This window comes from Bidens hawaiensis, unplaced genomic scaffold (assembly GCF_021521415.1).
Source record: "Bidens hawaiensis isolate Kalapana, Puna unplaced genomic scaffold, B.hawaiensis_p1.1 tig00002772_1, whole genome shotgun sequence".
NCBI lineage: Eukaryota > Viridiplantae > Streptophyta > Magnoliopsida > Asterales > Asteraceae > Bidens > Bidens hawaiensis.
In genome coordinates this window covers 2,908,588-2,980,676 of record NW_027491150.1, presented here as the reverse complement: position 1 = coordinate 2,980,676, position 72,089 = coordinate 2,908,588, and the positions used below count along the sequence as shown (strand labels likewise).

Here is a 72,089-nt window from a genome sequence, read left to right as displayed (position 1 = left end):
GTCGGGTGCTCACAGACCCTGAGACGCGCTATTCCATAATGGAAAAGTTAGTTTTGTCACTAACTGTCACACCCTCAAAATCCACTAACGGAGTTTTACCGTCAGAGGGTGTGAACTGGCAGGATCGGAATCATTAGTTATAACCAAACCAAAGAAAACGTTTAAATGAAAAATAAGTGCGGAAGCGTAAAACCTTAATTCAAAAGTTGCGTCACGCAAGACGACTTAAAACCAAATGTAAATGTTAAAATTAAGTTTGCAGAGTAAGATGTTTAACAATTAATGCATGCTCCTAAACCGCGCGCCCGCCTCGGCTACCTGAGAATAACATACTAAAAGGGGTCAACACGAGGTTGGTGAGTTCACAAATCGTTTAGCGTTTGAGTTCAGCGTTTTCGTTAAGTGTTTTGCGTAACCACGTTACGGCGTTTAAAAGTTTTGCGTAACCACGTTACGGCGTTTAAGTGTGTAACCACGTTACAGCGTTTAAGTGTGTAACCACGTTACAGCGTTTAAGTGTGTAACCACGTTACAGCGTTTAAGTGTTACCAGATAATGTTATGTCAAATTATATATCGATAGGTAGCTAATCTATACAACAAGTATTACTAAGTGGTTCGAGACCGAAGCTGACTGTTTATCAAGTGCCCGTCACCAGGTCAACCCAGACCATGGTAAGTGTTAGCCAAAAATTACACCCACTCAACCTCCAGTTGAGCTTAGCGTCGGGTGGGGTTTGTCAAACCCAGTAGTACTACTCAACAGTGACTCGCTATTCCAAATATTAACCGGTTCGATGCGTGGGACTTCAAGGGTTACGTGCCGCTTAGCCTCTACAAGTGATATATATAATTTATAACAAAATCTTAAATATGTGTTTATCTCAAAAATGCGTTTATCGGAGTATGTTATCTCCCCCAAGTGAAAAACGTTTGAAAACAGTTCAAAGAGCGGGGTAAGTGAACTCACTGTTTGCGAAGAATATTCCAAATTAGATCACCGAGTGATGCGCGTCGTAGAAAACTCTCTAGCGTTCTAAAATAACAAAGAGATTTTCTAAGTATCGGAACGTTTAACGAGTCTCTAGACTCGGCACATAATACCTATGCACGTATCATGTTTCGTGTTTCGTTTGTGAACCGTGTGTGATTTAAACAAGTACAATTGTGATACGATACACGAGTGAGCAATTACTTTCGTGTCATGTATTAATAACATACTTACAAGCAATTATTCCCGTAAGGGCATTTTGGTCAACAAACAAAGACTAACTAACTATTATTCCCCATAAGGGCAATTTGGTCAATTCATGGCAATCAACTAGCAATTATTCCCCGCAAGGGTATTTTGGTCAAAATACCACAATTATATAAAAACTATCATATTTCATGCATTCCTATACAACTCAGCAGCTAGTTTCATTGTGACAGAATTTCTACTTGAAAGATTGTACTATTTCACCGATCATATCATCTCAATTAATTCACCAAAAATCACCACTGAAACATACATGTCTTAGGTTTCCAGAACATATTTTATATTATTTTTATTCCATATAGATTTCTCATAATGATCAAAACACTACAGTAAACTCATATCAGTCAGATTCATGCACAACAGAATGTTATTTGCAATTCCCGGTAAACGAAAAATCCAATAAATGCAAGACCACTTGGGTTTGGTTCCTAACTCAGTGAGTCAACTTCCAGAAGTGGAACCAACCCAATTGGCCTCGTAGTTCATGAGATATAGAATTTACAATATAACCTAACAGCAGGTCTAACAGCTCAGCTTTGCATCACGTTTTTGTAAAATCATAAAAGTATACTTCCACTTATCCAAAAATTACGAATTTATACTTTATAGAAACTAGACTCAACCTAGTTTACTGCAGTACTCACAATCTCAATCAATTTTCACGTTTACACTTCGTTACAGTCAGTTAAACATCGTATATATATTCTGTCCAGAATCTGTTCACATCAAAACTCAACATCATAACAATCTATGAACTATCATGCATCCATATAACCCTCTAGACACCATAACTACTATCCATGCATATAAATCACACCATACATACAAGATTAGGGTTTGTGTTTTAATTCAAATCAAGAACAACAATCAATCATGCAACAACATCAATCTAGTTATCAATCTATTATCCAACTAACAACTATCATATTGATCACATACATACATATAATCGGCTGAGTTAGGGTTTACATACAACCCATTAAACATCAAAATTACACAACAAGGAGGTAAGAGATGATCAAGTATACCTTCCTAGCACCTAGTTCTTGGATTAATCTCTTGATTGATGTGTGTGTGTGTGATGAAGGTGGACGGCAGCCGTGGATCAAGAGAGGGAGAGAGAGCCGATTTAGGGTTGTAGGTTAATAATAAGTTAGGGTTTGTTTATTAGTGATGTATTTATAATAATACAAGTTACACTCTAGTCCCTCTTCTTTCCAAGTGTTGTTTTTCTAGAACATTCCATCATACTTGCCCAATAAGTTAACATGACCATAGTTTTATCACATAGCACATAATCCTAACACATAATAATCACATAATTATTGTTTTTACGTTTATCGTTTATTTATCAATCGTTTGCGTCAACTCGTTTGCGTTTCGGTGCAAATCCCGAAAGACTACACATGTAGTAAGTGTTACGCGTCATTTAAACCCTAGTTTAAATGTAATGAAGTGTACGTTATAGATTCAACGATCTTAAAGTTTGAATTGACGGAGTTGAGTTAACGGAGTTAACCTGAAATTGACGATTGTCACATCATTCCCATGTTAAAGAATTTTCGTCCCGAAAATTTGAGTCAAGTCGTGATGAGAGTCTGAAAGAGTAAGAAGAAAAATTTTCAGTTTGTCATATCATCCCCTAGTAAAAAGAAATTTCGTCCCGAAATTTAATTCATACCTTCGGTGATGTTTGACGGTTTGCCGGGTTTCGCGGTTTTACGTGTTTGGTTAGCCCTTCAAAAAGGTGAGGATACTTTTTCATCATTTGATCCTCGCGTTCCCACGTGAACTCCGGTCCACGTCTCGAGTTCCAACGAACCTTAACGATTGGAATTTTGCTGTGTTTGAGTGTTTTGGTTTCCCAATCCAAAACTTCGACTGGTTCCTCAATGAACCGTAACTGTTCATCAACTTGCAGTTCCTCCAAAGGGACTACTTGGGTTTCATCAGATAGGCATTTCTTCAAATTTGATACGTGGAATACATCGTGTACGCCACTGAGTTCTGTTGGTAGGTCCAGTCGGTACGCCACCGGACCAATGCGCTCAGTTATCCGGTACGGACCAACATACCGTGGGTTGAGTTTGTTTCGCTTACCAAAGCGAACTACACCTTTCCAAGGTGAGACTTTGAGTAACACCCGATCGTTCACTTTAAATTCGAGAGGTTTTCGGCGCTTGTCGGCGTAACTCTTTTGGCGATCCCGTGCTGCTGCCATGCGATTTCGGATTTGAACAATCTTTTCCGAGGTTTCGAGTACCAGTTCTGGACCAGTGATTTGGCTGTCACCCACCTCTGCCCAGCAGAGTGGTGATCGACACTTCCGTCCGTACAGCGCTTCAAACGGCGCTGCCTTAATACTTGCGTGGTAGCTGTTATTATACGAAAACTCTACCAAGGGTAAGTGGGGTTCCCAACTTTTTCCGAAATCTAAAACGCATGCACGCAACATATCCTCCAGGGTCTGAATAGTCCGTTCACTTTGCCCATCCGTCTGAGGATGGTATGCTGTACTCATATCGAGACGTGTGCCCAGTGCGCTTTGCAGCGACTTCCAAAAGTGTGAGGTAAAACGAGAATCTCGATCGGAAATGATCGAGACAGGCACTCCGTGTCTAGACACCACTTCTTTCATGTATACTCGAGTCAGTCTTTCCATTTTGTCCGTTTCCTTAATCGCTAGGAAATGTGCCGATTTAGTCAACCGGTCAACGATCACCCCGATGGTATCGCATCCCGTCGGTGTCTTAGGCAAACCCGTAATAAAATCCATTGAGATGTGCTCCCATTTCCACATTGGGAGTTCCGGTTGTTGCAGTAGACCAGATGGTTTCTGGTATTCAATCTTGACTCTGGCACAAGTCAAGCATTTGCTCACGTAGGTGGCAATGTCGGCTTTCATGTTCGGCCACCAGTAAAGTGCCTTTAAATCATGATACATTTTATCTGAGCCAGGGTGGATAGAATATCGGGACTTGTGAGCTTCGTCCATCACTAGAGTTCTCAACTCTCCGTATCGTGGAACCCAAATCCGGTTCTCAAAATATCGGACCCCGTCCGATCTGGTTTCAAGTTGCTTGTTCATGCCCCGCATGAGTTCCGATGGAAGATTTTCATCTTTCAAAGCTTCCAGTTGCGCATCGCGAATCTGATCGGGTAAGCTGGCATGAATCGTAAGTTGCAATGCTCTTACTCGTCTGGGTTTTTCTGTTTCTTTTCTGCTGAGGGCGTCGGCCACCACATTGGCCTTGCCAGGGTGGTACTTGATGGCACAATCATAATCTTTAAGCAGCTCGACCCAACGACGCTGTCGCATGTTCAGCTCTTTCTGATCGTAGATATGTTGGAGACTCTTGTGGTCGGTGTAAATGGTAAACTTGGTACCGTACAAGTAATGCCTCCATATCTTAAGAGCAAACACCACAGCTCCGAGTTCCAAATCATGGGTCGTGTAGTTCTTCTCGTGAACCCGTAGTTGTCTAGAGGCGTAGGCTATAACCTTCTCGAGTTGCATCAGCACACAACCGAGACCTTGTATAGATGCGTCACAGTGTACCTCAAAGTTTTCCGTTCCCTCGGGGAGGGCTAAAATAGGGGCGCTACAAAGCTTGGTTTTCAATAGTTGGAAAGCGGATTCTTGCGCGTCACCCCAGTTGTACTTAGTGCCCTTGTGAGTCAAAGCGGTGAGGGGTTGAGCAATCTTTGAAAATCCCTCGATGAAACGCCGATAGTAGCCGGCCAGTCCTAGGAATTGTCGCACTTCAGTCGGAGTCTTAGGTGCTTCCCAGTTTTTGATGGCCTCTACCTTACCGGGATCGACATGGATACCATTCTCGTTGATCACATGTCCTAAAAAGTGAACCTCGCGAAGCCAAAATTCACATTTCGAGACTTTAGCATACAGTTGTTCCTTCTTCAGTAGTTCCAGAATTATCCTTAAGTGCTCTTCGTGGTCAATCTCGTTCTTGGAGTAGACAAGAATATCATCGATGAAAACAATCACGAACTTGTCGAGGTACGCCTTGCATACTCGATTCATGAGATCCATAAATACGGCTGGCGCGTTGGTTAGGCCAAAAGGCATAACCGAGAACTCGTAGTGACCATACCGTGTTCTGAAAGCCGTCTTTGAAATATCTTCTTCGCGCACTCTCAACTGGTGGTAACCGGATCGTAGATCGATCTTCGAGTAGTAACTCGATCCCTGAAGCTGGTCAAATAAATCATCAATTCGGGGTAAAGGATAACGGTTCTTGACCGTCACCTTGTTCAACTCCCGGTAGTCGATGCACATCCGAAAAGTCCCGTCTTTCTTTCGGACAAACAAGACAGGGGCTCCCCATGGCGATGAGCTAGGTCGGATAAAACCCTTATCCAACAAATCTTGCAACTGAGTGGACAACTCCTGAAGTTCCGCCGGTGCGAGTCGATACGGGGCTCGTGCTATGGGTGCTGCACCGGGTGTCAACTCGATTTGGAATTCGACTTGACGAATAGGAGGGAGTCCGGGCAAATCCTCCGGGAAAACTTCCGGAAAGTCTCGCACAACCGGTATGTCTTCAATTCGTTTCTCCTCCGCGGGTTTCTCAACAATCTGCGCCAAAATTGCCGGATGACCCTTTCGTAGATACTTCTGTGCTTTCATAAGGGTGATGATGCTGTTGGTCATGCCGCTTCTCTCGCCTCGGACCGAAATGATCTCGCCGGAAGGGGTGGTAATATGGACTATTTTATCATGGCATATAATCTCCGCTCGGTTCTCGGATAACCAGTCCATGCCGACAACGACATCGAAACTACTAAGCGTAAAAGGAATAAGGTCGATGTCAAAAACATGACCTGACAGTTTCAACTTACATCCCGCAAATATATGAGTTGTTACTACAGTTTTACCATTAGCTAATTCAACAGGAAACTTAGCGTCTAACGGGGTTGGAGTAAGGTCTAAAAGTTGGCTAAAGGCTTTCGACACAAAACTCCTATCAGCTCCAGTGTCAAACAAAATGGAAGCAAAATAATCGTTTACAGGGAACTTACCGGACACCACATGCGGATCATTGCGGGCTTGACCCGATCCAATCACAAACGCTCTTCCTTTGCCATTTCCTCCACCGTTAGTGCCACTTCCATTGCCCCCATTGTTGTCATTATGTTTCAGCTTGGGGCAATCCTTCCGGAAATGACCTTCCTGTCCACATTCAAAACATCCCTTAGTCGTCATCGGTTGCTTAGGAGCACCCTTTGCCGCAAGGTCTCCTCTACATTCTTTCGCTTGGTGACCTATCTTTCCGCATCTTTGACACTTGACACGGTCACACTGGCCAACATGATGATAGTTGCACCCGTTGCACTTTGGATACTTCCCAGCATATCCGCTCGAAACCTGCCCGCTACCGTTGTTGTTGGAGTTGTTGTTGTTGTGATTCTGAGTGTTAAAGCTCCGGGTGAACTCGGGTTTACGGTAGTGTTGTTGCGGTGGGAGGTTCGAGGATGAAGATCTGGTGTTGTCGAACTTTCTCTTCCCGCTGTTCGGGTTGCTGTTGTTGTTACTGTTGCTGGCGTGGTCATTACTCGGGTTGTCACGGGCTTTAACAGTCGAACCCCTCGGTGGTAACGCACCCTGGGTCACAGCCTGATCCGTCAGTTTGTGAGCCAAACGGATCGCTTGTTGGATCGTGGCTGGTCTGGAAGACGTCACCATACCCTGAATCTGTGGTGCTAACCCATCAATGTACATCTCTATTCTCTTGCTCGGCGGATCCACCATCCGCGGACACATCACTGCCAACTCGTGCGAACGAGTAGTGTAGGCTTCAATCTCTGAACCCACCATTTTCAACGACCAAAACTCCGACTCTAACTTCGAAATTTCTTCCCTCGGACAGTACTCCTCTCGCATCATGTTTTTGAACTCCTCCCAGTTCATCGCGTTAGCCAGTTCCAATCCAAGGATCTGGACGTTCGAATTCCACCAAGTGAGGGCGGAATCCTCAAGTGTCCCAGCAGCGAATTTGACCCTACTGGCAGGGGGACAGTTACACATCTCAAAGGCCGACTCGGCCTTCTCAGCCCAACGCAGGAAGCCTATAGCTCCCTCAGTGCCCTTAAACGTACTGGGCTTGCAGTCACGGTAGTTCTTGAAGGTACACGTTCCATTCGGACCTCCTGTTTGATTCTGAACGTGTGCGGCTAAAGCGGCCGCGACATGGTCATTCAGCAGAGTTTGGAGTTCAGCTGCAGTCATGCTGATGTTACCACGTCCTCGTCCAGCGTTTCTTCCAGCCATTTCCTAGAATCACAGTATAAAGATGTTAAACATGAATTTTTCTTTCATATACAACACACCATAGTTAGGATGGAGACAACCCCTCCATCTAAGCATCATCACTACTAGATGTCGTCATCTGAGGACACCTCTGAGTGTGCCTCCTCCTCAGCCGGTTCTTCCTCCGGTTCTTCTTCGGGATCTTCCTCGGGATCTTCTTCGGGATCTTCCTCAGGTTCTACTTCAGGCTCTGCCCCAGGCTCGGCCTCAGGCTCTGCCTCAGGGTCGGCTGCGTTCTGAGCAATCTGCATTTGTAGGATATCGCAACGCTCTAACGCTATTTCGGTTCGGGTCCTTGCTTCTTGGAGTTGCTCTTTCAAGTCTATCATTTCGGCTTGCATCTTCATCATAACCTTCGTTTGTTGATCACTAGCCCCTTGCATATCCTTCATTGCCGCCGCCATGCGGGCAATCTCCTCCTTAGTCTCGGTTTCGTCTTTTAACAATCTGGAAACGTTCTCTCTCGTGTAGCGCATGTAACCCACATCACGCTCCAAACATGAAACAACGGCTGCGAGAACTCTCTCTACAGGTTCGGTTATGGGTGGTAGGGTGTTGGGATAAGCAGGGTGGTTCGGGTGTGGCAATGGGGGAACTTGTTCACGGTAGACCATACGTCTGATCATGTTGGGGTACCATTCCCAGCTAACGTCGTTGTCATACAAGCCTCCGGATAGGCGGTACCTCTTCGGTGCAGGAGCTTCGAGTTCCGGGACTACGCGGGGTGGCGAGGCAGTAGGTAACTGCGGTTCCTTCCCGTGAGCATGCGTCATCGAATCGGATGATGATGAGGGTGGCGTCGACATCCCTACAGGTAAGCCGTGTATGCGCGCGCGTATGAGCGAAAGAGGTAAGAGATAAGATTACAAGACTACACAAACCTATGCAGTGCGTATTATTATAACTAATGGGTCGTCGCGGTTATAGTCTAGTATGCATGCAGTTTCTAGTTCGCTATAACCAATGGCTCTGATACCAATCTGTCACACCCTCAAAATCCACTAACGGAGTTTTACCGTCAGAGGGTGTGAACTGGCAGGATCGGAATCATTAGTTATAACCAAACCAAAGAAAACGTTTAAATGAAAAATAAGTGCGGAAGCGTAAAACCTTAATTCAAAAGTTGCGTCACGCAGGACGACTTAAAACCAAATGTAAATGTTAAAATTAAGTTTGCAGAGTAAGATGTTTAACAATTAATGCATGCTCCTAAACCGCGCGCCCGCCTCGGCTACCTGAGAATAACATACTAAAAGGGGTCAACACGAGGTTGGTGAGTTCACAAGTTATATAAGACAAATCGTTTAGCGTTTGAGTTCAGCGTTTTCGTTAAGTGTTTTGCGTAACCACGTTACGGCGTTTAAAAGTTTTGCGTAACCACGTTACGGCGTTTAAGTGTGTAACCACGTTACAGCGTTTAAGTGTGTAACCACGTTACAGCGTTTAAGTGTGTAACCACGTTACAGCGTTTAAGTGTTACCAGATAATGTTATGTCAAATTATATATCGATAGGTAGCTAATCTATACAACAAGTATTACTAAGTGGTTCGAGACCGAAGCTGACTGTTTATCAAGTGCCCGTCACCAGGTCAACCCAGACCATGGTAAGTGTTAGCCAAAAATTACACCCACTCAACCTCCAGTTGAGCTTAGCGTCGGGTGGGGTTTGTCAAACCCAGTAGTACTACTCAACAGTGACTCGCTATTCCAAATATTAACCGGTTCGATGCGTGGGACTTCAAGGGTTAAGTGCCGCTTAGCCTCTACAAGTGATATATATAATTTATAACAAAATCTTAAATATGTGTTTATCTCAAAAATGCGTTTATCGGAGTATGTTATCTCCCCCAAGTGAAAAACGTTTGAAAACAGTTCAAAGAGCGGGGTAAGTGAACTCACTGTTTGCGAAGAATATTCCAAATTAGATCACCGAGTGATGCGCGTCGTAGAAAACTCTCTAGCGTTCTAAAATAACAAAGAGATTTTCTAAGTATCGGAACGTTTAACGAGTCTCTAGACTCGGCACATAATACCTATGCACGTATCATGTTTCGTGTTTCGTTTGTGAACCGTGTGTGATTTAAACAAGTACAATTGTGATACGATACACGAGTGAGCAATTACTTTCGTGTCATGTATTAATAACATACTTACAAGCAATTATTCCCGTAAGGGCATTTTGGTCAACAAACAAAGACTAACTAACTATTATTCCCCATAAGGGCAATTTGGTCAATTCATGGCAATCAACTAGCAATTATTCCCCGCAAGGGTATTTTGGTCAAAATACCACAATTATATAAAAACTATCATATTTCATGCATTCCTATACAACTCAGCAGCTAGTTTCATTGTGACAGAATTTCTACTTGAAAGATTGTACTATTTCACCGATCATATCATCTCAATTAATTCACCAAAAATCACCACTGAAACATACATGTCTTAGGTTTCCAGAACATATTTTATATTATTTTTATTCCATATAGATTTCTCATAATGATCAAAACACTACAGTAAACTCATATCAGTCAGATTCATGCACAACAGAATGTTATTTGCAATTCCCGGTAAACGAAAAATCCAATAAATGCAAGACCACTTGGGTTTGGTTCCTAACTCAGTGAGTCAACTTCCAGAAGTGGAACCAACCCAATTGGCCTCGTAGTTCATGAGATATAGAATTTACAATATAACCTAACAGCAGGTCTAACAGCTCAGCTTTGCATCACGTTTTTGTAAAATCATAAAAGTATACTTCCACTTATCCAAAAATTACGAATTTATACTTTATAGAAACTAGACTCAACCTAGTTTACTGCAGTACTCACAATCTCAATCAATTTTCACGTTTACACTTCGTTACAGTCAGTTAAACATCGTATATATATTCTGTCCAGAATCTGTTCACATCAAAACTCAACATCATAACAATCTATGAACTATCATGCATCCATATAACCCTCTAGACACCATAACTACTATCCATGCATATAAATCACACCATACATACAAGATTAGGGTTTGTGTTTTAATTCAAATCAAGAACAACAATCAATCATGCAACAACATCAATCTAGTTATCAATCTATTATCCAACTAACAACTATCATATTGATCACATACATACATATAATCGGCTGAGTTAGGGTTTACATACAACCCATTAAACATCAAAATTACACAACAAGGAGGTAAGAGATGATCAAGTATACCTTCCTAGCACCTAGTTCTTGGATTAATCTCTTGATTGATGTGTGTGTGTGTGATGAAGGTGGACGGCAGCCGTGGATCAAGAGAGGGAGAGAGAGCCGATTTAGGGTTGTAGGTTAATAATAAGTTAGGGTTTGTTTATTAGTGATGTATTTATAATAATACAAGTTACACTCTAGTCCCTCTTCTTTCCAAGTGTTGTTTTTCTAGAACATTCCATCATACTTGCCCAATAAGTTAACATGACCATAGTTTTATCACATAGCACATAATCCTAACACATAATAATCACATAATTATTGTTTTTACGTTTATCATTTATTTATCAATCGTTTGCGTCAACTCGTTTGCGTTTCGGTGCAAATCCCGAAAGACTACACATGTAGTAAGTGTTACGCGTCATTTAAACCCTAGTTTAAATGTAATGAAGTGTACGTTATAGATTCAACGATCTTAAAGTTTGAATTGACGGAGTTGAGTTAACGGAGTTAACCTGAAATTGACGATTGTCACACTAACACACGCGTCGCGCAAGCTCCATAGATACTTCAATGGTCATCCTATTGAAGTTCTGACTGGTTACAACATCCAGCAAGTTTTGCGACGCCCCGCGCTCTCCGGAAGGCTGACAAAGTGGGCGCTGGAATTAGGTGAACACACGATCACTTATAAGCCCCGTCCAGCGATAAAGGGTCAAGTTTTGGCGGATTTCATCACGGAAATCCCAGACGGAAAGATTGAAGAAGCTCAGCGCGAGGTAGATCCTCCGCGAGCAAATGATGAAGAAGATGTTTGGAGGCTATTCACTGATGGAGCCTCCAACAGCGAAGGGTCCGGCGCAGGCCTCAAACTGATGGACCCTGATAATCGTGAATATACTTATGCTATCAGGTTGGACTTCAAGAGTACCAACAATGAGGCTGAGTATGAAGCCCTGCTGGCTGGTCTGCGCATCGCGCGCAAGTTTGGGGTTAAAAGACTAGAGGCGCATGTTGATTCTTACTTGGTAGCTGCTCAGGTCAACGGCCTATATGACGCCAAGGAGAACACAATGCCTCTGTATCTAGAGCAGGCAAAAAAGCTCGTTGAGCAGTTTGACTTCTTAAGAATAATACACATCTCGCGCAGCGAAAACAAGTCCGCTGACGCGTTGAGTAAAATGGCATCAACTAATTTTGATCACTTTGGCAAAGATGTCAGGGTGGAGGTAATGAGCAGCCCGTCAGTGCAAACGCAATCGGTCCTTGTAATTCATACAACCCCTTCATCCTGGATAACTCCAATAACAGAATTCCTGATGAAGGGGAAGTTACCGGACGATCGCGCACAGGCGAGAAAGATAAGACACAAGGCACAGAACTATGAATTACTTGATGGTACATTATATCGGCGCTCTTATCTTGGACCGCTCATGAAGTGCCTGGATGCTGAAGAAGCAACCTATGTGATTAGGGAGATTCATGAAGGAATCTGTGGAATTCACGCTGGCCCGCGCATGGTGGTTGCCAAGGCGATGAGCTCAGGCTACTATTGGCCAGGCATGTACTTGGATGCGCTAAAAGAAATCCAAAAATGCAAGGCATGTCAGAGCTACGCGCCAAACACCATGCGTCCAAAGAACAACTTGATTCCAGTCACCTCCGCATGGCCTTTCCACAAATGGGCCATTGATATTGTAGGGCCCCTGCCGCAAGCGCAAGGGCGAGTGAAATTTTTGGTAGTGGCGATAGACTATTTCACAAAATGGGTTGAGGCCAAGCCACTAGCAAAAATCACAGCTGAGGCGATGAAGCAATTTATCTGGAGCCACATCATTTGCCGTTTTGGCCTTCCCATGGAAATTGTGAGCGACAATGGCAAACAATTCACTGACAGGAAGATATCAAGCTGGCTCAGAGAATTGCACATCAACCAAATCTTCACATCCGTCTACCACCCTCAGGGGAATGGTCAAGTGGAGCGCGCGAATCAAAGTTTGCTAAATGGGCTGAAGAAAAGGTTGGAGGGAGAATCCCATTCTTGGGTCGAAGAGTTACCTAATGTCCTGTGGGCGCACAGGACATTAAGCAAAACTAGCAATGGCGAATCCCCGTTCAGCCTAACCTATGGGACAGAGGCTATGATCCCAGCAGAAATTGGATGCCCATCCCATAGGGTACTCATGATGAGCAAAACTGATAACGAGCGCGAAAGAAGATTGGACCTTAACTTGCTTGAAGGGCGCAGAGAAGCGGCTATCATTAATGAAGCCAGATACAAGAAAAAGCTGGAAAAATATTATAATCAGCGCGTTAAAGAATGCCACTTCAAGAAAAATGATTTTGTCCTTCGAAACAATGAAGCTAGTCGCGCAATACCCCCAGGAAAAATGTCCCCCAATTGGGAGGGACCTTATCAAATTTCAGAAGATTTGGGGAAAGGCGCGTACGCTTTAAAAGATTTGAATGGAAAAAAGATACCGCGCTCGTGGAACGCGACACAACTTAGAAAATGCTTCATGTAAAAGTTCAAATTTGTAATGAAGGCTTTTAAGCCATCATGAATGATGATTCGCGCTATCTTTCAATATTTGTTCTATTACCTTTGCATACATGTTTCACACTTCCTTTATTAAATTGGAACAATATGACAACACTATATTGACTTCAAAACAAAATAAAGCGAAGTAAAACATACATGCGCGAGCCTTAGCTCAAACGCGTTAACGAGTCTTAACTCTAAAACGTCAGGGCCTTAGCCCAAACTTACGAGCCTTAGCTCAAACACGTTAATGAGTCTTAACTCTAAAAACGTCAGGGCCTTAGCCCAAAACAAAGAGCCTTAGCTCAAAACACTCACAAACATCCATCTTACATCCCGCGCAGCCTGATCATAAAAATCCTTAAACACAACTAAGGCAAAGTACATGCCATATCATGTTAAGGTCTCAGGTCGAGGCCGCGCGCGAAATCATAGTGGATATCTGAGTAACACAAGCTGACATGTAATGGCTAAACTCATACTTCCAGCCCGCGCGACAACGACGCGCGAAAAATAAAATAACGACAAGTTAGCGCGCATGTAAGCATGAGCAAGATACTGCGACAACCACAAACAAAATAGAACAGAGGTTAAGTGAATAATTTCCATACAACCTTGTTCTTATTTTAACGTGCAAGCATATCTTATATCTATACAACCAAACATGAAGAGATGAATGGAAATGCGCAAGATATGAAAACGAGAGAACAAGTTTCATTCCATTGGATCGAAATTTACAAGTATGATGAGTTACAAATTACAAGTATAAAAATAAATATACAAAATTTGATGAAGGGCTTCTCAAGTCTCCACGTCGACGTCAGCCGCTTCATCACCCTCATCATCTCCCGCAGCATCTGGCGCGGTCTGCTCCTCATCCCCGAACTGACCATAGTCAAGTTCTTCCTCCTCATTGGAGTCTTCGATCACAACGGTGTCACGAGCAGATTCTTTCGCCGCGCCAGAGCCGCTGATAGGGGCAACATCCCCCGCGCCACCATCATCGCCACCAGCCCTCTCGCAATCATCAAGCAACTTCTTTAGCGCGCCGAGGTCGGGCTGGTCAGCAAGCGCAGCTATCTGTAAATCATTAGAAAAGTAATGAGTACAAAACACTTAGAAAAGTTAGTCAAGAAAAACTCATTATGATCAAGGTACCTGCATAAGGATGGGGATGGGAGTATTCATATACTTTTCCCCCACCGCGGCCATGTCCGCGCAGGCCGCATCGCTCTTGTAAGGGTACTCGGATGGGTTCTTCCTCAACATGCCATATTCATACCCATCCGTAAACCCTTCAGCTCGGCCCACCAAACGCGCGGCGGCATTGCAGTCCATCACAAGGGCTTGAAACTCGGCGGAATATTTCATCGCCAAAGCGCAGCGAGCCATGCCCTGTGACACCAACCATTGGCGATCCTGCGCGAGGCCAGCAACAGACGTCTCGAGGGCAGGAACCTGAGAGTTTAATAACTCAACAGTTTCCTTAGTCTTTTTTAGTTCTTCCTTATCAGACGCTGCTGCCGCCAAAATTTTTTCTTTCTCCGCCTGCGCAGCACCAAGTGCTTCCTGGCTAGACGCCGCCGTCGCTAAGGCCTCATCTCTATCGGCCTGCGCGGCCGCCAAATCCCTTTTCAGGCGCGCAACCTCGCTCTCCAGTGATGATTTCTCAGTGATACTCTGGACGATAGCTTGGTCACGCGCCTCGGCCTGCTGTTCCAAGACACGCACTCTGCGCGCGTACTTGGCAACTTCGGCCTCCGCCAACTGCTGCTTCTCCCGCGCAGCTTGGAGCTCATGCCCGCGCTTGATGTATGCGGTGTTGGCACTTGCTCTGTTTTCACTGAGCTCCTCCTGGAGTTTCTCAGCTCGCGTGCGAGCATCAGACAGGTTCCAGGCGGCCACCTTAGCCTCTCGCTGGGCTTCCACAAGAGCGTCGCGTACTTTAACATAATCACGACGAAGCTCTTGGGAAGCAGCGAAGAAAGCCGACCCAGCGAAAACATGGTCGTTCAGCAAGTCCGCGCGGGTGCGCTCCTCCTGATACCTCCTTTCAGTAGGAGGCACGGCATGAGCCCAGAAGTCCTCGCATACGCCCATGGATTGAAAGGAACTCTCTTTCATTAATATTCCATCTCGGGCGGTAAACGGGGACACCTTCCTGCAAAACACAAGAAAAGTTCTAAGTCATAAAACATACTTATATGGAGATACGCGCAGCGGACCAACAAATCAATACATACCTGCGGGGATGAAGCAGGAAAGTCAGCGCCAGCCCCACCAGAGGTCTGCGCTGCGAACACTTGCGGCATCGCAGGGCTGGCGCGGTCTCCCAAGGAGTCTTCAACTTGAACCCCCTCGTCCTCCTCGTCTTCTTCAACAGGCCTCTTCTCCTGCGACCTGGAAGGCTCCAAACCAGCCTCGCGGGGAGGGCTGCGTGCAGGAGGAGGCGAGGGAGGTCTCGACGCCGCCAGTTCGGCGCGCAATACGGTTTCCTGCTCCTTGGTAATCCCAATAAGGGGAGATTCAGCACTAGCAGGAGCAGGACCAGAACCAGCGGCGCCGGAAGTGCCGCCGGGAGTATCACCAGCAACTGTTGCGCCAGCTACAACTCCTATGAACAAATAAACAAGGAAAAATTGTTTATGACTGACTCCAAAGGGAAAAATTTAGAAGACATATGTGCAAAACTTACCTTGGCGCAATTCTGTTCGCGCATCGAACATCGCCATAAAATCCATTCTACCCTTTTCAGAGGGTAGAACAGGGGACTTCGATGGAGTCCCCGGCGCAGCCGTGGCACCTTGTGGCGCCTGCGGCTGATCTGTTACCGTCGCTGCCTCTGCAAACATTTAAAGGAGCAAAGGTTTAATAACAATTCAGCCAGATGAAGATAAATAAAGTATACCTGTTGCAGGCGCGGCACTGCTTCTCTCTTCAGCCGCGCGAAAGGAGGAGGCGACGCCACCATACCTCAAGTGGACAGGAGGTCTGCCCACTCTCACAGGCAGAGAAGCTAAAGAAACCTTTGTGGTAAACACCTGGGTTTCCTTAGGTCCCTTCGTTTGAGCATGGGGATGAGCGACAGGGGTGTCCTCTTTCTTCTGTTTCTTACTGGCCCCTGCGCCAGATTTCCCCTTAGCTTTGCGCTTTAGTAGAGGCGCCTCCTCTTCCTCCTCCTCCTCTTCCGCGAGCTCTAGCTCGTAGTTTTCAAGCGCATCTACAAAAACAAGCGACAGAAATGTTAATAAACTTGGGTATTCTAAAGGAATGAGCAGCAGTGCGAAGACTTACCAGGCGCGTCACCGTCAAAGTCAAAATCCAGATCTACTGGGATGAACAGGTCATCGAAGCGATCCGGGAAACCAACCTCCCCAGCGCCAAGTTCGACGGAGCCGCCCTCCACATGTTCATCATAAGCGGCAAGGATGTAATCCTTGGTGACTGCGCAAAGCCAAGTTAAATGATATCAGCAAAAGAACGATGCTCGCGCAAATATAAAAAAAAAAAAAAAAAAAAAAAAAAAAAAAAACTTACACAACCCGTCGACTTGGATAACGGGCTCAAGCGCGCTGTCGGCCCAGAGCCTGCTCATGCCGACCCCAACCAGCGCCTCCTCGCAAATTTTCTTCGTGGGGGATGGTTCGGCGGTCAGTTTCTTAACCCATGCGCCAGTTGGGTTCTTGAGGACACCCTCATCCGCAGGCGCAGAAGTAATAGAGCGCATGGTCATACGGATGGGGATCACACCGGCCTTAATGTAAAAAAACCTCTCAGACCAGTCATGAAGGCTCTTGAATGAAACAGTGGAGCACTTCACTTTCTGACTGCGAGGAATAAAAGAGATCCAATTGTCTTGGATCTTGGCCTTATAAAAATATTGAAAGCGCCGAGGAGTGGGTTCCTCGCGCTGGGATTTGCACATGAACTCAAAGTGAGTCACGCGCACGAGTCCAAACGGATGGACTTGGGATATGTGAATCCCATAGAACTTCAACAGTGCACCCACAAACCTTGTCATCGGGAGACGAAGGTTGCAGTGGGAGAAAAAGTGGCTATATAGGGATATATAGCCGGCAGGCGGGTCCGCCGCCGTTTGCCCGGACCTAGGCAACATGCAGCCAAACAGGGTGGGAAAGCCCTGAGAGGTGATCAGGTTGTCGAGATCTGCCTGCTTCAATTTGCAGGGGATTTCATTCCACCTTTTGGTGGCCTTGGTCCTCCCTACTTCCTCCGATGTGGTCTCAACAACCTTCTTCCCCTTCCCCTTTTGCTTCAATGTCGACATCACCACAGATTTCACACGGCGTCTTCGAGAGGCAACGGAGGTGATTGAAGGGCTAGACGAGTATGAACTATCAGACATACAACTGTAATAGCCGATAATCGAGGATTCGAATCGATGTAAACACTCAAATCAGAATGTGAAAGCAGAAATTTGAATTTTAGCAACAATGAAGATGAAGATAAAAATTTCCTAAGGGCCTGCTTTTATAGGCCCAGGAGAGAGAAATGTGGCAGCTGATCGGGTTTCACGCGCCCCCACTCGCAGGGGCAACCCAACGACGGCGCGACACGTGTCCCTAACAGCTGTGTGAGGGGACAAAAAGATGTAACCGACCTGCCACGGAACAGAGACGCGCCCCCACTCGCAGGTACTAACCAATGCGAGTGCGACACGTGTTCAAGACAGCTGTGTGAGGGGACGTGAAAGGCAACTGTAGCACCTCGAGCACACGAAACGTCTGACACGTTTACGGCGCACGTCATCACCAACCAACCACGTGTTTGGACCTTTCGTTTTCAACCAAATGGATAGAACTTCGCGCGACGATGGAAACAACAAAGAAAACGACAAAACCCCCTATAAAAGGACAATTCAGTGAGTCTAATATCTATCTTACCACGCTCGCGCAAGATAAGACACACATTAGACTGGGGGGGGCTTGAAGAGGTATGTACCCGCCTCAACACCAAGCAAGGCGGGTCAACCCACAAGATAAAGACATTATGAAGGCACAAAGCCAAAACCCAGGCGCATCGCGCATACAAAACATGCTCAGGCATCATATGCTCGCGCATCACATATGCGCGCGGCGCATATCGCATGCTCTTGCACATCACATATGCTCGCGCGTCACATATGCGCGTGGCGCACCAGCGCGCGGCGCATATCACACGCTCGTGCATATCACACCTGCGCATGAAATATCTGCGCGTGAGAATAAAAAGAAGACTTCGCGCATCCTCAGGATGGGCGCATATCACACGTGCACATAATCAACCTCGTCCTTATCCAAATCAGGATCAGGGCAACCTTGATTGTGCACGTCAGACACTCTTCTAGAAGGCATCTTTTTAAGGAGTAAGAATATGCTGATGTTGACAGCTGCCAAATGAAAGGTCGACAACTCAGCATGACACATGTGCTACCACATGATTTCAACCAACGAGAAAGCGCCAGGTGTCCCAGAGGATACGTGGCGCAGTGCGATTGGAGGAGGCCAACGAGGCTGAGCCCAGCCAGTGGAAACCCTAGCACTATAAATACAGCATCAACTCCACTTTGATGACACATTCATTCACACTCAATCATTGACAGTTACAAGCAGTGATATCACATTCAATCATATTGAATTATATTCACTCACAGTCAGTTACAGAAAAACACACAGACACACAATCAAGAGTATTCAGCGATTCAGCAAGACTCTTGAGATTTCACTGACTCACACTTTATTATCTTCTCCACAAAGATACTGATTCTCACGCCGGAGGGTTACCCCAAAGAGGACCCCTCTGTCCCTTTCTGAGGGGTAAGTAACGGCGCTGTTCATTTTGTAGGTGGAAGAACACGGATTCAAAGGAACCATCGGTGAAACAGTTTAATCATACCCGAGGAAAGTAGATCTGCTACCAGTGAGTAGATCCACGTTTCTTCAAGTAGATAAAGTACAAATTGTTATTACATAATTATCATTCTTAGTTACTCTACATATACAATTTTTCAAAATCGATCAAGATTTTACAAATACGTTTCAAGATATCACGATTTTTCCTCATTTGAATGGATTACACTAAATCATCCATGAATTTATTAAACTAAGCATTCATTATACGTTTATGATGAGAGAATTATGACTTCACACACACTAAATATCTCCCATTAAAAGTATTGTACATTGTTTCTCCTGTACCAACAAAAATACTTCAATCATGATAACATTAACAATATACCTAGTTTTGTGTATGCATATTCAACACGAGACACGCTTTGTTATCACATAAATTGCCAACTTATGGACCATACATAACTCTAAGGGCTTTGCACCATTATTGACACCGACAACAAATATCTTAGCTGTAATAGTCTAAATGTTGTCTAGCTTTGTTTTGTGTATACGAATTCAACACGATTCTTTCTTACAGAATCACATAATATTCAACTACAGGGACAAACATATTTTAACATTGGCACAATTTCCCATCTACTAAATTTGATATAATATTTGAATAAAAATTTTATTGTGTCAAAAACAATTGTCGATATAGTTGAATTAGAAAACTATAAAATTAGATGGTCATTGATAGAAGGTGAATCTAATCGTGAATGTTTCGTTTTTTTTCCTATACATACATACATACATACATACATACATACATGTGTGTATGTGTATATGTATGTGTCTGTATGTATGCATGTCATTTCCGGTAAAAAGTGTAAAATGTGTCTAAAGTGCATCATTTGAATAAAAAATTTATTTTTGGCCACATTATACATGTCTATTAAATTACAAGTAATCTTTAGATGTACCGATGTAGTGGTTTTTAGATACCATTTTGTTTAGGCGTGCAACTTACATGTACCTTGTAAACGGGTTGGACATAACATTGCAATGTTTGATCCGTTATTGTAATATTTTTAATGTAAGATCAAACGTACTGTTTTAAATAATTTAAATGCATCATTATAATCGTATAATACAAATATATTTTTAAAAACAAGGAACATACAAAAAAATACTATATTCAAATTAAATATAAAAAATTTTAAATATTTGAGTATAGTACGTGTTTTCAAAAAGATAATGATAACATATTTTTTAAAATATATATATATATATATATATTTAGCAATAATAGAATAAATGGTCATATTGGTTTATATTGAAGTTATTGTTTTTCTTTTTGTACGTACTGTCCGTATTCGTATGTGTGCGTTTCGTTTGAGGTTAAATGCTTGACTGAGAAACCTTATTTATTAATATAAGGTTTCTCTTCCGGCTTTGTACCTTAAAGAAATGCTTTAGTATTGGAAAGTTTCCAAAATTTGTTATTTTTGGCTTTTGGTTCTGGTGTTAAATTTGGTGGTGACATCTTTAGGATTCCATTTAGTCAACGAAAATATTCAATAATGAATTTTTGTTCATAAATATCCAGTTCTTCAGTAGGTTTTTGCATGCTTCAAAACCCATTTTTCAATACTTAATGCTGCTTAGGCTTCATGTATTATAGAGAGTTCACAAACTATTACTACTCCAAACCCTCATATAGACAAAAAAAACACATTTCATATTTGCCTACATGGAGGAACACGTCTATGGTGATATTTGTTTTCTCACAAATGACAAAACGACAAGTTACAAAGAGCCGTTTCCCTAGGTAAGCATCTTGTTTTCTCACAAGAAGACCTAAACAACAAACTCGTACAAACCAACACATCATCGCCACATCAGATTCCAAACTTTTCTTAAAAAACTTAACTTTTTCCACAAAAACAAACCTACACAAACCTTATTGAAAAATATTAAATATGTATGTATATGTATATATAATATGTGTATATAAGATGGGAGGGACCCACTATGCAAGTTTGCAGCCATGAACTTTAGTTCATGGACTTGGCACCACAATGGTAGATTATTTTCACATCAAGTTTGCTTCCTTGTCACATCACCCAAACCTTAGGAGGTGTCGCTTGTGTAGATGCTCTAAACATGTGGCCGTTACAAAATCAAATAATTTTCAATTTTTGTTTTGTTTGATTCTGTTTTAAGAAAAAACCCTGACAAGTATTAACTTACTATTATGGTATTTGATATCAAATAAACTGGATCCTTAATTAAACTTAATTAGCACATATCTGTCTAATTCGCTTTAGTTATTTCATAGAGTAGGTGCATAGTTATTTTTTAGTTAATAATTTGTGCTTTCTTACTAACTAAATTTTGAAACTCGTTCTTTGTAACTTTTATTTGTAATAGTCATAAGTCATAACACCAATGTATACAAAACTCATGTAGATACGAATAACGAATGTCAATTTTTCTGCCTGATTACATGACAGTAATAGTACAATCATTGATGCATGGTCCTTTAATTTTATGATTTTCAGTAATGAATTAACTTGCTATATTTGTAGAGTTGTAGCCTTGTAGGAACCTAAAAATTTAAACAAGAAGACACTAAATGGACAAGAAAACCTTAACTGAAAACAAGAATAACATCTAATTCAAAATAAAAACTAGTTCTAAAAATAAATAATTTAGACATCAAGTATTATCTTTAGCCCTCCAACATATTTTTCTCATTAAGTTCATTGGTGTTGCACCAAGTTTCACACTCTCTTGCAATACCAACTTCCGTTGTCCCTTCAAGATTTCTCACACCATGTAACGCTCACACCAATTTAAGCTTGATTACTTGATTCGACTTTATCACATTGCCTGCAGGTTTTTCCCTTGTTACCACTAAGTTAGTTTCGAGATTACCAAGTTTGGAACAACATTACCTGGTTTCGGATGGGAATCAATGTTTGCTTTATCAACTTCATGACCAACATGCTATCATGGTACTCAAAGCAAGTTTTCATGTACATTTGATGCATGTTCCCTCTCTCGAACTTAGCTCCTTCATTCGGATCACCTAATTTTGGCATGAACCTCATAACTCTAACATCAACTTTGTTGGTTTGTTGATCTTCATTTGTTTATATTCCATCATGACAACCCATAACATGAGACGGAGTTGCCTCTTCGTGCACTTCATCAAACATGGTTTCTCTCCCATCTAGTTAAGTTACAGTCAGATCTAAATCATATGTATTATGTACTTTAACCATAATTTCTTCAACATCTAGCTTTCGAATAACAGGTGGTGATTCCAAGGTTGCCTTCAATTAATCTGACTTGGGAACTACTTCCCAACTTCTCCACCAACATGAGTCTACATCAAAACATTCATCATACAAGTTCAGTTTGTTTTGATGATGGCTACATATTATTTCTCAAAACTCAGGTTATTAGCCTCCACATCCCACAGTTCTTCTCTAACCACAACAGGATAACCTTCCCCTTTGGTAATTGGTGATCTTTCGCCATGTCTTTTTCGTCCACAAATGTTGCACCTATATGGAAATCAATATGTTTGGTGCATTGATCCTTTTTTCTCATTTCTATTCGTCTGATGATTTTATTTAGATTTATAATTTCATCCCTTTCACTTTTATTCCATCTTTTTGGTCAGTCTCTCTTCTCCCAACACTTACCCTTGTCTTTCTCATTGATACCAAGGCTTCTTGTCCAGCAAAAAATTTCACGACGTCCCTTATACTCGGTTGGGTCGCCCACCCTTGGATAAGTGGTAACGAAGCCACGATACTCTGACTTTAAATTGTGGATGAGTATCCGCTTCTATAAGCATTACTAACTCGTGACTGTGGATCGAGTTCTCCGATTTTACAACATAAGTTCTTGACTTTGCGAAAATAATGGAAATTGGAAGATCTCCTTGGAATCATCATTTACTCACATTCGACTAGTGCAAATGAAACATATCATTATTCTTCTTGAATAAGATATCCAGCGTATCTCACACTTGCTTTGGGTATCTGAGTTCTAGAACTATGATCAAGAATTTCATCATCATGCATCAACGCCAATATTTGTCATGATGATAAAGATCACTTGACCCGCTTTCACATATCACTTCCCAATAACATTGTTAATTATATCATTTGTGGGTTGTCTCGCCTCGGCGCCATGTATTACATGCCAAAGATATTGACCTTGTGATTACAAATTAATGCACGTTGACCTTTTTTTGGTTGGTAATTTCATTGATTTAGTATCTTGAATTGTCATGCCACTTAGTAGTTTTTCCATCATTTTGGTAAAGGATATAATTTCTATCGGAATTCTACCGTGATCGGTAACTTTATTGCAATCAAACTTGAGCACATGTGATTTGGTTTTTTACTACTATGAAAACTTTAACACCTTCATTTGGAACTGCAACTGCGATCGGAAACACCCAAACAAGAAGGGAAACAATTACGAGCATGAGCCTGGATCATTAGGCTCTGATACCACTTGTTAAACTTATTCGATCAAGTGAATCAAGAATCGGACACAATGTTGAATAAACCTTACGTGACCCTTTTTGATTAATCAAATGAAAATTGAATACGCTACAATGCTTATTTGTGAAAACAAATAAACCTAGGCCTTTATTTATAGGCACCTAGCTAGAAATGAACAAGAAAACGTGAATTAGAAAACATGAATAACATCCAATTCAAAATAAAAACTAGTTCTATAAATAAGATAACTTAAGACTTCATGAAGTAATTCACTTAGCCCCTAATCATTGGATCTAATTTAATATATAATTTTAAGATATGTATAGACAGTATAATTATTCCTTTTCGAGTTAATGATGACCGACTTATGAGTAAAGAAGTTGATAGATTAAAGACTTGGTATGGTATGCATAATATCATTTGTTTTTTAATGTTGATAAAGCAACATCAAAATGAAATACGAATAATTAACATTAACAAGATCAATTCTGATGGTATGATTGGTTATTAAATCGTTGGACCATACGGACACGTGAAAGATATATGATGTGAATATATAATAGAAAATACAAGGATGATGAAACTTGTAGCAACCTTAACCAAGCAAATGGGTGTTAATGAATTAGTTTTGTTATGTAGGCATACTTGGATCAATATTGGTCACTAAGTCACCTGTACCCCACCTATAAATGCCAATCCCCATAGTCTGCGTATGGGGATCGAAATTATATACGCTTAAAATGGTAAACTGAAGACACCGTGTAATGTATTGGTGATAACATACCCGTTTTGGGGCGATAAATCCATGGCATACCACCCCCAGGTGACAAAGAGGCGAAATGTGGGTTTGGGGATGAATTCTTGTCGCCCTGCTTCACTTTTGTTTTATTATTATTATAATTGTTTGCGTGTGGTGTATATATATATATATATATATATAGAAAAGAGTTCAAATAAAAACAATTGTTTTGTGAGAAGTGTGAGAAGACTTTAAAATAAAGTACATCACCTAAATAGGACACTATACAATGTATATAGGAAACTATACAACTTTTAGAAACTACCAATCTCAACCACCAGATCCTAGATCCAAAGGTCCACATTTATTCTTATGCTTCTCACAAAACTATTGTTTTTTACGTTAACCCTACCCTATATATACATATATATATATGTATATATATATATATATGATTGATTTCTTTTGAGAACCACTTTGAGTTTTAAGAACTCGAATGAACTCAACGTAACAAATTTTTTTTGTCGAATTTTTTTACACATGTGTAACTAATGTTTAAACTTGTGTAATTATCAAAAATACTTATTCTCTCTCCTGCTTTATTTTTTAATTAAATTTAATCTCAGCCACATATTTCATATCATTTAATAATATGTGTGGTTCAAAATTGAGTTATTAGAGTTCTTAAAACTCACCATGGTTCTCAAAATAACCCTCCCCTATATATATATATATATATATATATATATGTAGGACTACAACATGTAACATCCTAAAATTTATAATGTTGAATAAAGAAAGTTACGTTTAGTGATTTCGCGTTATTAATTAATTAATATCGAGTAAAGAACTGATCATGGACTTAGATTAATTGAGATGAGTTAAATGAGAATGGGCCTTAGGTCCATGGGCTTTAAGGGATATAAATATCCCCTAAACCAACCTAAAACCCTAAACCCTCATTTCATTTCCATCATAATCTCTACACACTCAAAAACACACACATACACTACACCATATTCGGCCGAGAGAGAGAGACATCCGAGACCAAGAATCAAGCCGACCATTAATAGATCTTCAATATACGAGATAACCAAGCAAACCGCGACCACACCGAACGTATAAAAGGTATGTTCTTGACCTTTAAAGTTTACGTAGTATTGAACGTTTTTACCTTAAAGGTCCAAGCTTTATAGTATATACGGGATATATATACGACCGAAAACGGTTAGGGAACGTAGTGGGTGATGTCGAACCATAACAAGGGTATTAAAACCGCCAAAATGCTTGATAAAAACCAAACCCGTAGCTGAACTGGGCAACTTCGCCTGCGAACTGGGCAACTTCGCCTGCAAACTGATAACTTCGCCTGCAAAAGCTTAACTTCGCCTTCAAAGCTTAACTTCGCCTTCAAAGCTTAACTTCGCCTACGGCCAAGTTCGCCTAACTGGTAACTTCGCCTAAGGCCAAGTTCGCCTAATTGATAACTTCGCCTAAGGCCAAGTTCGCCTAATTGATAACTTCGCCTACGGCCAAGTTCGCCTAACTGATAACTTCGCCTAAAGCTAAGTTCGCTTAAGGTTTAACTTCGCCTAAAGTTAAGTTCTCTTAGAAAATAAATTAAAAACCTAATGGAAAATGTGTTAAGACAGTTAATGTAAATAAAATTTTTCCAACCTGACCTGGCAGCTCGACCCCAGCCAGGGGCTCTGCCCCTTGGACCCTGCTAGGGGCTGCCGCCCCTAGACCCCGCTGCCAGGGGCGCTGCCCCCGGACCCCCGTTCGTTGTGGGTCATATAAAGATAGAAATACAACATGAGTAGTAGTAGTTAATTGATACGTATACTTGTTATACAGTCAGCCGTGCACAACTGAAGAAAGGGATAACTATTAACGGAGAGCGTAACAGGATTCAGGTGAGTTTCTAGCCCCATTTATGTGTTATGTTTTCGGGGCTGTGTGCATACTCGATATGTTTGTTAATACGCTTATCTTAAGAGATAAGTGTATGCCTTATGTGAATAATGTGATATGTATGAATGATGGCTTGACGGTACGTGAACGATCTTCGGATATTGCACGTACTGTCAGGTTGTAACGCTAAGTATAAGGTAAGTATGATATGTATTCTTATGTGTATGAATGTGATAAAGTTAATAAAAGAAGGAAAGGATGGTTGTATGGTTACGAAGAGGGTACCGGGCCCTAATAATACTCGAGGTATGATGTATGGTTGTATGGTAACGAAGAGGGAATCGAACCCTACTAATATTCGAGAACTAGGGAACCGAACCCTACTAATATTTGAGGAAAGAGGGTACCGCGCCCTAATAATACTCGAGGAAAGAGGGTACCGAGCCCTAATAATACTCGAGGAAGGAGGGTACCGAGCCCTAATAATACTCGAGGAAGGAGGGTACCGAGCCCTAATAATACTCGAGGAATGTAGGGCGTAATGCTCTTTATAACGTAAGATATGAAAGTAAGTTAATACAAAAGAAAGTATGAAAGTATGAAAGTATGAATGAAAGAATATAAGTTTATGTGTATTGTATAATGTATGATTAACTAGAACTCACTCAGCGTAGCTGACTTTTAGTATGCACGCAGGTGAGTAGGATGAGACAGCTCGCTTGAGGAGACACGTGGCACTGAATAAGAGGCTGGCATCGGAAGACTCAAGACGTTTAAGTTTAATGTTTCGTTTATTTTGAAAGACAAAATGATGTTTTAAGACAAGACGTGTTTTGTTATGAAATGTTTTATGAAAGCTTTTATATTCCGCGAATGTTTTAATTAACTCTGATATTTAGAACTGCGTTTATGAGTAAATCCAACATGAAAGTAGGGCTACCGGTAATGGGGCCTTACACAACACCACTACACCTAAAATAAAAATCCAATCTTTGCTGATTGGTCGCCACATGTCGCAAAACGCCCCTCCACTATACATAGCCTTATATCCAATTCTTATAATACATACGTTTTTTATACTTTTTTTAATTAAAAACCAAAGCATACTTATATGTTAAAACACCTAGCAACTGTTTGCGATATCTATCTATGTAAATGTCTACCAAAAAATCCTACGTACCGAGTGACTTAAAACCCGATTGTTGATTTTATGGATTGATCGGCGGCTAGGATTTTATTGTATGAAAAGCATTGCGTTGACATATCACCACTAATGCCCTAACCTTTCATAAGGAGCGTTTCCCTCCTCTCCACGACTTCAGTCCACATTTCTTTAACATTTTAGTTTCTCTCCCTCTATTTTCCTCGACGCCGAACACCTCATCACCACCACTAAACACAACTAGCGGTGACACTTTGGCAATAGCGATGGTCCTTTAGCGGCGACACGTCGCAGCTATACCTATATATATAGTGACAACAATTTGCTGTTTAAATGGCAACCAATTTTAATTGTGTTAGTGTGACTAATTTTAGTAAGTAATAGCTTAAAGTCAATTACAACTGTAAAAAAAGTTAAAAGGATAAAAGTATTATTTAAAAAGGTTGCCATTGTTATATACTTATATATAGTTTTTATACTTTTATAGATGCTTACGTGGAAGCGAACCCACGACTTTTAATACCGGGAACATGAGTTTATATATGCTGCCACCATTCATAATCTAAACCAACTTCTAGTTTATGATGAAATTCAGAGAAACGTGTTCTCCTTCAAAACACAAACTTTTAATCCTTCCCATCTTTTCGTGTTTCAGATCATCGAGTACAATAATTTCCAGTCATTTATTGGCCTTGGTTAATTTTTGAAATCCTATATATATATAAACCTCCCAAAGCCTTCTAACAACGTACACTTCACTCTTTACCTTATAATTCTCTATAATATATTTTGACGATTCATACATAGTTTGAAGGTTTGAATAAGGTACGATACTTTGTTCAAAAATATTTTTTGCTAAGTTTTTGTATACACTATGTTAAGGGTATATTATTTGCTAGTTAAATCTTCTACAGTTTCAGCATTGCTTTATTTTTATGTTTGAAATATCTAAAAGCAAAGTTAATTATTTCATATAAGTCGCATTACCCGTTGACACATTCGATCAATAAATAAACATCGATGAGTTCAAACTCTTAAAACACCCAATCCATTGTACGAGTAGTTCAATAATAATTTCTACAGCCAATGTACCACCAGGATGTCCCTTCCGGAACATATATATATATGCCACTGCTAGTTATTTTAATCGGAGTCTTAGTTCGATGTTTAGTCATACTCATATCCATAGTTATATATATGAACTTTTATATATAGTTAATATTAAAAAATATACAGAAATATGAAAAATGATAAAAAAGATATGGTATTACAAGTGGGATCGAGATACTGCATGTGCAAGTGGGATTGAGATATTGTGTAGATAAATCTAAAGATGTCAAAACCAAACTTTTTCAATTTTGGTCCTACATATATTCAATTGAATTAATAGGCTTGTCTTAAAAATGTTGAAAACGGTTGATGTACATAGTTCTTAATTTTGAAGGCAATGAATGATCAAAATCACCTTTTTGGATTAATTGATACTTTATATATAGTTATATGTATGAAATTATAACGAAAAAAATTGGGCCCTTGGATCTAAGAACCCTAAACCACTACTAGAAAATTAGACATTTTTCTACGACTGATTTCGTAGGAAATCTGTTGGAAAACTCACTTTCCAACAATTTTTCAACAATAGGTGGTGTTAGAAAAACACATGCTTGAAAGTTGTTTTCAACCGTTTTTCAACAATTTTTCTTACAAAATTGTTACAAATATACACCGTTACAAACTTCCTATAATTTTCCTACAAAAGCTATTTTCTGCTTTATTTTTCATTTGGGGTTAGTTTATACAAGCATAATAAAACAAAAGAATTAGTTGATAAATATTTTTTTTGTTAGAAGTTTGTTGGAAAGTTAGCAACAATTTTCCAACGAAAATCTTATTGTTACTATTTTGTTATAATATTGTAGGAAAATTAAAGTTTTTTTTTGTTGGAAATTTGTTTAAAATCTGCTGGAGGTAGTGCCATAGAAATTTTGTAGGAAATGTTTGTAGGTAAAGAAATGTTTTCTTGTAGTGAATTAACAACATCCTTTCTAATGATATTTAAATTAACAAGCTCAATAGCCAACCCAAGAAAACAATCAAAGATCTATCCTTTTTTCTAGGCTAAACTTTTTAATCTATAACTAAAAACTCTACTAGGAGCTAGAATGGTCGTCTTCGAGAATTTAAATACCTCGGCCGAGTCAAAATAAAAAGGCCTGTGGGCCTTAACGAAAATTTTATGGATATAACTTTTATCGACCGATTTATTATAAACATAAACCCTTCTGAGCATTTAATTATCTCATAAATCATTGCAAATAACCTTATTTTTAACACCAAAAAACATATATATGTAATATGTATAAAAAAGTTTGTGTCCTCCAAACTTATGTGCCTCGACCGATGGAGCGGCTCGCACACCCTCCAAGCCTCCCCTGGAGCTAGAAAGTAGATAACAAAAAAAAGGTAAGTTTATATAATACTAATTGCCCGTTGATTTCTATATAAGTTTATGAAACAGAATCAAAATTTGAAATCAAACTACTTGGTTTCCACAAAGTGAACACAACTAAGCCATGCCACCAAGATGACTTGTGAATATTGCCACATCGGTATGGTGAATGAAATGGGAATGACAAGGACCTTCTTGACTTTGCCTCGACCCATGACATGGGTATTATAAAATCATTCTCAGAGAAGAAATAATCACATTTCATTGCTTTCATTGCCTCGGCCCACTACCTGCCTCTCTATTGTAGTTGGATCATTTTTTTAGTTGAATATAATTATTACACAGGTTATTAATTAAAAAAAATTAGTTCTTAATGATGCGATAATATCATAGTTGGTGTAAGGAACGCAGTATAGCGGTCCAGAATTGGCTGTTGGTGGCAAGTATAAAATCAAGAAAAAAAGAAGAAGAGGAACTTAAACATATATACGATTCCATGGGGTTGTTTGAAGGGTGAAAAGTTTACACTGTATAGAGATGAGAAACTCTTGGCGTGCACTTGGACTATGTGGGGATGCAAACCAGATGCGGGAGGCTATGACGACTAACGTTACACAAGCGATAAAGGAGACTCCTAGGATAACAACGGGAAAGGTGCGTGAGTGGGCACAAGGGGTCATGGTGGTTGATCGAAGATGTGCAAGACAAGGAGGGAATGGTGAGATTAAAGAAGCGTTATAAAGCGATTAATTGGGAAGCAAAGAACATAGCCAGTGAGGGGTTTAATTGTTTGGGAGAGGAAGAAGTTTAGTGACTAAAAATTGACCCTCTCTACAAGAACAAAGTAGACACCCAGTTTTGTGGTAACTACAGAAAGATTAAAAACTCCAAATTAAGTTAAAAGTATAAAATTGTTTTAAAATGGTTATCGAGGGAAAAACTAGACTAGAAACATAAGCTTTGGTAAAGCAGTTTATGCTGGTTTACTGCGGAGATGATAGACATCATAAAGTGTATAGTGTTCATCGATCTTAAAAGACTACGATAGCGTGCCTCATCAAGTGATCTAGGATGATCTTGAGATATGAGGGATTCCTTAGAGCTATATCGAGATATTTAGGGATATGAATGGCGGTGTTAAGACGTGCATTAAGACGCAAAGGATTCATAATTCTTATCTATGGAAGCATGCCTGTGTCAAGTCTGTTTTAATTTGCAATAGTCTTGAAAGAGTTGTCAAAATTGATTTAGGAGGACAAACTACTATGAGTGCTTTTTATGCATTGTGAGTGCTATTTATACATGATATTGTTTTGGTGGTTGAGTGTGATCAAGACCTTAATGAGAGGATAGAAGAGTGGTGAGCAGCCATAGAGCGAAAAGAGATGCATTTAGTGTAACTTCATTGATGCCAATGACAAGGAAGGAACCCAAATTATTATTTAGAGCGATTGAGAACATTGACAACGGTGTAGCTCACCACGTTTCGACAGGTTGGTACATGTGGAGAGTTGGCACAAATTTGTTCTGTGTGAGAAGGCGTTCCAACTAGACTCATCATCATCGTAGTTAGTAAATACCGTCAATGGCAAAACTGTAGTAGAGTCTCAGGAGAGTAATATATAGACAGCCTTACCTCTACGTCGTAGAGATAGATAGGCTACTTCCGGTGAGACCCCCCCCGGCTCGATAGTAGTTTTGTATCACGCCTTGAACATAAGACACATAACACTCAACCATATGGCACTGGTCGATTGATGCATGTACTCTTGTCTTTCGGCTGTCAATGTCACCTCATGATGTATGATTAACCTTCCACCGTTCACCTGTCGACTATACATTTTACACACACAAGTTTTACGAGTTTAACCACCCACCTGCCGAGTGGGTATCCACGGGCCACCATTTTTATTCTCGTCCGTTACAGTCTCTATACACGGTGTTACATCCTGATCCTTAATAAAGTAGTTCTATGATATTAACATCATTTTATTTTAAAAATCTTTTATATATGTTATATGATGAAACCACAACCATTTAAAGACATTTCATTTATTAATATCAAAAAAGCATATATGTGGTTGTCTTTTCTTGCCTAGGGTTTATGTAAACTTGATCATAAGATAAGATTATCCAACAAATTCTTGATTATTTTTTCTTCTTTTCTTTTTGTTTTTTTTTTGTTTTTGCAGCTAGAAAATGAGGCAGTTTCCTCGTAGGAAATTTTTTGAAAAACTCACTTTTTAACAATTTTCCAACAAAGTAGTTACATTATTTTCGACCGTTTTCAACAACTTTTCTAACAAAATTGCTATAAAAACATGTTGCAAACTTTCTACAACTTTCTTACAAAAATTTTTGCTACAACATTCCACAAAATTCAAGCAAAAAAAATAGTTTTAACAAAAAGAAATCAAATATGCAATAAAAATTCCAAAAAAAAATAATAAAATCTGAGAAGTATATTTTTATTGGATTCTATTGTAAAATTAACTACAAGTTTCCAACGAAAAATTGTGTTGTCACTATGTTGTTTCAATAATGTAGCAAAATTAATGCTAGTTTTTTTTTTGTTGAAAAGTCGTTTGGAATATGTTAGAATTACCTGTCGTAGGAAATTTTTTAGACTTTTTTTAGGAAAATATATTGTTTTCTAGTGTGTGTGTGTGAAGAGGTCTTTTATAAAAATTAAATTAAGTGTAAAAAAAGTACATCTAAAATTGTTAGTGATATTCATATATTTTAAAGCGTTTATTTCTTTGAAACAAATATTTAGTTACGTGTAGCTGTATTGCCTAACTGGTTAAGATCTTTTTTAGTCTAACTTATGTTTGTTTTAGCAAAGATATATTTAAATTTTGTTAAACGAAATAGCAGTTTGTGATAAATCCAGTTGAACTATTTATTTTAAGATGTGTCTACTTACTTTATTTTAAAATTTATAACAGGTTATCTTTAGATTTCGAAATTTAATCTAAAATAAATGATTGGTTAAATTTATAACTTGTACTTAGGAGTTTGGGGCATGTTAACATGATTTTAAACTAATTATGATTTATTAGTATTTTTGTAATGATATTTTATAAATCATTCGTTTATTGATTTCAAAAGAATGTTAGATGGATAACTCAGTCCGTTCTAATCATAAGTATTTTGATGTGACAAAGTTATAATTTAGTTTCAAGACATAATTATGACAATGTGTACTCCAAAGTTGCTTCCACTGGCTTAGGAACCTTTATAGTTGATATCATCAAACAATTAAAATCAATAATAATTATTTTTTCTGTTTTAAAACAAAATCGTATCGAAACAAAATCAAATTTATTTGTATTTAACTCTTTGACCACACCCATTTCTTATCCCAGTGAACCAAAATATTTCTCAAAATCAACTTTTTTTAATTCACTACAACAGATTAGTGCTAGCTACAAGGATAACTTTTGTCATAGTCACAATTTTTCTCGTTGGCGGGCATATTATTTCCGTGAACCCCTCCAAAAGTATGATCCACCCTATATATCTCAATGACATGTCTTCGATACAAAGTTCAAAAATTAAAAAGTTTGACCCACTCTATCTAGACGTACAACATGTCCAGGAGAAAACCGGATGTATAGCGACGAGTTCATGGCGTCGAGATAGGGTTAATTCTATCAAAAACGTGTTGATGTCATAAGAACTTCATTCTCATGACGAATAGAGTGAATAGCAAATAATGCAGAATTAAGTTGATCGATTGAGACATTTGCCCAATGGTGTAGTGTTGTACATGTTACAGCAAAGCTCATGCTGGCACCACAGACTAAAAAAGTTTCTATTGGTCAAAATAATAATAATAATAATAATAATAATAATAATAATAATAATAATAATAATAATAATAATAAAGTTTCTAGCTCTCTTTATTATTATTATTTTTTTAAACGATAGTTTCTAGCTCTCTTATTTGTACTTTATACCAAACTCAAAATTTAAAAAAGTACCAAAGTGAACCTTTATACAACTTTTATAAAGTAAAATGTAACAGTTTTAACAAAATAAATTGTAACACAAAGACTTGATTTCTGAAATATTGTCCTAATGCTGTGTTTGGTTTTCTCTACTTATTCAGCACGACGATGAAACAATACGCGAAGATCGTTTCCACCCTAGCAGAGAAACTAGCGGAGATTTTGGCCTAAAGGCTAGGACAAAAACCTGGTTTTTTCAAAGAGAAATGTGTACCTAGCATGTGCTACATTCGCATGAGCCGATATCCATTATGCCCAGATTCTCCTCAGGTGTTCGGGTTAATGCCTCATACCGATAGCGATTTCCTCACGATACTGCATCAAGATCATGTAGGAGGATTACAGTTGCTAAGAAATGGTAAATGGATCGCGGTTAATCCTAAACAAGGAACCTTCCTAGTTATGATTGGAGATCTTTTTCAGGTATGTATTTATTTATACTCTAATATTGTGTCTTTGTGCTATTTTAAATTACTTAGAAGAGTTAATTATTTACTAGGTTATGATCAAGAAATTCTAATTTTAAGTCCGGAATTTTGGTATTTTTCAGTAAACTACAAGAGTGACGTCATCGAAAACAATCAATGTCTCACTACTTATATGTGATTTTTTAATGTTTTTCGAAAAAAGGTGTCATTATATACACATACACCTGATTAGAAAGTTCAATAATTGTGTGAGAGACCAAGAGAATAATTATATGGCACTAAACCCTTGTGTTAACCCACCAGCTAATGCTTTATAGCACGTTCAAATCTCATCTAGATGGAACTTTGCATTGAATTATCAAAAGTACAATAATAGACGAATACCAAACATTACAATGTGGTAGGATTGAGATTTTTTCCCCAAATATCAGTATCAAACGATACATAATTACGATGCGGTATTCAGTACATAAATACTAAGTAATTGTCAAAAATGATTTCACACTTTTAACCTTAAGAAATTTTGTGACACCCCAAAACCTTGGAGCGGGACTTTTGTGGCATTTACACATCGCAAGTAGCGGAATTTTTAAAATCCATGACTCATATCTTCAAATTTAATTCAAATTTAAATGTTGTAAATACAAATATAATATTTTTAATAGGGTTTATGGAGGTTTATCGTTGTAGGTTCCCTTAACCTAGACCCATATAAAGTCATATTAAGCATTTGTTGCATGCAGTGGCGAACCTACACCAAGGGTGTAGGTGTCGGCCGACCCATGTGAAATTTTTTTTCAAAGAATATATATGTTAAAATCTCGATTGACCTATATGAAATTTTAACACCGACTCTCTTCCGATCCCAGTGAAATTTTTTTAGGTCCACCACTGGTTGCATCCTTTAAGAGTCATTCTTGGCATGTGTGTATTCCAACCCAAAAACTCGTTATAAAGAGCGCATAGACCTCATCTTAATCACTGCCAATAAATTCTCACATACCCAAGGCTTGTTTAATCGTACCCAAACTAACCCGTCAACCCAATAGCACCTTAAACTAAAGTTGTCTCATGTGATCAACTCGTCTAAGGGCTGCTTCTCCTAACCGACTTGCTATTTCGGTTAGACTATGCGAATCATACCTGAATTATTTAGAACTTTTACCATGAATACTAATTCGTGTCTCATAAGGGATGTGTTGACAATAGTGACCACATCTTAATGGTTGCTTTCTTGGCCTTTTAAAAAGAAGATGTCCTGGTTCAAATTTTATGTAATGAGAACCAGAATCTTGATAAGTATACTAGTGTTTAATTGATATTATATGTATGCAGGCATGGAGTAACGATGTTTATAAGAGCGTAGAGCATCGAGTGGTTGCAAATAAGCACTTTGAAAGATATTCGATTGCGTATTTCTTGTGTCCATCTTATGAAACAGTGATAGAAAGCTGTGGTGGTTGTTCAGCATATAGAAGATTTAGTTTTGGAGAGTTTAGAGAACAAGTTCAAGAAGATGTCAAAAGATTTGGTCACAAAGTAGGCCTACCTAGGTTCATTCTATGAACAAAATAGATCCGTATAACTTTCACAATAATATGTTATATATAATAATATGTTATATATAAAAAGTTACAATTATGTAGATGTAAAGAACATGAAAATACTATATATAGTAGAAAATTGAGGAGAAGATAACGTACTGTATAATCAACTCTTAATTGCTTAATCCAGATTGATTGTACACTAGTCGAACTCTAATATCAGTATCAGTTGTCTTTATTTATCGTGTTAATTACTTGTATCTACTGAAGTTATTTCAGGTTAGTCATCACATTCATTTTGTCCTATCATTCCTTCCCAAGCCATGTAAAATATATGGTAGGTGATTTTGCTCCGGGAAAATCTTCGAAATAAGCATCTTGACCTTTGAAAACTCATTTGAAAACTATGCACATCCGATGAGAAAGTAACACATACCCCCTTTAGGCTCCAAAGGCAACACTTCAGCCTTATGGTTAGCAGGGCCGGCCCAACCATTTTGGTGGCCTAAAGCGAAGTGAAAATATGGGGGCCTTTTTTTAATTTTTTATTATACATGAGTTTGTGTTATTATGTTGTGAATTGAGTAGAACTTTGAATTAAAATAATGTAATTAGGTTATAAAAATCAATGACATAAAAAACAAAGGAAAGCTGTGAAAAACAATTATAGTCAACAAACTCACATTTAATTTTCATGTGTTAAAAATAAGCTAATTTAATTCAGATATTGTATTGTATATATTCTATTCTTTCAAAATGATTTATTTAATTTCATAAAAAGGTTGATCTTGATTAAATTTATTGGGCTGCAAAAAGCCAAAATGCAGAAAATAAAACAATGGAGAAAAAAATGGAAATAAATGCAGTGATAAAGAATTGAACCAGCGACCACAAGGAAATAATATATAAGCCTTACCACCAATCTAAGATGAAGTTTGTTGGCTTCAATACATGTACTTAAGATATATAAGCTTTAATATATTATAAAAATTTGGGGGCCTTTTTAATTTGGGGGCCCAAAGCCCTTGCTTTGTTTGATATAACTAACGGGCCGGCCCTGATGGTTAGTCCCAAGAATAATGACTTGGCACCACCATAAAGTAATGTGTAACGCAACTGCTACAGGAGACTACACACAATGATAAGGCCAAAACGGTGCCATGTGCGCTTAGGCTAAGATGAGTTGTAACTTGTAAGGCTCTGACTAGGTTCCTCCTAGCCGACTCAAACCTCAACCAACTAACAAGCGGAGCCACAACCCAAGCCGGCTCCGCTCGAATAAGATAATGCCTAATCAGGCCACTTCGGCTGAAAAGGTGCTAAATTCTTTAGGCTAGGTGGTGCGTTGTTAATAGTGTTTAGGCTGAAAAGGTGCTAGCTTAAGACTGGTTCAGAATAGTGCCTATTTCTCAGCATGTAAGCAGCTTTGGTGCCTAACTAGTTCGGCTCCAAAGGAGCCTAATTTTTCAAAGTGTAGGATACAAATCAAAGTATCGATGATAAACCGTCGGATAATATTTGAGCGGTTTTTGGTTGGTACATTTATCTATTGTGTACGAATTTCATATACTTAATATCGACTAATATGTGTATATGTGTGCATGCATATTACCATGATCCTGTAAAACATGATGCGGTTCTTGATGGCAGCAGGTACGCGCCATTAATTTCTTTAACATGTTGATATTGGACGCCCACAACATGTCGACAAAGGCGACAAAGTGGAACGAGGTTTGGGTGTTTGGACTTCTGGAATCAGACTTTGAAGTCATTCGTACATTAAATCTGAAATGGATTAGGGAGGTAGATTGGAATCTTATGATCAACCTTGGTATGTATATGTATATATATGTATTTAAATGCTTGTATATGTATGTATATATGTGTAAGCATTCGTTTGTATTTATATATGTATATGTATACGCATGTATGTGTTTATATGTGTGTATGTATGTATGTATGTAAATAAAGCATGCAATTCATTAAATCATATGACATATAAGTCAATAAATCATTAGAATTAAATTTGAAAAAGAAAAATACCTTAGACCCCGTCATTTTACAAGGATTTGGCTCTTGGAGACACACTAAGTGCGTATTGAGCTTAACTAAGGGCGTAATTGGGTAGTTAAGATCATCTGTTGTGGTGGATGTGAAACGTGGTCCGTGCCACGTAGGCAATGGAGTGCTTCACCTTACACGTTTATTTACCATGTTATGGTAATGTGACATGTGATACGTGAGTATCTTTTTTAAGAAAAAGAAGTATAATGTGTGGATGAAATTGCTTTATTAAAGTTGCAAACTCTACATCAAAAAGTGTTGAATAATAAACGTACCAGCAGATGAAACAAAACAGCTAGTGAATACCGTGTTACGATATCAACTTGATTATAGCAATTTGATTAATGTTTGGAATCGTGGTATCACGATCACATTAAACATTTTGAGGGTACACTCATTGCTTAATCAAATAAGACCAAGAGATGCTGATCATGAAAATCAAACATAAACGTACCCTAAAATGACTTAATTCCGTTTTATTATGTCGACAGTTTTTGAAACTATCATCAAAACCATTGTGTTCCATATCCGGTTACATAACTTACATTTAACAATCCCAGGTTCATTATTAACCTGTTGGATCAAGTACCAAGCCCACTTCACTTAGTCCATTTATCTTAGATCAGGGGAAAATAAATCGAAGCCCAAGTGTTCATAAGTCTATACCTTTTAAGTGAATAAAAAGAAAACAAGGCCCAACTAACTAAAAGATACAAACCACGAAGAGATATAGCTAGAGGTGTAAAAAAAACCGGTTTGGGACCGGTTTTAGGCAAACCGAACCGAACCGGTTTGGGTTTAAAACCGGTTTCACCCAAACCGGTTTCCAAACCGACCCAAACCGTCAGTTTCAACACCGGTTCCCCTTCAAATCTATCAAACTGGTTAAACCGGTTTTTAAACCGAATCGAACCGTTGTGACCAGGTCAGCCTACCCTGCTTCCAAACCTGGTTTTGACCAGTCGTTGACCAAACCGGTTCGATTTATAAATCGATTCGGGTTGGGTTTAAAACCGGTTTTGTACACCTCTAGATATAGCCTACCGGCAAAATACGAAATAGAATATTATTATTAAATTGAATGAGCATGCACTCCAGCATCTCCTAACTCATTAATAACTAATAATATTTATTAGATCACCAAGTTAATCTAATAACATCAAAATTAGGTTGATATCACTAAAATTACTAACAAAAAGCGCAATTACATTTCACGTCCCGCCCTTCTAAACAAGTAACCCACAACTCAACAAGTATGGATGCTTAAAGTCAGTTATCCAGACTTTAGAATAGTGGATTCACTATCCGAATATGAAATTTCGTATAGTCGACGTTCGAATATCTGAAATCTCGGATATCTGATTGGATAGTGAACTGAATATCCGATAATTATAAAACTTTTTAAAGAACTACTTTTAATAATACTTTGAATATTCGAAATATTCGAAAATTATAAAAAGTATTTGAAAAATTATCTGAAATATCCAAAAAGTATATGATATTTATAAATAAAATTTATTATTTAATAATTAAAAAATATTTCCGAACTATCAAAATGTTTAAAATCATTGTCCGATTTCGAATCCGAGCATTCGGATATCCAATATTTCAAGTAATTCGGGTTTTCCGATATTTTGAATACGAATTCGATATCAAATTTTTTTAACACCTTGCTTAACAAAACACAAGAAAACAATACACCACCAAACAATGATATCTTCTTCATCCACCATTAGCTTATTTATCCAAACGCCCCCTTAACCGCACACCGCCTACAGCGGGACCCAAACCCGAACCAAACGACACATCAACCCGAGCGTCGCAAGCTCAACAAAGGCAGCTCACAACTAATTCGATGGTCACGTGCTCGCGCAATCAGATCAGGCGTGAAACTGGACCGGCCGGTTCAACGAACACCGTTAGAAGCTGGTGATCGACCGGTGCAAGTACCGTTTGCGGAAGAGGAAGACGGTTGTGTGGTGGAGATGGAGGATGGAGCGAAGCATATATATATGGTATCGGATGGACGGCGGAGCATGCGGTGAATGCGGCGTTAGGGCAGTTTGATTATTGTTTGGTGGACCGTGGCTGTCCGGTTAACACTCACTTGTTTTCGGGGGTAATAATCAATATTAACTGCAGTAGTGTTTAGGCTTGCATTTATTATCGGATATCGGTAATTTTAATATCGCGTAGAATTTATATATATGACACTTTAACACTAACAAGTCAGTATAATTATCTTATCCTTTTACAACTAGCATAACACTAATAATTAATGTAGCAAGTAGGAACCGATTAAGACTCACAACACTAGCATTAAACACTAGAAGTTGAAAATTAAAACTTCAAACACTTATATCGGGAATATCAGTGATATATCGGCGAAATATTGGTCAATATCGCCGATATTATCGGTACCAATATTCTCACTGATATTTTGACCGACATTTCACACAATGACCGATAACCGAGATGCCGACGATATTGACTGCATAGATTGTGATGTGACAATTAGGACGGTATACGAACCGAATTGAATCGAACAAGGCGTTGTTCATTTTTGTTTGTTAAACTTTTATCGGACAAGCAAACAGTTGACGACTTGACAAATGCTTTATCAAAATAAATTTCTTGTCCGTGTATGTTCGTTAAAGAAATGAACGTGTTCGTGAATGGTTAACTAACATAAATGAACATAATGTTTTATTTGATTTGGCTAATCGATAATGGTTGGTGTCTCAGGTTAGGTTTGACTACCAAGTTTGTGTTGGTGTTTCTTTTTAGCATTCATATTTGTATGCTAATTTATATATAAATTGATCACATAATCCTCAATTACTCGTATATATTCTTGTTCTATAGTTAATAGTTTTGCTTAAATCTGTATGATAATATTAGAAAAGTCATGGAAAAAATGTTAAAATGTTTAACGAACAAACATAAACAAACAAAAGTAGATGAACATAAACGGAACTAAACGAACATACACATTCAGATTATCGTAAGTTCTTGAACGCAACTGAACGAACATGGCATTTATTCTTGTTCGTTCATTTAGTTAATCGAACGAAATTCCTTGTTCATGTTCGTTCATTTATTTATTAATTATAATAATAAATGAACAAACATAAACAAAGTTCGCTCATTTAGTTCACAAAAAGTTTGAAGAACATTCGCTCTATTTGCGGCCCTAGTGATACTTTTTCGAGGGCATATAATCAGAATTTGAGCACAATTTCTTTTTTATATCAGATTGATGATGTTGAAAGGTTAATGGAGATAATAAAGCAAGCAGCTAGAGAAGGAGCAATGCTGATATACACACTAGCAGATGAAAACATGGCTGCATCAGCCCGACACGCCTGCAAAAGATGGGGTGTTCCATCGACCGATTTACTTAGCCCAATTACAGAGGCAATTGCGTCACATCTAGGGGTTTCACCATCTGGACTGCCACGAGGTGCTCCTGGCAGGAAGTTCCCACTGACCGAAGATTACTTCAAATGAATCGATGCAATCGAGTTCACCATAAAACAGGATGATGGAGCTTTAACTTAAACAGGGCGGATATTGTTCCTGCAGGTGTTTCACGAACCGGAAAGACTCCATTGTCTATTTATTTAGCACAAAAGTGGTTCAAAGTAGCAAATGTGCCTATTGTTATGGGAGTTGCATTGCCTAAAACTTTATTCAAGATTGATCAAGAGAAGATTTTTGCTTTGACTATTAATCCGGTTGTTCTGCAAACTATAAGAAGAGCAAGAGCAAAAACCTTAGGATTAACCGAACTCGTAAGAACTAATTATGCAGAGATGGATCATGTGAGGGAGGAGCTTGATTTTGCTTCCAAGATTTTTGCACAGAATCCGACTTGGCCAGTAATCGGTTAGTTCTCTGTATCTATCAATTATCATTATATAAACATTGAGATAAAGTTATAATCTTTTGAAGTTTTTTTAACTTTTAATTTATTATTCATCATGATTACAGAAGTGACTGGGAACGCAATAGAAGAAACTGCGGTTACTGTATTGAGACTCTTCCAAGACCGAAAAACAAGATGCTCGATGCCACGAATCTCAAATCGCTACTAGAAATGTTAAGGTATGGCTTATTAGTCAAAACAGTTTTCTAGTTAACGGTGATGAATATAGTATTTGTTTATATGTATATAAAAATGTTGTAGATGTTTTATTAATTATGTATGCTTCTTGTTTACACACTGCTTAACTAGGTTCTGTGTGGATCGACGTGGGTGTTTGTTAGGGAATGCTTAGTTGAGAATGTCTTGGTCATATGCTCGAACGAACATTCAACATATGAATGAAAACTTGCTTATTTTACATGTAAACAGCCACTAATGTCACAATATAAAAGCAATCTTGCCTTTTTCTTGAATTAGATAAGGAAGTGAACTCAAATTATAAACAAATTTATCATGCCAATCCGTCTGATTGATTGCTACTATGCGAGCCCCGTTTGTTAACAAAAAGTGGTTGGCAACAAAACTTAGGTTTAAAAATGATTGATTTAGTCCGTTATAATTCCAAGGAACCCATTATTTCCCTGTTTGGCAACGAATAGCAACTTGTCTTCGCCATTCACGAATTGGGACCTGTTTGGAATTTTAAGGGAAAAATTAGCTTAAACATATGATAAATATAAAATTAAACATATGATGAATATCCTTACAGCAGGGAAGCCACCATTGTCACCAGGTTTAGTAATATCCTTGGTCACACAGCTAGCAGCTGCTAGACGCACCTGCAGTTCAAGTATCGTCTTTTAGCAACTTTTATTGATCTTGATCACATGATATGCAGACAGAACATGAATCTTCACATGTTAACATGATGGTCAAATTATTCGCTTACTATAATTCAATACGTACCTTTGACACAATGGTAACATGATCACGAACTCCAACCCTTCCGCCTAAAGTTACATAATCACCCATCCTAAACAGGAAACCAATGTCACAACACAGGTTATTCTGAAACTTTATAAATAAAATAAAAAATATAAGATAGCGTACGTTACAGAACCCGCGATGCCAACTTGCCCACATAACATACAACATTTGCCAATCACTACATTGTGGCCTATCTGGAAATTAAAGTTGAAGAACTTATATTTGGTGATGCTTGACCAACAATTTAATAAAACTCGACAGTCGATACGTACCTGAACTAAATTATCTATCTTTGAATGATCACCTATGATAGTGTCCCTCCAACTGCACAAAGAATGATAAATGTAATATAATTTCTCTAATTATGATCTTCAACAGCTTCACAGAAAGAAAAGAACATAAGCTCACCTGCCCCTGTCAATGCATGAATTTGTACCAATCTCAACACTATTCCCTATATGAGCTTTCAGGGCCTACAGGATAAGGGAAAAAATCAAGATAACATTTAATTAAGGTCTTATAATGATAGTTTTATAAACAAACAATTACAAATTACTAACTTGAGGTTTCTTCACCATGGTCCCATCCTTATCCACATAAAAGCCAAAACCTGAAAACAATGATTTCATTTCAGATTTTAAAAGTTAAAACTGTAATTTCAGAATCAATAATAAACCATTATTTTGATGTTTGAACACATCTACTTCTACAGTTCAACTTCTGCATAAATATCTAAATTTCATAACTTCATTCAAATTTTTTTACCATCTTGCCCAATGCAGACTCCATGATGGATGACACATGAATCACCAATTGTGCAATTTGCAAGTGCAACATTATACCTGATGAAATGTAGGAGTTACAAAAGAAAACATCTTTTTGATTCAATTCTTCATTCAAATTAATGAAAAATAACTGGTTTAAGAGAGGCAAATGATCATACCCTATCGTTGTCGAATGGCCAATCTTCACGTCGGGGCCAACAACAGCTCCTGATCCTACATGAACATTTCCACCCACAAATGACCCTGAATGAACTACTGCACCAAAATCTATTAACGCAGTTGGATCAATGCGTGCTGACTTATGAAACATCCCTCCTCCTTTGTGCCATTTCAAAAATTCATTATGTCCGCTCTCATCAACATCTTCTAATCTTGCATTATTAGCATATCCAACAATGCAAGCATGAGTTAGTCCACTATCAAAGTTGAGATTTAAGAAGTTTTTTATATAAGATAGAAATTGGAGGAAGACATCACAACTTTCAAGGGTGTGTGAACAACCATTGTGGCCATTTACATCTTAATCAAAAATCCCGTACACTTTACGCGTTGTCCAAAACTTCATGTCTTGAGAAAATAGAATGTGTCATACCATGTGTAGTGGTTTAACTAAAAAGTGAAAAAGTGATTGACACGTCACACTGCAACGTAAGCATGGGGTTCCCACTAACTTTTTTTCACTTTTAAGTGTAATGGTTTAACAAATAAGTTATATAAACGAAATAAATTTTAATTAAAAGAAAAAACATTAAATTAAAAGAAAAATAATTAAAATAAAAACCAAGTGTGTATGTGATTGGTGAAATACAAGTGGACCCCATGCTCAAGCGCCCTCACACCCGTTAACAGGGTAGCGCCCAAAAGGGCTCGTTCCCCATTTTGATTTCACGAGATTAAAATGGGGAGGTGGCTTGAGACGCTACCGCACTATGTATAGTCTCATTTTATCGAACAACTAATATGCATATATACTAGAGCCACCTGAACATATAAAGTTATGATCTTGACAAACTGCAAGCGATTAATAAGGCAATGCGCAAATTTACACCTAAAGTAAGTGACAAAAACTATATTTTTCAATGAGGCGTTTCATCAAACACCTGGAGTGCAAAGATACACTGGTCAAGATAAACCATACAATAATAAACCAAATCATATTATAACTATTGGGTTTTGCTCACCGGATGCTGTGTGGCCGGTGATGTCGCTGGAGAAAGTTGAGAACTCACGGTGGCTAGAAAAACTTGATATTATTTTCTCCGGTGATAAAAAATGCGAATTTAAAATAAATGATTTTCCAGAAATTGGGTTGAAGATGATATTACCCAATCGCTTGATGTTGTTAATTGCCATTAACAAGATGATATTGACTGCAACTCAAAGCTTGTAAATATTATCTCACAAATTACAATGGACTAATGGAGTGAAGTTTATTGGTTTAAATTATAAAATAATAGCAACTGTAACATTTTGGTCGTTAACTAAAAAAGTAGCCGCCGACGGTCACACTTTTTAATATTTTTGTTTCCAACGATCCACGACTAATGTAAGCGCCGCTCAATTAGTCTCTGACCGCCGAAGAAACATTTTTTTGTTGGAAAATCCTTTTTCGTCGAAAAAGTCAACTTGAACACCACTGACCACCACCACCGTCACCGACCGACAACCGCCACAAGAACAACAACACTATCTGAACACTCACCACTGACGTTTTCCACCTGAAACGGAGAGTTTTCCGCCCTGAAAATGTATTCAGGCGACAACCACTAGGTTCCGACGACCTCAATAATTGGGGTTTAAAAGAAGTTCATAAATGTTCGATTTAAGGTTTCAAAGAAGTTTGGAATGAAAATGTTAGGTTTTCCGGCAAAAAAAATGTCCAGTCAAAAACGACATAAGACTACGGAGTTACGCTTCTGTTAGTCATGGATCGATGGAAGCAAACAAGTTAAAAGATGGGATTGTCACCGATCATTTCGTTAGTTGGGACCGGCAACAACTAAAAGGTGATAGTGGGATTATTTAAAATCAATATAGTTTTTTTATATGTTTAAATTAATATTTTCTTACAAATAAGGTATAAAATATTTTGAGTAAACCTCGGTTTTCGTTCACGAGTTTTGGTTAAAAAATCGACTACGATTCGACTTTCAAACTTGTAAGACTCTTGGTCACCACAACTACGACATTGTCCAACTTCGGTGTTGCTTTAAGGTTGACTTGGAATTTGTTATATGATCTTGACTGATGACTTTAAGGCAGCGTTTGATATACAGAAATGAAATGACTCATTGTGAAGGAATGAATAAAACTATAAAAATTGTGTTTGGTTCATTAATGGAATACAATAGTCAATAGTCAATATGCATTTGTATTAGTCAACAGTACTCGCTTTTATTATGGTTTCGTTAATTCAATTGTGATATAAACTAAAATTCAATGATTTATCTTATTTACATAATTTAGTTAAGTAACAACCGCTTAACTGTCGAATAGGTTTGAAGTACAACAACTACGGATCTCATTACTCGCCATCCATAGATATTTAATGTAATCCCGTCAAATCAGGAGGAGTGCACTGCACAACCACGTATAGTCCAAGCGTATCTCGTCATAAAAACATATCTCAACGCAAATTTCCTACCCGCACCACCTCCAGCCGCTTGCTCATTTAACTTGTCAAACCATCCAAGATCTTCTGTAAGTTAACAATTTTGGCATACAATTTAAAAATTGGTAGAAGTCCTTTAGAATATATTGGAACATGAACTTTTAAGCAACATCATGAGTTTATCCAATGTGGAAGCTCGGTTGTTTTGGGTCGTGTTGCTTTTGAAACCACCACCTCTGCATACGTGCATGTCTTGTTTATCATCTGGTCTAGCTGAGACGGGATTAACACCATTAACGTAAAAGGTAACTTGTTTAAAAAATTTTGAGTTTTATATGGTTTTAATTGCTAATTAGTGTTGTGTTTTATGTTAGTAATGAATCAGAAACTCATCACTATAATGCATTTTTGGGTGAAATATATTTTCTTGTTTCTTATTTCCCCTAACAAACAATTACAAACTATTTTAATACACAAACGAAGCCTATAATAAATAACAAGCAATAACAGAATAACAATTATTCGAATTCGATAGTATAATCTCCAATAACATAAATTGCATGTTTGGTACAAATACCTGTGATGAATACTACTACCTAAATATATATATTTAGGCATGTTAACCACATTGTTTGTTCAAATATGCCTGAACTTTTATATGTTTAAATTATCAGTTTAAACTTCAAAACACATTGTTTGTTCAATCTATATTTCATATTACTCTCATATGCGGACGACATGGCGTCGCTATATAGGTGGTCTATCTCAAGGATATGATGTCGTCGCTATAGGGTAGTAGTATCTAACTACTTTTCTGTATAGACATTAACTCCAACATTAATTCAACATGAATGAATTAGACAAAATACATATATCTTTGATTCTTTAACTCATAACCCCATTGTAACCTCAAATCCAAACATCACCTCTAGCCACAAGACTCAGGATCAAACGTTTGAGGAACATCGAAAATATTTATATGCATATACCATATATAGCAATTGGTGGAAAAAGTTCTTCCTTGAAAGAGTGGTTTGCTAGTACAACAATTGCGGATCTCAGTACTCGCATTCGATAAACATTTAATACAATCCGCCTTCGTTATATCAGGAGTACACTGCACAGCCACGTGCAATTTGAATTCTTCCCCGTCATAATTAACTGATCCATTCGCATATTTCTGATTAGCATCACCTCCCGCGGCTTGCTCCTTTTAACTTACTTCCAAAACTATCCATGGTCTTCTCTAAAGCAATCGCGCTGACTTTATATATGAACGGGAAACTGTACCAAGCCCAATCATCAAGCACTGACAATATTTTACGACCAGTAGAGTAACGCACCATGACATTAAAATAAAAGTAGATGTCCCATGCTACGTCTTCGTTTTGTTTAGGGCAACTCTTTAGAAGATAATTAAACGTGTCTTTGACCCACATTCGCAGCGTGCCTTTCCGATGGTGGGGGCACAAAGGAAGGTCATGCTAACTTGCTCTTCGGGTTTGTCACCGGCTTGGGCATGGAGAAAACCATGGTAACTTGAATTCTTAATTAACGCCACGAGTTTACTAAATGCAGCATCTCGGTTTTTTCTAATGGTGTCGCTTTTGAAATCACCACCTCTACATACGTGTCTTTCTTCGGTGACATAGCTACGACGAGATTAACATCATTGATGATTGCTTGAAGAATGAAAAAAAATAAAATTATTGGTTTCATTTTAATTTGTGCAGTGTACTTTGTGATCATTTGTATAAGACAATATTTATATATGTAAAATGTAACCCAGTGTAAAATAAAATGTGCTATAAATCAGAGTTTGAGTTTGATGAAATTCTAACTTATATTGTGTTTAAAACGTAACAAATGGTTTGTTATCTTAATAGAAACTGTACAAAACAATATACTTTATTCTACAACTAAGACAAATTATTGTAAAATGTATAATCCATTTAATAAAACAAAATGTATCATATAATAGTGTTGATGTAATGCATTTAATGATAAACCTTTCTAGACATCTACTAATATGTAAGATTACACCTTACTAAAATAAATTGTTCTGCTTTATTTTAGCTGTTCTATAAAAAATTCTCGTTGGTAATATTATAGTTCATGGTTACAAAAGTTGTTAGGTGTAGTGGCGGAACCAAAAACTTTTTTTATGGGTTTAGGATTTTTCGATGCTCGATATTTACAGGTGTCAAAGTTTCCGGGCCCGGATGGGTCGGGCCAGGCATTTTGTCAAATAAATAAAACGCAATATGAGTATCAAAACAAAAGTACGTCATTGTTTTCGGTCTCGACCTAGTCGATAGAAAATAAATTGATTAGTCGTTGTTTTCGGCCTTTTTTTTAATTGAGTTGGGCTTATTAACCTATTCTATTAATAATTTTGGGTTTTTTTTATAATCTATATATCATATATGGGTCACTAATCTTTATAGTTTTTTGAAAACTTTTTATATTTTATAAAAAAATATTCATTACTAAAAAAATTTTTAACTAAAATTTTCGTAATCAATGGGTTTGAATATTTTTTTAATTGATATTGGGTTCATTCAACGAAAAAGAACGAGTTCATTCGTTAAATCGCACCTATAGGTTATATATAAAACCGAAAATTGACCGGGTTCGGCCCGGTATGATTTACGTGGCTCCACCACTGGTTAGATGCTTGTAGGTAGATCGACTGTGAGTTGCGTGTACTTGGCCTTGTCGGGGAGTACTCGGGAATTGGTCGTCGTATCCTCGGCCTTAACAGGGAGTACTCGGGAATTAATCGTCGAGTATTAGGCCCCTTAGACCGGGTTTTACTCTTTACAACATGATGTTAATAATGAATCAGTAACTCACCACTGTAAATAATTTTTGGGAGAAATATATTTTCTTGTTTTCTTGTTTCCCCTAAAAAAGACTTAGAAAATAATTTAATACACAAACGAAGCCTATAACAAATTACAAACAATAACAGAATAACAAATATTCAAATTCGATGGGTTAATATCCAATAATATAAATTGCATGTTTGGTAAAAAAAACCTGTGACTTATACCTAAATATAGGCATGTTAACCACATTGTTTGTGCATTAACTTTTATATGTTTAAAAAGATAATTCAAAATAACCAACCAAAGAAGGACAATAAGTCAATAAGCATGGACGGCTCCTTCAAATGTCACATGCCAATAATACAGTTCCACAACAAATGTAAAGGTTAATCTCAATGTGGCTCCTTCACAACCCACGCTCCAATAATCCAGTTCCAATCTGGCTCATTTAAATTAGTAAAATATAGTAATAATAACTAAAAAAACATAGAATACTATAGAAAGCTATAATATCACACGTCTACCAATATCAAAAGAGATGCATAAAATTAATAGAATAAGTAAACAATGCAAACTCCACCTAAAATATAGGTTAACTAAGTTTCTAAGAAACAGTTGTTAAAGCAAAACATTCTCTTCTCCTAAGGGGGTGTTTGTTTTTTCTTCAAACATCTTCAAGGGAGCTAATGTCTGCAGGCGCGCAGACATTACCCTTGAAGACTGTTTGTTTTTTTTCTTAAAACAGATCTGAAGTTATCTTCTTTCATCTTAAAAGAAAAGCAAGGAAATCTTGCTTAAAACATCTTCACAAAAAAACCCTACTCTTCTCCCTTTGCAGCCACCCTCTCATCCACTGCTCCTACCACCGTCCGCCAACACCACCACCCACCGTACGCCGCCACCACCACCCCCGTACCCCGCCGCCACCGTCCACCACCATCCACCGCCACCACCACCGTCCACCACCCACCATCCATCACCACCACCGTCCACCACCCACCATCCATCACCACCACCGTCCGCCACCACCACCACCATCCATCACCGCCACCACCACCACCACCATCCATCACCCACCACCACCACCATCCATCACCGCCACCACCACCACCATCCATCACCGCCACCACCACCGTCCACCACCCACCATCCATCACCACCACCGTCCACCACCCACCATCCATCACCACCACCGTCCGCCACCACCACCACCATCCATCACCACCACCGTCCACCACCCACCATCCATCACCACCACCATCCATCACCACCACCACCATCCATCACCGCCACCACCACCATCCATCACCCACCACCACCACCATCCATCACCACCACCGTCCACCACCAACCAAAACCATCCATCACCACCACCCATTGTCCACCACCACCATCCACCGCCACTACCCACCGTCCGCCGCCACTACCACCATCCACCACCACCACCTTCCACCACCCACCAAAACCAAATCGGCATGGCAAGCAAAGACTAAAAACTAGATGTAACTTGAATAAATGACTTCTATCTTGTGAGATAAGTTTGACAGTTATGCAGACAGTATCAGCTTATAAAAACAAACAGTCTTATATTTTCAGCTTGCAGATCTTCAGACCACATCTTCAGTTGCAGACATGAAAACAGATGAAATCAGCTTGCAGACAGTTTATGTCTGCAAAAACAAACAGCACCTAAGAGTCCTTAGCACTAATCCTATGTTTCCAAGAAATCCGATCATCAATCATATCCTCAAAGAGGTGCAAGTCTAGTAAATTGTGTGTAATCATCTCACCCCAAGTCAACTTAGGCCGGCCTCTACCCCTCTTCCCCTTTATAGTGTGTGTCTCTATTGATCTAATAGGAGCCGTCAATCATCTTCTCTTCACGTGTCCAAACATCTCAATCTCGCCTCCCTCATCTTATCGGTTACCTCATCTTATGTTGACAAGGACATTTGTCTGTTTCGATAATTTTTCTTTATAGAGAATGTTTTATATAGGATGTAAACTTATGTTGATCGACAAGGCTTTAAAGCTTAATACGTTATTTCTTTATTTATTAACATGTAAGATATATCATCGAAACAGAATTCGTTTGTGTATTGATCGTTGACTTTGACCTTCATCATTGACATTACGTGCCCAAATAGTTTCAAATCTAGATTTAGGACTTCAATTTAGATTTGTTATAATAAAGCTTATGTATAGGTTTAGATACTTTGATCTATGTTTCATATGATTCACATATGCGGACGCCATAATGTTGCTATAGGGGGCCTATCTCGACGATATGATGTCGTCGCTACAGGGTCGTAGTATCTAACGAATTTTCTTGTAGTGTATGGACATTAACTCCAACATCAAGTTAAACAAAAACACATAAACTTTGATTCTCAAACGCATAACCACATTGTAACCTTAGATCCAAACATCAACTCTAATTACAATGCTCATCAATAAACATTTCAGGAGCATTGAAAAAACTTACATGCACATACCAATATTGTCCGCTCTGCCCACGAAGAGCTCACAGATTTGTTTTTGGTTGCTCAAAACACATTGGTGATTGAAGAGACAGGACATTACTTATGAACCAGTGATCTCTCTTGTCTACGGCCGATGTGGGATAGCCTAAGAGTGAGACAATGTTGTGTTTGCCAAGGGTGTTACATAACAATTGGTAGAAACAACTCTTCCCTGAAAGAGTGGTTTGCTAGTACAACAACTACATCATCATCATCATCATCATCATCGTACTCAGTATATCCCACCAATAGCAAAGCTATAGTAGGGTCTGAGGAGGGTAAGATGTAGACAGCCTTACCTCTACCCCATAAGGATAGAGAGGCTGCTTCCGGTGAGACCCCCGGCTCGATAGTAGTTTTGCATCAAGCCTTGGACATAAGGCACATAGCACTCAATCATCGGGACACCGGCTGATCGGTGCATGTACCCTTGTCTTTCGGCTATCAACGCCACTACATGATGCCTGATTAACCGTCCGTCACTTTTAACGTTATTTTCACGAGATTAGTAAAATAACGTCAAAATTAGTGCAATTTCACTTTTGCCCACCCGAGGGTTCACACATATATACATCATATGTGCGCACCGCAAGCAGGGCTAAAAGGCACATACAAGCAGTAAGTGTGGTCTCAAGTGAACTTGATGCTAACTCCTAAAATGTAAATAAAACGTAACCGCCAACTGACAAAGAAAGAAGTTTCACCACTTCACCTACGATGTTACCCGGGATAATCTCCGATTTAAACAAGGTTCAATGTTACTGGATTTTTAAGTTTGAAATTTGAATGCTTGCAATTTGAACAAGATATGGCTTCACTTCAAAACTTGTGAACACGCGATTAGGTTTCGAAAATAAGAGGCTACGGATAAATGTAAAAAGATTTCCTAATAGCAACCAAGTTTTATAAATTGTACATCTAGTAAAAGATACACAAAATAATTTGATTTTCCAATTCGATCATAGCCACATTATTGTACCCTCAAATCCGAACATTAGCTTTAACTGCATAACTCTTTATCAAAGTTTTTAGGAACATCACCGTAAAATTTTATATGCTGGTGCCATGCGTAACAGTTGGTAGATGTAGCTATTCCTCCAAATAAGAGTTTTCAGTACAACAGCTACGGATCTCAATACTCGCCTTGGATAAACATTTAACGCAATCCTCCTTCGATATATCAGGAGTACACTGAACAGCCACATACAACGCGTTTTCTTCCCCGTCATATATTTCAGTTTCTGTCACAAATCTCTTTAGAGCATCACCTCCTTCACCTGCTTTCACCTTTAACTTACTTGTTAAACTATCCATTGTCTTAACTAGGTCAACAGCTTTTACAAAAGTTGTGTCTAGGTCACGATACCAAGCCCAATCATCGAGCACTGATAACGTTTCGCGGTTTGTAGAGTAACGCACCATACAAGTATGAAACGAGTAGAAGTCCCACACTACAGCTTCATTTTGTTTTGGGCACTTCTTCTTAAGATACTTGACTACGTTCCTTAAACAACACTCGCAAATTCCCTTTGAGACGGGGTTGCAAAAATAGCTAGCGCTAATTTTCTCATCAGGTTTGTCGCCCACTTCAGTATGCTGAAAAACATAGTTGCTAGAATTATTAAGTAATGTGAAAGAGTTTGTCCAATGCGGTATCTCGATGTTTCTGAAGAGTTTCGCTTTTGAAATCACCACCTCTGCATACATGCCTGTCTTCCATGAATGACTGAGCCATGGCAAGATTAACACCATTGGTGATTGCTTGAAGGATGAACAAAGTTAAAATTATGGATTTGCTTTCCATTTTTGTAAAGTAATTTACGATAGTTTATAGTAAATTATCTTCTTGTTAACCAATATTTATAGGTGTAAACGGTAACTTGTTTTAATTGTTGATTGTTTTTTATAAAAAAAAACGTGTTGTACATTAATATAGACGTTTGAGTTTGATACAATTCTAATGTATGTTAGGTTTAAAATGCATGTTTGGTACAAAACCTTACATATTCTCAAGTTCGATCAACTTTTTTTGCTTTTACTTTCCTTGACGTTTCATGCTTTGCTAATGTTTTGTTTTTCCATAAATCGCTTTTCTATAGATGAACTATTTTGAATTATATTTTTTTTAAATGACGACTTTCTTGTATTAGAATTATCATATTTAGAAAGAGCTGAGATCAATTCTTACTACAAAGACCACGAATCATATCATTTCTTAAGATACAATGGATTGGCCAAGGACTTAGTCATTTATAAATTATCCAATTTGGTTCGTTCTTCACCGGTATCACGCCGTACTCGTTCTTGACCGGTATCACACATAACACTCCGAATCGCTCGGGTAACTCCACACCTATCGCAAGTGATTTGAACTTTCACTCGATCAGACTCGTTCCGACCGATTATTTTTCCTGTGGTTGACTAGCATAACCCAATCGTTTTGAGCCTTCGCAACTCTACTCGAACAAACCCATCACATATTCAATTTGAGTTATTGAATCCGTCACAAGTTCGTCTTCTCTCCGATGGTGATTCAATAGGCCTCCTCCAATCGTATGCGCTCGGATACCAATTGTTGGAATAATTGGATCAAGAAAATACCGTGTTTCAAACACGGTATTTGATAATAACTCCTCACGACACTTTCAATATTATTAAGAATGAAATCACAAATTCCAATTAAACTGAATACTAACTTAAATTAAATTGAAATTAGGCTCAAACGATTAAAAACTTTATTGATTAATCTTAATGATTATACAGTAATACAATAAATGAGAAAGCAAACAATTGTCACTAAAATCAAACTACGTCTCTCCATACCGACTATATACCTCTGCATAGCTAGCACATAATGGCTATAAAAAACACACCAAGAGAATCATTAGTAATTACATAGCGACATCAACTACACTCATCAATGGAAACTTAACCAACGTTTATAACCTCCAGAGCAAACTTGTACATCAGTACTACTAAGCTTCCATTTCCATTAATAAAAAAATAACTGATAACGAACATGAATCTTGCCCGTTAACTTTATGCTAACTTTAGCATTATTTAAAATAAATGTATATCGTTACCGTGGATATATCCCCGTTATTGACGATTCATCTTTTGAGCTAAAATCACCAGACTTAATAGTGGAAAAATATGATGAGTGTGATCTTTTAGAAAAATAATGTGGAGGTTTGTTTGGTGATGAAAGAGGGATGGAGTAATTGTTAAGCATGTTAAAAATAGAAGCCATGGTAGGTCTTGCATCCACATCTTCTTGCACACATAGCAACGCAATGTTGATGCATCTCATCACTTCATCTTTACAACAAGTTTCAACCATTGTTTGATCTACAAGGTCCATTTTCGTTCCATCATTCCAGTTTCTCCAAGCCTTAAAGGGAGGTAATCAAACATATCAATATATTTACTATATAATATAGTAAGCAATTGTGATGTTTTGTATCAAGACATGGAATTATTGCGAGATCAATACTACTTACATAATGCGGAAGATCATCAAGATCATCTTGATGTAAAAAGCTTGAACTTTTCTTCCCCGTGATGATCTCAAGAACGACTCCAAAAGCAAACACATCCGACTTTATAGAAAATTGTCCATGCACTGCATACTCAGGTGACATGTAACCGCTGCATGCATTCACATTATAATAAAATTACTTGCACTAAATTAGACCTTTAACGGTAGAATCAAGAACATACATCCTAAAACAACTTGCACTAAAACAAGAGGGGGGGGGGGGCTTACTAGGTTCCTACAATTCGGTTCGTGTTGCCTTGAGTTTGATCCGCTCCAACAATCCTTGCTAGACCAAAATCAGAGATCTTAGCATTCATATCCCCATCTAACAGGATGTTGCTTGCTTTTAGATCATGATGGATGATTCTTAGTCGTGAATCTTGATGTAGATAAAGCATTCCTTTAGTAATCCCTTCTATGATTCTATATCATGTTGGCCAATCTAAGTTCTCATGCATGTTTGGGTCTACACTTGAAAAACCACACTAGATTGAGAAACATAATTAATGCATATGATTTGAATATTGTTGTGTATTGACATATGTTTACCAAAGAGAAAGTAATCGAGACTTTTGTTGGATACGTATTCATAAATAAGTAACTTTTCATCATCTTCAAGGCAAAACCCCAAAAGCCTCACAAGATTTCGATGTTGAAGCTTTGCCATCAAGATAACTTCGTTTACAAACTCTCGTGAACCTTGTCCGGATGATTTTGATAGTCTCTTAATAGCCACTTCTGTCCCATTGGAAAGAAAACCCTTCAAAAGCAGTAATATCGGTTAATTAAGGCTTTGAATAAAGAAGATAAACTTTACTTTTCTTATGGATATATAAGAAGAGGACGGGGCACCTATATGGGTAAGGTTTATGACTTCAAAACCGTATGGCAATACCGGCCATCCTTCGTGGATATGGTGCATAACTTCATTTTATGGCAACAGTTTTCACATAAAATTGATATTTTTTGTCCGTTATTGTAGGTTGGAGAATTAAAATAAATTGATAAATAATTTATTACATATTATTATAACACATATATATAACCATTCACACTTTTTATTCACTCAAACCTTCTACAATTTTTATTCACTCAAACATTCAGTATTTTTATTCACTCAAGTCCTCAATAGCTAATTTCTCAAACGATAATCTCAGGATATTTTCATACCGTCAAACGATTCCGATAACAATATTTTTTGTAACATCCCGAAATTTCTAAAGTAATATTTAAATATTATTTTGTCGGGTGAAATAAACGAGTTAGTGGAACGATAATAATAATAATAATAATAATAATAATAATAATAATAATAATAGTAAAATACGAAAGACTAAGTAGGATAATTAGATGGGATTACTTATTGACCAAAAAGGAAATATGGGCCTTAGGTCCATGGGCTTAAGGAAGTATAAATACCCCCTTAAATCCTAATTCTTTCCATTCCATCCATCTTATCCATCCTAATCTCTACACACTCAAAAACACACACATACTTCCTACACCATATACGGCCGCGAGCTAAGGAGCAATCCGAGACCAAACCGAGCCTATAACTTAATAGATCTTGAGCGTGCAAGCAAGATACAAGATTATAGTTCATCACCAAGCTAACCGTAACCTTAAAAACACGTAAAGGTATGTCCTTTATCCTTAAAGTTTCTATTTTTATGAACGGTTATCCGTGAAACTCGAACCTAGCAAAGATCGGGTATAAACGAGTATTAAAGTAGCAAACTTGATGTTAGAACGAACCTAGTGAGTCCATAAAAGCGTACGGTTCGTTCAAAGAAAACCTTAGATCTAGTATTGAACGTTTTTGAGTTTAAAGGTCCAAACTTTGTGCGTTTTCGGGCCGAATCTTATCAAATAATGATCATGGGAATGTTCACGGGATTTATTAACATCATATCGAAGGGTTACGGGTGGGACAGAGATGTTTATGGGGATAAAATCAGAACCCGTCGCTGCTGTAGATAAGTTCGCACCCATATAAGTTCGCCCTATACAAGTTCGCCTGGTGATAAGTTCGTTTAATGTTAACTTCGCTTAATGTTAAGTTCGCTTAATAACTAAGTTCGCTTAATGATTAAGTTCGCTTAATGATTAAGTTCGCTTAATGTTAAGTCCGCTTAATGTTAAGTTCGCTTAATGTTAAGTCCGCTTAAAACGCTAAGTAAAAGTAATCCAGTACTAGACCACGAATCGGGCTAACGAATGAGTAGGTGAATAGAATAATAACTTAAAATCCTAATGGAAAATGTGTTAAGGCAGTTAATAAAAATAAAATTTTTCCAAGCTGACCTGGCAGCTTAACCCCAGCCAGGGGCTCTGCCCCTTGGACCCCGCTAGGGGCTGCCTCCTCTAGAACCCCGCTGCTAGGGGCGTTGCCCCCGGACCCCGTTCGTTGTGGGTTATATTAAGATAGAAATACGATACAAGTAGTAATAGTTAATTGATACGTGTAATTGTTATACAGTTAGTCGTGCACAGCTCAAGAAAGGAATAACTATAGACGGTGAATGTAATCGCATTAGGTGAGTTTCTAGCCTCATTTTCCTTGTTATGTTTTCGGGGCTGTGTGCATACTCGATGTGAAGTGTGAATACACTTACCTTGAGTGGTAAGTGTATGCTATAGATGTTATACGAAGTAGCTATTATGTAATGCTTGTCGGTGCGTGAACGATCTTCGGATATTACACGTATCGCCAAGGATAGTGATTGTCAAGTGGTTATTAGTGTGTGTAAATGTTATGATGTAACTTGGTTATTATGTAAATGGTGTAATGATATGAAGTGTGTTGTAGACAAGTAAGATAGAGCGTGTTAGAAGTGGCAAGAGTCTAGTAAGTGTGTTAGTGGCATGACGATAATACGTGGTAGGGTAAGCCTATACGTGACTTCGTTATTAAAATGGCAAAGTGGCATAACGTTATACGTTATTAAAGTGACAAAGTGGCAAAGTGGTAGGGGTAAATAAGAGATTAAGTGGTAAGGTGAGCAGGTTAGATAGTGGACTACGTGTCTTCGGATACGTATATGATGCATGTAGTGGTTGTATGATAAGTTGTTTGATTAACTAGAACTCACTCAGCGTAGCTGACTTTTAGTATGCACGCAGGTGAGTAGACTGAGGAGCTAGCATGAGGATGGCACATGGCATGGATTGAACGCCTGACATCTGAAGAAAGAAGAAAATATGTTTTAAATATAATGTTTTGGGTTTTGGTATCAAAGAAAAGATTTAATGTTTTATAACAAATGATTGATGTTTTATATTCCGCGAAAGGTTTTAATAAACTCTGATTTGTAGAACTGTGTTTATGAGTAAATCCGACACTAAAGTAGGGCTACCGGGAACGGGACCTTACATTTTTTTTCAAACGATAGTAGCAAACGAGAACTTGCGGAAAAATATAATTGGTCGAATGATCATTTACTTTAAACTTTCGTATTTTAATTTGTTGTTTTGAATTATCATATTTTATTTTTCTGGTTTTCAATTAATGATTTTAATTTTGATGAAAATTTTAATTTAAGTGTTTAGTTTATTTTAAATTTTTTTAAAAAAATTATATGGTACTTGTGAGTAGTTTCTGTTAGTGATTTTGTGCAGCGTGGGGACTTGAGAACAAAATGAGGTGCCATTACAGAATTAGCCGATGCATGGGTAATACACATGAGCGCCACTTAGCCCTTATACATAGCAGTTTCTAGATATATTTACTGAAAATGAGTAACATAATGCACAAGAATGATCAACTTCATACCTTATAAACAGGACCAAACCCTCCTTCACCAATCTTGTTTTCAATAAAAAAATTCTTTGTAGCTGCCACAATGGTTTCCAGATCAAACTGTAATGATCCTCCGGTACCCAGTCCCATTTCCATTTCCATTTCAACTGCGCAAGACGAACAAGATTCTTAAGCAACATTTATGCACTCATAAGTGTTGGGTTTGTGGAGTCTTGACCCGGTTATTTAAAGATGGAAGATATATATGAGGTTTTTTTTGACCGGCCCTATATTTATTAATACGACCCATTTTAATTTTCTTGTTTCTCTAAGCTAGGAACCGTAATGTCTCTCCATTTAATGTCTTCCTGTACTTGTAATTTCTCATCCGACCAGTGTAACTAGACAATAAAACCATAATAGATTCCTACTTGCAGTCGGTAGAGTTTGGTCAACTTGACCGAACCACGTAAGATACTTATGTCTCATGTTTGTTTAATTTTCTACAGTTTGATTTTGTGTGTTTTTGCTTAACCGAGATCCTAACACCAAGTATTCGTTTCGCATTGTATTATGATGTAATTAGTCGCATGTACACAAATACAAAAGTTTTCATTTATTTCCTACACTTAATTATCTTTCATACCTGACCCACTTTGTGCAAAATGATCACAACTTTCACTGATCATCTTAAGAGACGAAGGAGTCTGATCATGAGTAGCTCTTTTCTTTAGCCAAGACTTGATAACTAGACGCCATAAGCCTACGCTGATCAACACTAGCCCGATTGAAACACTTGCAACAAAAATGATCACTTTAATTGTTTTTGATGGTTTTCGTTTTCCGCCTGCATACATGAGCAACGTTACTTGTCAACAAACTAGCGTACCTTGCTTAGAAACGTTTATTGGCACACTACAACAAATAATATCATATACGTCAACCCTATGCGATGACATCTAGTCACATGCCCATACGTAGATATCTTCGTCACAAAAAGTGTTGTCGCTATGGGTGACCTATAGACGACATGTCATCGCTATTGAGTCATCCCAATAGATTCTTTTCCTAATTGAAAATAAATTTTTGAATAAAATAATTTTAATCTTACAGTGACAATTGTCGTCGCTATGTTGGCCCAATAGACTTTTCCTAAATAAAAACAGGCAATCCCCAAATGGTACGTCATTTTTTCACCAAACCTATTCTATAGCGACGTGATGTCGTCGGTAAAGATAGAAAAAGTTCAAACACCCTATTGCGACGAGCCGAAACATGCGTCACGGGAACCTGGAGCCCAATGTATCCGTCGACATCTTGTCGCCTATAAAAGTTCGACGAGTCGCCAAGTTTTCTTGTGGCATTTGTACAAAAAAAGGGCATTTTATGGTTTCGAATGTGTTTTCAATTTTGTTAAGTCAAAAGATTAGGAGCCTAAAAGTATGGTTTCCAATATTTTACTATATTGTGTTAATTCACAAAACCATATACCAAATCCAAGCACTAGCTTTAGGCGACCCAAAAGTCAAAGCTCCATTTTTGAAAAAAAATATATATTAGATGATATATTATTTTTTAGGTCTAGCAAATCAATATTTTTGGGTTATGCATTGGATTTTTCAATATTTTGATAAGTTTTATTTAGATATATTTTTACACATAGTATAACTTAAAAAAAAATTAACTTTGCAAACTATAAGTTCTTTTAATTAATTATTTCTAGTTTTAAATCCGAATAAAGAAGAATGATTTTTATCAAATAGTTTTAGAAAAAGTTCTCAACATTTTATTTAGCTTTAAGCTTCAAAAATATTGAACCAACCAATAACTAATAATTTTACTCAAGTTATCTTTGGCTTTAACATATTCAAAGTCTTCACAAGATTAAATAATAGTCAAATGCATAAAGTGATTAGTGATATAAATAATTAAATAAACAAACCATCATGTGAGTATTTCTGAGTTCTGACTAGTTTTTATCTTCAAACTTCATCCCTCTTTTTCAAATTTATATTGATCAATATATACTTTGACTATAAACATTCTCCGATGTTAACCTTTTATTGGTTATAAAGTTTGATACTTAAATTTGTTTTATTACTATTATACTTTATAATGTATTCGATCTTTAGCTTTATAATTATTTATCATGTCATCTGATATATTATCATACATGATAGTTTGCTAATATTTAATATCATATAAATAAGTTTTAGTAAAAAAAATCATGTTTATTATCTTTACAGATTTGAGTTTAGTCAAAAGATGTATAGTACATCTTTAACTAAATAAACATAAATTATTTTACTGTATCACTAAGAGCTAGCATCCACAATATTATCATGTTAAACTAGAAACATCCTTCAAAAACACTCATTAGTTTAGCTACACTTTTTATCTCTCATTAAAATAATATAATCTGATATACATATATACATATACGTACATGTTTGTCAGAAAGCATGTGAGGTGAGTGGGGTGCACAACCTTGAGGTCCGTTGCAGATTTGGAATTGTTGGGTTTCTTATTATAGATGCTCTTAAATTAATTAATAAAAATTAATTTTACTTGATCCATTTTCACGTTACTCATTTTTACCCTAGATTCGTCACTGATAAACAAGTTGCCAATTTCTTGATATCTTTAATAAAATCGAAAGATGTGAAAACAAAGTTGTTGATCAATTAATCATAAACCGTACCTGGAATACCCGGAGATGATGTTGGAGACATCGAACCAGCGGGTAGTGAGATTGCCGGAGGATCATTATAAAACGACACATTCGAATACCGAAGTTGACAACTCCTAAAAAACACAGCCACATTAACGTCCCCATCACAGCAATCCTGAGCTTCCTTAAACACAACCGACAAGCAAGAAATGCACTCAGAAGAAGTCATATCCGGAGAACATTGCATCATTGCATAAATCTTCGACGAATCCTGTCCGAAAACAACATCTCCCGTCGCAAACTTACGTAGCGAGTTTCCACTAGCAGCTTCCTCACGTAACCTAGTAGTTAAACTTCTTAACGCAGGCCCAAAAGCGTCAACATTCGTTGCGTTTACACGACTCAATTGTTTAGCGTCGGGCCCGTTATAATAAGTTGAGGTATCATAAGTACGATTTGAATAGAGTAACGAACAATTCGAGTTCCATATTATGGCTTCTATTATGTTGGGACAGTTTTGTTGAAGCTGGACAACTGACTTACCAATACAATCTTTACATGTTTCCAAATCTACGTCACCGCGGCAGCTTCTTTACATGTTTCCAAATCTACGTCACCGCGGCACAAAGCAGCCGCGGTGACATTGTTTTGGGATTCTCCTACGGAGGTTTTATTAAACCCGTAGTGAGTTGTAACCGCGGTGGAGACCGAGGCAAGGGCGGTTTGGATATTAGTTTGGTAGATGGAATCTATAGTGGTTTTTGGGCAACGGAAAATAGGGAAGTTGTTTGTTTGGGCAGTGGTGAAATAAAGAAGTTGAAATAGAATTATTATAAGATGAGTTTGGGTTAAGAAACATGAATCCATTGTTGAATGAAGAGGAAAACCTAACCTTAATGAGCATGAAGCATTTGGATTTGATCTCTCTCTCTAGCCAGGGTGTGTTCATACTCATACTCATTTTCTTTGTTCATATGTGCTTTTGGTTCCTTTACATATTATATGTTATTATGTCCAATATATCTGCTTGACGGTAAAGTAATATACATAAAAGAATCTTAAGTTTAATAAGTGGAAAATGTGACTTTTATATGTGTGCAATTGTCAATTTGATTTCTTTCCGCACTCAATTTAATATACAACACACAAAACATGTTGTTTTTACTTTAATTTTTTTATTATTATTCTTTTTATTATGTTATTACCATTTACCAACTCTTTTTAAGTCATATATAAAATCATATCATTTCATAACTTAAAATGTCCTTTATTTTCTTATTAAAACCATAAACAAATAATAATAGTAATAAACTAAGTGTAGTCGGTCTTATAGTCCATCGAAATGAGGTGATGGTTAAGGCTTGAGATTTTAAGATCTCGTAATTAAAACGTGGCTCGATGGGGTTTTCCACATTGGTGGCTTTCTTTCTTAATATGTTTTTGTATGATCAGACTTGAGTGTTAAAATCAACATGGACAATTAACATATCGTTTCAAGTAAACTCACTCATATATTAGAGGTAGTTCAAAACATTATTATTATATATATAAAAGAGAAGTTTGGTGCCGCTAACCAATTGGCGACACCAAACTTGTCCATACCATTTTGATTTTCTTTTTAATATTGGTAGCGTAGCGAACGTAACGAAAACCGACATAACGTCAATTTTTGTTTATGTAACGGAAACAGACTGAATCCGTGTAAATTTACTGCATCAACGTCTGGAACTGACAATGCTAGGATTTTTATTCCATTTGTTATTTTTTCTTTTAGTTCCAATACCATAACGAACGTAAAGAAAACCGACCGGATGCCAATTTTCTTTTTTATTTTTTGTTTTAGTTCTGGTACAGTATCGAAAAAGAAAGAAACCGACCACTAGCATAAAGCCACTGCCTATTTTTTCGTTCAGTACCACCGTAACGAAAACCAACCAACTGTCATTTTTGTATTAGTTCTGGTATGGTAAGAAACCGACTGAATTCACGTCGACTTATAATAATCTCAATGCTCGAGACCGACAACGCTTGAGTTTTAACACCATACATATTTTACCGACCTGCCCAGCGCAACGCGACGAGTAAATTTCAAGTTGTTCATAAAAAAGTAAGACATATATGTTAAGTCCCACCTTGGTTAAAGTGGCAAGGCACAAGCTTCCGTCTTTCCCTGCTTTCTTTTTATTATTTTACACATCCATATGCATATACCAGCTGTAAAAATTGTATTCAATTTGTTATTTTATACATATACTTGTTTTATATGTATATATTGAGACGCATGCAATCTGCCAAACAGCTAGATGCATTATTTTAGACTCTATAACAGTTGTACCATTCCTGTTAAGTTGATTACAAGCATGTTCTACACCTATTAGGAAAATAATTTTCCTACAAGCGTTTTACCGACAAACGTATATTGTTGGAAGTTGGTCGCTAGACGTTTTCGACAGAATTTTTGTCGGAAATTTGGTTGTTTGTGAAAATTAATTTTGAATTGAAAGTTTACATCGCAAATTAGAATAATGAACCGTCCAAGAGTTGCCATATTCACATATATAGGTAACCATTGCGTCATAAGGCGGGGTGCTGATTATTCGAACCGGACTAAAAGAACCCCGAGGGATCCAAGTTCGAATAAAGGATTTGAATTGGGGTTTCAAATAATCAGTTATGGTGAATGGCCTTCTTCAACAAACTCTTTATTGAATCCATTCTTCAATCTTGATTGATCGGTTGAAGTTGGCCACTTTAATTCATTCGAACACCCAAAAAACAAATAAAAACATATCTAAAAATACTACCTTAAATTTAACTGTAAATAACAATTAAAAACTGTATTACTTAATCTTCCTTATTACACAATAATACAATAAACAAGAAAAAATATCGTCGCTATAATCGAACTGCATGTCTCTCCATACCGATTATATACATCTGTTTAACAAACCAACAGAATCGTTAGTAACAACATAGCACCATCAACTATACTCGTTCAGTGACAACTTTCAACTCAGCAGTACTACTAACTAAGCTTCCATTTCCATCAATAGAATAATAAACATGAATTTTGCCCGTTGGCTTTATGCTAACTTTAGCACTATATACAATCTTAACCATGCATATTATTACCGTGGATGAACCCCAGTGATCGAAGATTCTTCTTTTGAGTTAAAAAAATCAGACTTAATAGTGGAAAAATATGTTGAGTTTTTTTTAATATAATGTGGAGGTTTTTTTGGTGATGAGAGAGGGATGGAGTAATTGTTGAGCATGTTTAAAATAGAAGCCATAGAAGGTCTATCATCCAAATCTTCTTGCACACATAGCAACGCAATGTTGATGCATCTCATCACTTCATCTTTACTACAAGTTTCAACCATTGTTTGATCTACAAGTTCCATTTTTGTTCCATCATTCCAGTTTCTCCAAGCCTTCAAGGGAGATAATCAAACATATCAATATATTTACTATATAAGACATGGAATTACTGTAAGATCAATACTACTTACAAAATGCGGAAGATCGTCAAGATCATCTTGATGTAAAAAGCTTGAACTTTTCTTCCCGGTGATGATCTCAAGAACGACAACTCCGAAAGCAAACACGTCCGACTTTACAGAAAAATGTCCATGCACTGCATACTCAGGTGACATGTAACCACCGCACTCATTTACATTATAATATATTTACTTGCACTAAATTTGACCTTGAAAGGTAGTGGATTTAGGTTTTTTAAATCTTGAACAGACAGCCTAATAACTTTATTTAAGAGAATACACTATATATGAAGTTTTCTTATTAAATTGTAAAACTTGTGCAAATTAAGTCTGTCAAACCATTTAAGTTCGAACTAAGAACGCATTTGGTTGGAAAAATCTCGGTGTTGAAAACTTACTATGTTCCTACAATTCGATTGGTGTTGCCTTGAATTTGATCCGCTCCAACAATCCTTGCTAGACCAAAATCAGAAATCTTAGCGTTCATATCAAAATCTAACAAGATATTGCTAGCTTTAAGATCACGATGGATGATTCTTAGCCGTGAATCTTGATGCAAATAGAGCATTCCTTTAGTAATCCCTTCTATGATACTATATCGTTTTGGCCAATCTAAGTGCTCATGCATGTTTGGGTCTACACTTAAATAACCACACCAGATTCAGTAACAAGCTAACCCATATTATGATTTGAATGTTTTGTATTGACATATATATACCAAAGAGAAAGTAATCGAGACTTTTGTTGGATACGTATTCATAAATGAGTAACTTTTCATCATCTTCAAGGAAAAATCCTAGAAGCCTCACAAGATTTCGATGTTGAAGCTTTGCCATCAAGATGACTTCGTTTACAAACTCTCGTGAACCTTGTCCAGATGTTTTTGATAGTCTCTTTACCGCCACTTCCGTCCCATTGGATAGAACACCCTTCAAAAGCAATTAATATTGGTTAATTAAGGCTTTGAATAAAGAAGATAAAGTTTACTTTTCTTTTGGATATATTATACATAGCAGTTGCTAGTAACTGAATCACACACTGCTATTTAGATAAAATGGGTAACGTAATGCATAAGAATGATCATCTTCATACCTTATAAACAGGACCAAACCCTCCTTCGCCAATCTTGTTTTCAATAAAGAAATTCTTTGTGGCTCCTATAATGGTGCCCAAATCAAATTTTAATGATCCTCCTGTACCCAATTCCATTTGCATTTCAACTGCACAAGAACGCGATTCTTTAGCAACATTTATGAACTAACCAAGTATACGTTTGGCATTTTATTATACTCAAAATAGTACAAAAGTTTTCAATTAATTCCTACTTTGGTATCTTTTACATTTAGTATCATACCTGACCCATTTTGTGTAAAATGATCACAACTATCACTGATCATCATAAGAGTCGAATTAGCCGAACTCTGATGATAAGTGTCTCTATTCTTTAGCCTTGATTTGATAACTAGACACCATAAGCCTATGCTGATCAACACCAGCCCTATCGAAACACTTGCAACAATAATTATCACTTTCATTATTTTCGACGGGTTTCGTTTTCCACCTGCACGCGTGAAAAACATTACTTAACAACAAATGAATGTTCATGTTGGTAATCAAGTATTTATGATTATCAATTCGTCCAAAACAACAGAAACAAAAATAGTGATGTAGCCCACCCAACCGGAACAAGAGGTTCCTAACTATCAAAGATGTGATATACCTCAATATATTAGATGGGGTTAAGTAATTTGCAATAATATCATCAAGAATTGAATGTAGGTTTTGATAATTCACAAGTATGCTTATTGATAAATTAGTAGAATACATTCCTATTGAAGGGATGTCTACTTTACGACCAGCTGATATTCTTGTGTTCGGGTGGGCAGGGGCGAAACACACCTGTGTGGATCTTACAGGAGTGTCTCCTCTTGTTGGGCTCAGGGACCGTGGATTTATTGTGGGTCAGGCTGCGTTGAAGGCTGAATCGGGCAAAGTTGTTAAACACGAGAAAGCTTGTTTAGGTAATCAACATGTCTTTCTACCATTTGCCTTTGATACATTTGGTTTTCTGGCTCCAGAGGCTGTGAAATTTTTGAGTAGGGTTCAGCGCGTCGTACACGGAACCTCTTCAGCTTCTAGGTCCCAAAGCTTCGTTTTTAGCAGGATTGGCTTTGCTGTTCAAAAGGGGGTTGCGGCGCAGCTTGTTGCCCGTTTGCCTGCCACTTTATTGTAATCGTTTTATAGTAAATTATATAAAACTTCGAACCGAAAGTTATCAGGTATTTTGTTATTAGAAATCGTATATTACATGCAAATGATTGAGTTTCAGCAATTCAGCCTATTTGTATTAATCAAAAAGGTGTGAGTGCCTTAATGGCAACACTTCGGTGTGTTATGGTGGTAATTATCAGTACTTAGGTAATACGATTTTATTACTAATTACATATTAACACCTATATAAATTAAATACTTGGCTAAAGTCTTGATTAATCCCAACGTTGGATACAATAAACACATTTAAATGGGAAGTTTTATAGGGTTGTAGTTCAATCAGCTATCTTATATTGAATAATAACATAAACCATACCTGGAATAGCTTGATATGATGTTGGAGACGTCGAATTAGCTGGTAGGGAGATAGCCGGAGGATCATAATAGAACGACACATTTGAATACCGAAGTTGACAACCCCTAAAGAAAACAATGACATCAATGTAGCCGTCGCAGCATTCCTGAGCTTCCTTAAACAAAATGGACAAGCAACTAGTGCAATCAGTAGAAGACATAGCTGGCGAATATTGCATCATAGCGTAAATCTTCTCCGACCCGACCACAACGTCATCTCCTGTCGCAAATTTACGTAGTGAGTTTCCACTAGCAGCTTTCTCCGTTAACCTAGTAATAAGTGAATATATACCATTCATAGGGTTTAATCAAAATCGAAATGGAAGACAAACGGGTTACAAGATGCGCTGCTAGCTTTTTTTAATCGCAAAATAAAGTCGTTTAAAAGTTACATTCATTCATAGAGAGCTTGTGACCAAATTTACCTAGTCATTAAACTTCTCAATGTTGCACCAAAGTTGACGGCGTCCGATGTTGTTACATGGGTCGATGAATTAGCATTTGGCTGATCGAAACTTGTTGTTGTCACATTAGTACGACTGGAATAGAGTAAGGAACAATTTTCGTTCCAAACTACGGCTTCTATCATATTAGTACAGTTTTGTTGAAGCTGGACAACGGTTTTACTAATACAAATTTTGCATGTTTCCAATCCTACGTCACCGCGGCAGATGGCTACTGCCGTGATCTTGTTTTGTCCCTCTCCGACGTATGTTTTGTTGTACCCATAGTGAGTTGTAACTGCGGTGGAGACTAAGGCGAGGGCGGTTTTGATGTTAGTTTGGTAGATGGTGTTTGTTGTGGTTTTCTCACACCGGATAATAGGGAAATTGTATGTTTGGACAGTGGTGAAATAAAGAATTTGAAAGAGAATTATTATAAGAAGAGGTTGTGTTATCAAATTGGATTTCATTGTGGAATGAAGAGGAAAAACTAAATTTCAGGCTATGCGTTGTGGAGAACTGTCAAGGAGCGATAACTAATTAAGCGCCAAGTGGCAGCCCGAATGGGTGTTGTTAAGCAGCTATGGAGGGCGACGGAGGGGTAACATGGTGGATGTAGGTGCCGCCAGGGGTTAATCGGCAACACTCGGTCTAATGATCGACCATGAAGCATATGGATTTGATCTATCTCTCTGGTCAGGGCGTGTTCATACATCATACCCATTTTCTTTTTATTGTCCATATTCATTTGTGCTTTTCCTTCATTTATATATTATATGTTATTATGTCCAATTATTTATAGAATGATGGTATAATAATCTACATAAATGGAATCTTAAGGATAAAAGGTGGAGTAAAGAAGACTTTTTTATATGTGTGAAATTGTCAATTGTCAGACATACCACTGAGTTTTGTGGTGTTATTTATTTCTTTCCACTCGATTTAATATACATCCATCAGCCCTCCCTTGAAACACGTTTTTACATTATTATTATTATTATTATTATTACTACCTGCTCTTTTTTTAAGTCATATATACAATCATATCATATTCTCATAAGTTGGACTAAACATTTTACATAAATCTAACAAAGTGTCCCTTTCTTGGATTAAACCAAGTGTCCATTTATTTTCCTTATAAAATCATAAACAAACACAAAATAATGTTAATAGTAATAAACAGGTAATTAAATCGTATATTAAAGAGTCCCACCTTGGATAAAGTGGCAAGGCACAAGCTTGTCTTTCCCTATTTAATTTCTTTTTATTATCTTACACATATCCAAATACAATATACCAGCTGTAAGAATTGTTTCTATGCGTTATTTTATGCATATAGTTATTATTTTATATGTATATGTTGAGATGCATGGAATCTGTCTAGTTAACAACTAAATGTATTATTCTAGACTGTTGTACAACTCCTGTTACGTTGATTACAAGTATATATGTGCGATCTACATTTATTAGAAAAATAATTATCAATTAGCGTTTTTCGAAGAAACATAATTTGTCAAAAGTTGGTCGCTAGATGTTGTTTCCAACAAAAGTTCAGTCGGAAGTTTGCCTCTCTTTCTTTTCCTAATAATGAAGTACCATGTAGTTTGTTGCTCAATCAGTTACCTACTACTTTATTGTAATAAATTTATATTGTCTGATGAATGAAAGAAATTAACTAAGGATTGAGAAAAAAATTAGATTAATGAACTAGCAAAGAGTTGTACGTCATTCCCACATACATATGTAACCAGTGCGTCATAAATTTACTCAAAAACCTTGAGGGATCCAAATTCGGAAAAAGGAATTTTAATAAGGGTTTTAAATATACGATTACGGTGAACGACCTTTGCCAACAAACTCTTATCAACAACAAAATATTGGTCAACAATTAAATTAGGCTCAGCAGGCCTACTATTAATTATAACCAAGTCCCCCAACCCCTTAATTCTCTCTATGGACTCACCCAACACATAAGGCGCCTATACATCTGAGCCCAACAACAGTCACGTTAGATTCAATGTTTTGTAACATCCCGAAATTTCCAAAATAATATTATATATATTATTTAATTATGAAGGGAAAGTTTACTCGGGTTATCGGGAAATAATTAAATAGAGAAGAAGTTGGTATGGGTCGAACTAGTGTTGGGTAATGGATATGGGTTATGGACTTGGGCTATGAAGGAAAGAGGGAAGGACCATGGGCCTAAGCCCATGATCCATAATTATATAAACCTTAAATCACCAATTATCTTTCATTTCTCATACTCCATACACCACCCAAAACACACACTTAGTTCTCTCTCATTCCACTCTTTCTCTCTCTAGCCGAAACCAAGAAGAAGAAGAAGGATCGATTTCCGACCCGAGGTAATGATAGTATGTTATTGTAGAGATACAAGCCCGTTAGATTTAGTCACGAAACGACGAGCCGACACCGTTAAACCGTTAAAGTCATGAGATCCGGATGGAATCGGGTATAAACCGAACCTAAGATGAGCTTAGGGGTCACCCTAGCTCAGATCTGGATCGAACGGGACGAAAAACGGTGAAAATGGTGGTGAAACAAGCGAGATCTCGCTTTTCCGGCGAGATCTCGTTATTCCGGCAATGGCGGCGCCGAAGATTCTGGTACGAGGTTCAGATATTGTCAGGGAATGTTCTGACCTAACCCTAGTTCGCTAACGGGAAGTTAACGAACTAGAGGTGTTTCGCTAAGAGGTTCTCTAAAGAAAACCTAACGAATTAGACTTACTTCGTGTTCAATTCGTTAAGGGAAGAAGATAACGAATTACCTTTAATTCGTTATAGCCATTCGTTAAAGAAGATAACGAACTAGAAGGGTTCAATTCGTTAAAGAAGGGCCATTCGTCAAGGGTCCCATTCGTTATAGGGTTCAGTTCGCTATAAAGGTCAATTCGTATTAAAGTAACGAATTAGCCTGAGATAGAAGTAACGAATGAGATCCAAATCGTTAAGGGACTGTAACGAACTAGAAGGTTAACCTAATGACAGAAATGGCCCCTGGACTTGGAAAGAATGAGATAATTACGTATTAACCCTTGGACTTTGATAAATTATGAAAGATGTCTTTAAAAGGTTAACAAATAAAGATTAACTAACCGGGTAATGATTTAATGAAGTAAAACCGGCTTAGACACGTAAGACTAATTAAGTAGCAATGAGAATGGCTAGAGTAGTATTTGATATTCAATTATTAAACAGTTAGACGCGCACAGCTCGAGAAGGAATAACCAGTAGTAGAAGAAGTAACCAAATTCATGTGAGTTTCTAGCCCCATTTCCTTGTTATGTTTTCGGGGCTGTGTGCATACTCGATGTGAAATGTGAATATACTTACCTTAAGTGGTAAGTGTATACTATAGATGTTATACGAGGTAGCTATTATATAATGTTTGTCGGTACGTGAACGATCTTCGGATATTGCACGTATCGCCAAGGATAGTGATTGCCAAGTGGTTATTAGTGTGTATGAATGCTATGATGTGACTTGCTTATTATGTAAATAATATGAAGCGTGTTGTAGACAAGTAGAGGTAGAACGTGTTAGAAGTGGCAAGAGTCTAGTAAGAGTGTTAGTGCATGACGATAGTACGTGGTAGGGTAAGCCTATACGTGACTACGTCATTAAAGTGGCAAAGTGGCATAACGTAATACGTTATTAAAATGGAAAAGTGGCAAAGTGGTAGGTGTAAATAAGAGGCTAAGTGGTAAGGTGAGCAGGTTAGATAGTGAACTACGTGTCTTCGGATATGTATATGATGCATGTAGTGGTTGTATGATAAGTTGCTTGTTTAACTAGAACTCACTCAGCGTAGCTGACTTTTAGTATGCACGCAGGTGAGCTGACTATAGCGTTAGCATGAGGACGGCACATGGCTTGGATTGAACGGCTGGC

General features: G+C 37.8%; 3 protein-coding genes and 3 pseudogenes across 6 annotated transcripts; 2 read left to right on the top strand and 4 right to left on the bottom strand.

Moving 5' to 3' along the window:
• Nucleotides 1–34,064: 34,064 nt before the first annotated feature.
• On the top strand, nucleotides 34,065–35,950 carry LOC143621127 (gibberellin 2-beta-dioxygenase 8-like; annotated as a pseudogene).
• Nucleotides 35,951–37,629: 1,679 nt separating this feature from the next.
• LOC143621247 (putative pyruvate, phosphate dikinase regulatory protein, chloroplastic) lies at nucleotides 37,630–42,213 on the top strand (annotated as a pseudogene). Its single transcript, XR_013151481.1, has 4 exons — nucleotides 37,630–37,759; nucleotides 39,729–40,111; nucleotides 41,248–41,880; nucleotides 41,986–42,213. The product of XR_013151481.1 is annotated as a putative pyruvate, phosphate dikinase regulatory protein, chloroplastic (transcript).
• A 288-nt stretch (nucleotides 42,214–42,501) lies between these two features.
• On the bottom strand, nucleotides 42,502–45,136 carry LOC143621202 (putative UDP-3-O-acylglucosamine N-acyltransferase 2, mitochondrial). Of its 2 annotated transcripts, XM_077092714.1 has the most exons (10): nucleotides 44,874–45,136; nucleotides 43,851–44,058; nucleotides 43,673–43,749; nucleotides 43,468–43,517; nucleotides 43,316–43,380; nucleotides 43,180–43,231; nucleotides 43,031–43,101; nucleotides 42,887–42,953; nucleotides 42,688–42,759; nucleotides 42,502–42,610 (listed from the first exon to the last, which is right to left on the bottom strand). In XM_077092714.1, exons 1-10 carry the CDS (start codon nucleotides 45,043–45,045, stop codon nucleotides 42,554–42,556), a joined length of 891 nt encoding a protein of 296 aa, XP_076948829.1. In that variant the 5' UTR covers nucleotides 45,046–45,136; the 3' UTR covers nucleotides 42,502–42,553. The 2 variants fall into 2 exon arrangements, with proteins under 2 accessions (XP_076948829.1, XP_076948828.1); XM_077092713.1 differs by having other exon boundaries at nucleotides 43,031–43,231.
• Nucleotides 45,137–52,745: 7,609 nt separating this feature from the next.
• LOC143621246 (cysteine-rich repeat secretory protein 1-like) lies at nucleotides 52,746–53,408 on the bottom strand. The gene has a single exon (XM_077092740.1). It carries the CDS (start codon nucleotides 53,406–53,408, stop codon nucleotides 52,746–52,748), a length of 663 nt encoding a protein of 220 aa, XP_076948855.1.
• A 1,220-nt stretch (nucleotides 53,409–54,628) lies between these two features.
• LOC143621126 (cysteine-rich receptor-like protein kinase 15) lies at nucleotides 54,629–62,471 on the bottom strand (annotated as a pseudogene). The gene is made up of 8 exons (XR_013151458.1): nucleotides 62,230–62,471; nucleotides 61,635–62,191; nucleotides 59,580–59,780; nucleotides 58,967–59,100; nucleotides 55,744–55,954; nucleotides 55,423–55,660; nucleotides 55,157–55,304; nucleotides 54,629–55,047 (listed from the first exon to the last, which is right to left on the bottom strand). The product of XR_013151458.1 is annotated as a cysteine-rich receptor-like protein kinase 15 (transcript).
• A 2,261-nt stretch (nucleotides 62,472–64,732) lies between these two features.
• On the bottom strand, nucleotides 64,733–68,642 carry LOC143621245 (cysteine-rich receptor-like protein kinase 15). The gene is made up of 8 exons (XM_077092739.1): nucleotides 68,155–68,642; nucleotides 67,692–67,999; nucleotides 66,459–66,665; nucleotides 66,197–66,324; nucleotides 65,823–66,033; nucleotides 65,503–65,740; nucleotides 65,117–65,267; nucleotides 64,733–65,038 (listed from the first exon to the last, which is right to left on the bottom strand). Exons 1-8 carry the CDS (start codon nucleotides 68,640–68,642, stop codon nucleotides 64,733–64,735), a joined length of 2,037 nt encoding a protein of 678 aa, XP_076948854.1.
• Nucleotides 68,643–72,089: the final 3,447 nt, after the last annotated feature.

Bases quoted from the DNA above. Each gene is read 5' to 3' on its own strand.
- LOC143621245 (XM_077092739.1), bottom strand. From the start codon at position 68,642: ATGAAATCCAATTTGATAACACAACCTCTTCTTATAATAATTCTCTTT. The intron at 68,000-68,154 runs GTAAATTTGGTC...ACTTATTACTAG, and splicing joins TTGAGAAGTTTAATGACTAG to GTTAACGGAGAAAGCTGCTA. The intron at 65,268-65,502 runs GTAAGTTTTCAA...AAATGAGTGCGG, and splicing joins AATCGAATTGTAGGAACATA to TGGTTACATGTCACCTGAGT.
- LOC143621202 (XM_077092713.1), bottom strand. From the start codon at position 45,045: ATGGCAATTAACAACATCAAGCGATTGGGTAATATCATCTTCAACCCA. The intron at 42,954-43,030 runs GTACGCTATCTT...TTTCCTGTTTAG, and splicing joins GGCATCGCGGGTTCTGTAAC to GATGGGTGATTATGTAACTT. The intron at 42,760-42,886 runs GTACGTATTGAA...CTTGAACTGCAG, and splicing joins ATGTTACCATTGTGTCAAAG to GTGCGTCTAGCAGCTGCTAG.
- LOC143621246 (XM_077092740.1), bottom strand. From the start codon at position 53,408: ATGGTGTTAATCTTGCCATGGCTCAGTCATTCATGGAAGACAGGCATG.